The sequence below is a fragment of the Capricornis sumatraensis genome, chromosome 2 (genome assembly GCF_032405125.1).
Source record: "Capricornis sumatraensis isolate serow.1 chromosome 2, serow.2, whole genome shotgun sequence".
Lineage (NCBI taxonomy): Eukaryota > Metazoa > Chordata > Mammalia > Artiodactyla > Bovidae > Capricornis > Capricornis sumatraensis.
The window spans coordinates 124,770,281-124,831,228 of NC_091070.1; the positions used below are offsets into that span (position 1 = coordinate 124,770,281).

Consider the following 60,948-nt stretch of genomic DNA (forward strand, 5'->3'; position numbering starts at 1 on the left):
CCCTGGTGGTTTAATGGTAAAGAACCTGCCTGCCAATGCAGGAGACATGGGTTCGATCCCTGGGTTGGGAAAATCCCCAAGAGGAGGAAATGGCAACCCACTCCAGTATTCTTGCCTGGGAAATCCCATGGACAGAAGGAGCCTGGCGAGCTAAGTTGGACATGACATGCATGCATGCGCTTGTTATTGCAGCTGCAGCATTAAAAAAGAGAAAGGCAAATACTGCATATTAATGCATATACATGAAATCTAGAAAGGTGTTCTGATGATCCTATGTGCAGGGCGGCAAAGGTAACACAGACACAAAGAATAGACTTTTGGACTCAGTGGGAGAAGGAGAGGATGTGATGATTTGAGAGAATAGCATTGAACCAACCATATGCATTACCATATGTAGAATAGATAAGCAGTGCGAGTTTGATGCATGAAGCAAGGCACTCAAAGCCGGTGCTCTGGGACAACCTAGAAGAATAGTGTGGGGAGATAGGTGGAAGAAGGGCTCAGGATGGGGCTGCTGCATGTATGCCTATGGCTGATTCATATTGATATATAGCAAAAACCATCACGATATTGTAATTATCCTCCAATTAAAATAAATAATTAAAAATTTTTAAAAAGCATTAAAAAGAGACTCGTGGCACATGACAGTCAGCTAAGGAATGTTTTAATAATATGAATTTTGGGGATTGCTTCAGACTGACAGCATCAGAATCCCTAGGGCTGGATGCCAGACCAAGCTCCAGGGAACCGTGGCCTCCCAAGGTCCCTCCCATGATTCTAAGGTCTCAGTCAGAGAGAGTTCTCAAACAAAATCCTCACACTGTCAGTCTGTGTCCACATCAGCAAAGTTCCCAACAATGAAGTATCCTGTGTGTGTCGTCCACCTGAGAACACCAGGCCGCAGGACACTCCTCTTCCCGTTCACTCAGCCCAGCTCTCCACTCTCAGGATACAGCCTCTCAGGGCAGAAAAGCTCAAGGAAGGAAGCAAGGGTTAGAAACTGGTGAAGGTAGAATTCAAAAGAGTATTCCCCGCAGCCCTGTCAATGTCACTTTACATTTATATAACAGATTTAGCTTCACCAGCTCAGGGGCTATATAGTTTGTTTAAGACTCATAAGATATAATATTAGTGTCCCTAATTACAGCCACACACATTGTGTGACTGAGCTTGTTCCTTTTTTCTATCTGTTTAGAAAGACCAGGACCCTCTGGAAAACTGTATTTCACAGTGTTTCCTGAGTTACCTACTGGTTCACCATGAGATATTGAGTAATGATAACTAGGGTTCTACAACCAAAAAATAAATTTCTTATTTAATATAGTTTAGGTCAAGGCCCTGGGCTCTGCATTCTGAATGCCTGGGGTAGGAGTCTAGTTCCTTCACTTAGCTGTGTGACCTTGACCAGATTCCTTACTTCTCTGTGCCTCAGATGCCACGCTGTACAGAGGGAAAAATAATACTAATCATTGTGGTCCTGGTGGTGGTGGTGGTTTAGTCATTAACTCCGGCTCTTGCGATCCCAAGGACTATATCCCACCAGGCTCCTCTGTCCCTGGGATTCTCCAGGCAAGAATGCTGGAGTGGGTTGCCATTCCCTTCTTCAGGGGATCTTCCCTAGCCAGGGATCAAACCCGGGTCTCCTGCATTGCAGGCGGATTCTTTACCAGGTGAGCCACCAGGGAAACCCAATATATGTCAGATGCTTATTGCTGTGCAGACTTGGCTTGTGGCTTTCATGGCCTGGAAGGGAGGCGAGTATGGTCTCCTACACCCCTCCCTGAACCGGCCCCTCTTTCATGCAGGAATGAGGGAGGAGAGACACTTTCCTAAGTTAGCGCCCACTGGGGAGCTTGGTGTGCTCCCCATGGTCATTTGAAGCTCGTGCCATGCTCTCTTTGCCCCACACTTTGGCAGTGCCCAGAATGTTTGTGTCTCCATCTCATTGACACTCTGTGGCCCCAGCTCTGGGCCGTATGGCTGAGGGAGTGGGCAGGACCTATCTCCTCTTCCTCCTGAGAACCAGGCACCTCACCTTGGTTTGCCTGGCTGCACCTCCATGCCCTCCCTCCCAGGCTCTTATCCCATCAACTTGACACACCCTGGTACCAGTGTCAGAGCCAGATCTACAAGTCAAAGCCAGGCAGACAGCCAGCTGGGGAGCAACTCATCGCTCAGTGGTAGACACACCAGGTTGGCAAGCCATTCTGTGGAGCTTATTTTCTGGAAGAAGAAAAACTGAACCTCTCCTCAAAAATACTTCAGTCCTTCCTGAGGCCTTCCTTTCTGTCCCCCTTTATACATAAGTGGCCCGTTGGGACATGGAAAGCAGCTTCCAATTCTGTGAACTTCAAATGGGAGCTTCATAGAGCCTCAGCTGTATTCCTTACAGCATCCTATTTCAAACAAGAAAAGACTCCTTCCCGCATCTTCATTTTCAACTGATGTATGTCAAGGTCCACGGGGCTCGTCAAGCTCTTATCTGCCAATATAGGAGATACAGGTTTGATCCCTGGGTCAGAAAGATCCCCTGGAGAAGGAAATGGCAACCCGCTCCAGTGTTCTTGCCTGGGGATTCCGTGGACAGAGGAGCCTGGTGGGCCACAGTCCATGGGGTTGCAAAAGAGTTGGACGCGACTTAGCGACTAAACAACAACAACAACAAAATGTCAAGCCCTGCCTTCCTCAAAAGCAGTGCTGGTATGGAGCGTCTGCAGTTGTGTGTGACGTTTAAGTTATTTTTCTTTTAGCCTGTCTTGGAGTTCTCCTGAGAAGCAAAAGAAAGAGAAGGTAGAGTGAGACAGACAGAGAGAGCATGTGGGATAGGGAAATTTATTTTAAGGAATTAGCTCATGGAGTTGTGAAAGTAAAAGTCACTCAGTCATGTCCGACTCTTTCTGACCCCATGGATTATACAGTCCATGGAATTCTCCAGGCCAGAATACTGGAGTGCATAGCCATTCCCTTCCAGGGGATCTTCTCAACCCAGGGGTCGAACCCAGGTGTCTCACACTGCAGGTGGATTCTTTACCACCAGGGAAGCCCTCATGCAATTGTTGGGGCTGGCAAATCTGAGGTTCACAGCACAGGTCAGCAGGCTGGATGTTCCTGCAAGTTGATGTTGCAGGCTTAAGGCTGCGAGTAGTCTGAATTCCTTCTTTTGGGGACCTCAGTCTTTTCTCTTAAGGCCTTCATTGATTAGATGATTACCAAGTTTGGGAGGGTAATCTGCTTTATGCAAAGTCTACTGATTTAAATGCAAATGAAAGTGAAAGTTGCTCAGTCATGTCCAACTCTTGTGACCCCACAGACTGTACAGTCCATGGAATTCTCCCCTCCACAATACTGGAGTGGGTGGCCTCTGAATCACATCTAAATAGAAAAATACCTTCACAGCAAAATGTAGACTGGTGTTTAAGCTAACAACTGGGCACTACATCCTAGTCAGTTCAGTTCAGTTTTGTTGCTCACTCGTGTCCAGCTCTTTGCGACCCCATGGACTGCAGCATGCCAGGCCTCCCTGTCCATCACCAAGTCCTGGAGTTTACTCAAACTCATGTCCATTAAGTTGGTGATGCCATCCAATCATCTCATCCTCTGTTGTCCCCTTCTCCTCCCACCTTCAATCTTTCCCAGCATCAGGGTCCTTTCAAACGAGTCAGCTCTTCGTATCAGGTGGCCAAAGCACTGGAGTTTCAGCTTCAGCATCAGTCCTTCCAATGAATATTCAGGACTGATTCCCTTTAGGATGGACTGGTTGGATCTCCTTGCAGTCCAAGGGACTCTCAAGAGTCTTCTCCAACACCACAGTTCAAATGCATCAATTCTTCGGTGCTCAGCTCTCTTTATAGTCCAACTCTCACATCCATACATGACCACTAGAAAAACCATAGCTTTGACTATTGACATCTTAGTCAAGCTGACACAAACTTTTGTACCCTATCCATGGGTCCAAGCAAAACACCCAGATAATGCTGATAAACTCAACACAGCAAGAGGGAGGGTTTAAATATCTGTTTATTTTCTTGCAGATTTTTTAACTTGGACCAGCAAAGAATGCAACGAGCGCCAACACTTCCTGTGCAAGTACCGACCCTAGAGCAAGAATCCAGATCCTTTCAACCCTGGCTCAAGGCCCTTTCTTCTTCCTTCTCTGCCATGATGCCTATCTGATCATTGTCTCGAAGAGTAAACATAGCAACTAAGACTGATGAAGCCCTTATTCCACTGACATTTTAAGCTCAGAGGCAGGGATGTCAACACTGGTACGACAGTGTCTTCTAGCTCTAAATGTTCACCCCACAATCCCTTTCCATAGTACTCTCTTTCTTCCTCCTCACCTCCACTGTCTTTAGCAGATGAGGGTGCCTCTCCCGCTGATGAAAGAGCCAGGTCTTTGGTCATCAGGGATAAAGGTTTGATGGCAAAAGAAGAAATTCAGGAAAAAGCCTCTTGCCCGCTTCAGCTTCTGCATTCTTCTACCCTCTCTCTATTGCCCTCACCCACCTCCTTAGCCATCTGCTTATTTTTCCATTTGTCATGGGAACATTTACCAGGAAAGTCTCTGCTAGGCAGATATAGACCATAAAATTTCAGGGCCATTTTTAAATGAATGGTTGTATGCAGAGAAGTTTGTTCTGTTCCAGTTCAGTAGCGATGAGAGTGAAAAGGTGCAATAAGACTCAGAAAACACACCCAAGCAGACAGATTCTGGTTTGAAGGTAGATGCTCAAGCAAGTCCAGGGGGGCCCTTGAGTCCCGATCTCGCCTTTGCCCATCAGGCCTCTTCCTCATGACCTTTGCCATGGGCGGGATTCTCCACACTGGCTCCCGGCACCCAAGTGTTTCTTCATTTCCTTCCTTCTAGTATTTGCTTTCCACCTCCTTAGCATAACTCCTCCCCAGCAGCAGCCATGGTTAGCTAGAGGAGAGATGGAGGTGGCACACTTGGACAACCTCTAAGCATGAGTGAGTGGGTGGGAGGTTGTTTCATTGTAAGCCCTGCAGCTTGCGAGGGGAGGTGACAGTCCAAGCAGGTGCAGGGGAGCTGACCTGGCCTTGGGTTCTCTTGTCTTTCCGGGTGCTGACAACTCATGTCTTGCTCACGTTGCCTTTTGAGGTTTGGGGTGGCGGCTCCAATGCTGAGGAGGTAATTTTTCCCTCCCTAGGTCAGGAATCTACTTGGCAATGTAAAAATGAAACAATACAGACTTGACAGTTACAGAAAAAGTGACTTTGGTGTGATCCCATTCCCGTTTCTTAGCAACAAACACGATCAGAGAGGAAAGGACTTGTGGCTTGGCCATGCAGTTAGGCTGTGTGGCCACTTGCTTCATCCACACTGCACTGCTGACCAGTGAACACAAAATTTACATCCCAACCTGAGGATGCTCCCTATCACCTAAACAGGCTAAGTCCATCTGCCAAGCGTGGACTGAAAGAAGAGAGCGGAAATGAAACAGAGCTTCAGCCCGACCCACCTCTCCCTGCTCTCTTTCCTTTCTCCGCCCTTTCTTCCATTGCAACCTTGTCACTGTTTTGGTTGCCAAAGAAAAACATCAGAAATGATGCATTGCTCCCCAGAAGCATTAAATAGCTTGTTCATACAAAGGATAAATCTTTTAATACTGAGAGTTCAGACAAGATGACAGGCAAATGGGAAAAGGTCATTCTTACAAAGCATGTAGTTAGCTTCAGCAAAAAGAAACCACCACCTCCCAAGAGGGTTCTGGGGCAAGTCTCTGTCAGGAAATCAAATCAAAGTATCAGATTCCATGATGGAGATGGTAAATAAACAGGGATTACCAGACAGATAGGAGTCATGTAAAAGCCTTATTAGATTAAGTACCAGAAGTGAAATAATTTAAATGAAAAGTGGATAACAATCTTTCCAAAAGATAGAAGTTCTTAGTTTTTTTGTGACTGTGGCACATATGAGAGATAAAAGACATCATGGCTCACCTGGGTGTGTTAGTTGCTTAGTTATGTCAGACTTTTTGTGACCCTATTGACTGTAGCCCGCCAGACTCCTCTGTCCATGCAGTTCTCCAGGCAAGAATACTGGAGTGGCCTACTGTTCCCTTCTCCAGCGGATCTTCCCCACCCAGAGACTGAACCCAGGTCTCCTGCATTGCAGGCAGATTCTTTACCATCTGAGCCACCAGGGAAGCCCATGGTTGACCTACCTCCTCTAATTCAGTTACACTCTCCAGAGAAAAATAATACATCATGATAGCAAAGAAGTATACATGAACAAAATAAAAATCCAAAGAGTAAAAACTAGCAGGTACAGCAATGCAAGCAAAGTAAAACCTAACAGTCATCCTATAAATATACGAGAAGTATTTAAAATGTATTTAGAAAGAGTTCCAACTGAAAAGCATCACCAATTTAAAACATCTTGGTGAGATAACAGTAACTAACCCCCCTACCTGAAATTGGGCTTCCCTAGTAGCTCAGATGGTAAAGCTTCTGCCTGCAATGCAAGAGACCCAGGTTCAACGCCTGGGTCAGGAAGATCCCCTGGAGAAGGAAATGGCAACCCACTCCAGTATTCTTGCCTGGAGAATTCTATGGGCAGAGGAGCCTGGCGGGCTGCAGTCCATTGAGTTGCAAAGAGTCGGACACGACTGAACGACTAACATACACACATGCACTCCCTAAAATCACTGCAGTGCCAACAATCTGCCTGTATAGGTGCACAGTGCAAGCTTCATTGCCTTCCCACTATCTTATTAGAAGGCTGAAATGGTCCTCAGTCAAATCTAGAACTATGTGATTTGCCTATGCGTGTGGAATTTTAGTAATCCTTAATAATTCACTGAGTAGGTATATTATTCAACAAACTTTTATTTAATGCATGTTATGTGCTATGAACTCATATCAGGAGCTGATAATCCATCAGTGAGCAAAGTAGTTCCTCATCCCCACTGAAAGGTATGCTCTAGATGGCAAAGGATTTTGTCTGCTTTGAGCATACCCTTCAGTGGGGATGAGGAACGGAGGTAGGAAAGTATTAATCGAGGGCTTCCCTGATAGCTGAGATGATAAAGAATCTGCCTGCAGTGCAGGAGACCTGGGTTCAATTCCTGAGTGAGGAAGATCCCCTGGAGAAGGGAATGGCTACCCACTCCAGTATTCTTGCCTAGAGAATTCCATGGACAGAGGAGCTTGGTGGGCTATAGTCTATGGAGTCACAATTAACTAAATAAGTAATAATAAATAAGTAAATAAATTAAATAAATAAGTAAATAAAGAAAACAATTAACTAAATAAGTAGATAAAGTAGTATGAGAAGGTGACCGACGTTGTGATCAAAATATAAAGCCAGGAAGGACCTTTTTTTTCCTTTAGGATTGACTGGTTGGATCTTCTTGCAGTCCAAGTGACTCTCAAGAGTCTTCTCCAACATCACAGTTCAAAAGCATCAACTCTTCAGTGCTCAGCTTTCTTTACCGTCCAACTCTCACATCCATACATGACTACTGGAAAAACGATAGATTTGACTAGATGGACCTTTGTTGGCAAAGTAATATCTCTGCTTTTTAATACACTGTCTAGGTTGGTCATAGGAGAAGGCAATGGCACCCCACTCCAGTACTCTTGCCTGGAAAATCCCATAGACGGAGGAGCCTCATGTGCTGCAGTCCATGGGATAGCTGAGAGTTGGACACGACTCAGTGACTTCACTTTCACTTTTCACTTTGATGCATGGAGAAGAAAATGGCAACCCACTCCAGTGTTCTTGCCTGGAGAATCCCAGAGGTGGCAGAGCCTGGTGGGCTACCATCTATGGGGTCGCACAGAGTTGAACATGACTGAAGCGACTTAGCAGCAGCAGCAGCACCAGGTTGGTCATAGCTTTTCTTCCAAGAAGCAAGTGTCTTTTAACTTCATGGCTGCAGTCACCATCTGCAGTGATTTTGGAGCCCAAGAAAATAAAGTCTGTCACTGTTTCCATTGTCTCCCCATCTATTTGCCATAAAGTAATGGGACTGGATGCCATGATCTCAGGTTTTTGAATATCAAGTTTTAACCAGCTTTTTCACTCTCCTCTTTCGATCTCTGGTTGCACAGTCTTTTCTAAATACAACTTGAATGTCTGGAAGTTCTTGGTTCACATACTGTTGAAGCCTCACTTGGAGAATTTTGAGCATTGCTTTGCTAGTGTATCAGATGAGTGCAATTGTGCAGTAGTTTGAATAATCTTTGGCATTACCTTTCTTTGGGATCGGAATGAAAACTAAACTTTTCTAGTCCTGTGGCTACTGCTGAGTTTTCCAAATTTTCTGGCATATTGAGTGCAGCACTTTCACAGTATCAGCTTTCAGGATTTGAAATAGCTCAGCTGGAATTCCATCACCTCCACTATCTCTGTTCATAGTGATGCTTCCTAAGGCCCACTTGACTTCAGACTCAAGGATATCTGGCTCTAGGTGAGTGATCACACCATTTTGGTTATCTAGGTCATTAAGATCTTTATTGTATAGTTCTTCTGTGTATCCTTGCCACCTTTTCTTAATATTTTCTGCTTCTGTTAGGTCCATACCATTTCTGTCCTTTATTCTGCCCATCTTTGCATGAAATGTTCCCTTGGTATTTCTAATTTTCTTGAAGAGATCTCTACTCTTTCCCATCCTGTTGTTTTCCTCTATTTCTTTGCATTGATCACTGAGGAAGGCTTTTTTATCTGTTCTTGCTGTTCTTTGGAAGGATATATCTTTCCTTTTCTCCTTTGCCTTTAGTTAGCTAAGTTTTATCACATGTAACTTCTCTAAAGCTCAGGAGTTTGGTTAACTTCACCTAAAGGACAGGGCCACTGCTAGCAAATGTGTTGTTTTATAGGGAATAAACAAGAATTGTGCCCCTCCGGGGAGACAGAGCCCTATGGACCCGCTGGAACGAAGCAGCTAGATTTTAATCCCAACTTGCCGCCTTAGCCGTGTACTTTTGTGCAGCGCACTAGCTATACAGCCCTGTTGTATGTGGCCCTGGGGACACGTGGGCTGAAAAAGGTAAGGTTGTTCTCTGTGCCTGTGTGCGTGCTCAGTCACTTCAGTTGTGTCTGACTCTTTGCAACCCTATGGACTGTAGCCCACCAGGTTCCTCTGTCCATGGAATTCTTCTAGGCAACTACTGTGCCCTATACCAGGGGATCTTCCCAACCCAGAGATCAAACCTGCATCTCCTGCGTTTCCTGCATTGCAGGTGGCTTCTTTACCACTGAGCCCCTGGGGAAACCCTGGGGATAAACAGCCATTCTTTGGGAAAGTCTGTTCTAAGATCCCATGGCAGGACTTCAGAATCAGATGTCCAAACTTCAACTGGAGATGCATCTGACGTAAGAAAGAGGAAAATCAGGTTGATGTTGTTTCCCAAAATGTGCTCACTTATATATTAATAAGACTGCAACCACAATCTATACCAGTTATTATAGTGGGAGGAGCAAATATTTGGAATTAAGCTGCTCTGGATCTGACTAATAAGCCTGGAGTCTCCGGGCCTTGGTTTAAACCTTTAGGTGGAATTTGAGGATTGAGCTAGTTAAAAAGTGTAAAGAATTTGAGATGGGGCCTGGCAGAAACCTAAACAGATGTAGCTGTCTTCTGTGAAAGCCACGTGAACTGTGGTAATTAGCTGCTTGACTACCATGCCACAAACTTACATCCTCTGCTGAAACACAGGAAAACAGCTGTCTAGGAGAAACCCTGGGTCCCAGAAAACTCTGTGGATGTGTCTTCATGGCATATGCATGACCGCTATGGCCTTCAGTATCCATGGATTTGACTAAATACAGGTTTAAAATATTCCAGAAAAATCCAGAAATTTCCCAAAAGCAGAACTTGAGTTTACTATGCACCAGAAACTATTTATATAACATTTATATTGCATTAGGTGTTATAAATAATCTAGAGATGATTTAAAGTATACAGGAGGATGTGTATAGGTTATATGCAAATACTGCACTATTTTACATAAAGGACTTGGTGTATCCACAGATTGGTATCTGGGAGTAGGGGGTGGGAATCCTGGAACCAACCCCTGTAGATACTGAAGGACTATACAGACACAGGATGGTGGAGAAGGCTCATATCAAGTATTAACTTTAAAATGCAATACATTTCTATCAGAGTTATGTGAAGTCTGCAGTCACTACATAAATAAAGGAAGAGGAGAGCAATCTGAGAGCATGAAGATTAAGCCAGAAGCCATTTATTATAAGATTGAATATAGGTGAAAATCTCTGTGATCTTGGGTGAGGTGTCTTAGCACACAAAAAGCAAAAACTATAAAAGAAAAAAATGATAAATTGTACTTCAAATGTTTAAATTTCCATGCTTAAAAAGTACTGTTAAAAAGCTAAAAACTATGCCACAGAGTTGAATAAAATATTTGTACAACATATAAAAGACTTACAATTGAATAAGACAGGCAACTCAGCTTTTTTAAATGAACAAATGATGTGAACAGACACTTCATCAAAGAAGATATACAGATGGCTGAAAGCACATAAATAGATTTTCAACACTATTATACATTAGAGCATTGCAAATTAAAACCAAATGTGATTATTCCAGGAAAATAAACATGATTCAACAGAAGAAAATCAATGTAATATGTCACTTTGATAGAATGAAGGAAAAAAAATGATGATCTCAATTGATGAAGGAAAAACATTTGACAAAATCCATTGCTCTTTAATAATAAAAAGAAATCTCAGGAAATAGGACTAAAAAGAAATTTACTCAGCATGATAAAAGACATTAAAAAAAATACCCTACAACTAATATCATACTCAGTGATGAAAGACTGAACACTTTCCTCAAAAATTAGATGTGAGGCAAGAATTCCTACTTTCACCACTAGTATTCAACATTGGACGTTCAAGCTGAACAGGTTAGACAGGGAAAAAAAGTATAAAGCATCCAAACTGAAAAGGAAGAATTAAAACTATTACTGTTCATGATTCTATACATAGAAAAATATTAGAAAATTATTAGACCTAATTAGCAAATTCAGAAAAGCTTCAGGGAACAAAATCATCATGCAAAAATCAGTTGTGTTTTCATACACAATCTAAACAAACAATGAACAATCTAAAAGGGAGATTAAGAAAGCAATTCCATATTAAATAGCATTTAAAAAAAGAAAATACTTGGAAATCAGTTCAATTCAGTTCAGTTCATTCACTGAGTCATGCATGACTCTTTGTGACCCCAGGGACTGCAGCATGCCAGGCTTCCCTGTCCATCACCAACTCCCGGAATTTACTCAAACTCATGTCCATTGAGTCAGTGATGCCATCCAAGCATCTCATCTTCTCCCTTCTCCTCCTGCCCTCAATCTTTCCCAGCATCAGAGTCTTTTCTAATGAGTCAGCTCTTTGCAACAGGTGACCAAAGTATTGGAGTTTCAGTTTCAACATCAGTCCTTCTAATGAACACCCGGGACTGATCTCCTTTAGGATGGACTGGTTGGAGCTCCTTGCAGTCCAAGGGACTCTCAAGAGTCTTCTACAACACCACAGTTCAAAAGCATCAATTCTTTGGCACTCAGCTCTCTTTATAGTCCAACTCTCACATCCATACATGACTACTGGAAAAACCATAACTTTGATTAGATGGACCTTTTAGGATCATTGAGTAGATTTAATGAAACTTTGTCAAGGAAGGTAACATGTGTCCCTATACTTCTGTAGCAAATCTTCTAGCTAAAGAAAGAACATTCTTGGATGGCTTTACTCTCAGTATTTAACTGTATTGATGCTTTTGAACTGTGGTGTTGGAGAAGACTCTTGAGAGTCCCTTGAACAGCAAGGAGATCCAACCAGCCCATCCTAAAGGAGATCGGTCCTGGGTGTTCTGTGGAAGGACTGATGCTAAAGCTGAAACTTCAATACTTTGGCCACCTCATGCGAAGAGCTGACTCACTGGAAAAGACTCTGACGCTGGGAGGGATTGGGGGCAAGAGGAGAAGGGAATGACAGAGGATGAGATGGCTGGATGGCATGACCAACTCGATGGACACGAGTTTGGGTGAACTCCGGGAGTTGGTGATGGACAGGGAGTCCTGGCGTACTACAATTCATGGGGTCGCAAAGAGTCGGACATGACTGAGTGACTGAACTGAACTGAACTGAACATTTGGTGCCAATCAATTTTACCATAAAAGCAAATTCGGCATGAAAATCTTAAGGCATTACTCAGAAACTAATTAAGCGTAATTTTGCAGAATATTATTTTTTCCCCACATTATCAGCAAAATGAAAATACACTTTTAGAAGTTTTTTTCAGAGAACAGTCCAACTCCCTAAATTAGCCCTATGGGGGACAGGGGTACATGACTCTAGCTTGAGAAACATCTTTCAGTGTTTACGTTCGTAAGGCAAGTATTTATACTCCCTCATCAGCCCAGGAGTTCTCATACTTCACGTCAGAAGACAAGAAAAAAGCATTTATTTTGTTGTGCAGCGAACTTAGGTGCTAATCCCAGGTATGTCAATCAATAGCTGTGTGACCTCGAACTGCTTGCTCAACCTCTCTGAGGTGGTTTTTCCACCTGTAAAATGAGGAGGAATAAAGATTCTTTTTTAGGATCATTGAGTAGATTTAATGAAACTGTTTGTCAGGGGAGGTAACATGTGTCCCTATACTTCTATAGCAAATCTTCTAGCTAAAGAAAGAACATTCTTAGATGGCTTTACTCTCCATTTTTTAACTGTATATTGCCTCAGACAGTCATTGTCCATGGATAAGAATTCAACAGAAAGGTTTGGCATTCAGTTAAAGTTCCTGAGATTCATGGTGAGCACAACTGTCACAGGGAAAGAGGTGGACCATCTGCATAAGCAGTTCTGAACAGGGGTGACACGCTGTGCTCTGAATAATGAGAGGGTGCCCAGCTTGTGACTCTGTAAATGCCTGGAAGCAGCTTTTCCAACGTAGTGGTTGTTCTTTGAGGAACACTGGTTGAGTACAAGAGGGGGACCCAAGATGGTGGTGAGCTTAGAGCCCAAGCACTGACCAACACCTGGACCAGAAATGCTTTTCCTGTGGCAGTGGACAAATACACCACTCTCTGTCCACTCTCAGAGCACTCAGACGACCAAGAGCTGTAGCAGCAGACCAGTATCTGAGAGAGCCATCTGCTCCTGTGAAGGATACATGCATTATACACGGGTGGCCTGGATGCTCACAACCCCTGCAGATTTTCTCAACAGCAGTGGACTGTGATGAGACTGAGTTTGAATGCGAGCAAATATAAAGTGGCTTGAAAAAGTTTTCATAAGAGTTGTTGTTCAGTCACTAGGTTGGGTCCAACTCTTTGCAACCCCATGGACTGCAGCACACCAGGCTTCCCTCTCTTTTACTATCTCCCGCAGTTTGCTCAAACTCACATCCATTGAGTTGATGATGTCATCCAACCATCTCATCCTCTGTCATCCCCTTTTCCTCCTGCCTTCAATCTTTCCCAGCATCAGGGTCTTTTCCAATAAGTCAGCTCTTTGCATCAGGTGGCCAAAGTATTGGAGCTTCAGCTTCAGCATCAGTCCTTCCAATGAATATTCTGGGTTGATTCCTTTAGGATTGATTGGTTTGATCTCTTTGCTGTCCAAGGGACTCTCAAGAGTCTTCTCCAATACCACAGCTCAAAAGCATCAATTCTTCAATGTTCAGCCTTCTTTATGGTCCAACTGTCATATCCATATATGACTACTGGAAAAATCATAGCTTTGACTATACATATTTTTCACTGGAGAAGAGAGAGTAATTTATTGGAATATTAAAATTTTCTGACTTCCAGTCAATAATAGAGCAGGGCAATACCCTTAAAGTTATTTTTTAAGATTCTGAATTTCTCAAAAGACTCTTCTTAGGACACAAGTGAACACAATAGAGCCTGGGTTACAAAAGTGTGCCTATTGTCCATGCTGGGGCCAACCAACAGAGACGAGGGCTGGCATATGGAGCAGCCAGTGGAAAACTCCATTTGGCTGCATTGAAATGTGAGATGCTACAGACATAGATAACAGACTTCTGTGGGATTAACAGATACAAATTATTATGTATAGAATGGATAAACAACAAAGTCATCCTGTATAGCCTAGGGAACTATATTCAATATCCTATGATAAGCTATAATGGAAAAGAATATGAAAAAGAATATATATATAAACATATAATTGAATCACTTTGTTGTACAGAAAAAATTAATACAATATTATAAATCAAGTATACTTCACTACATTTGACCTTAGCCAAAAGGCCGAGAAGCGATCAACTGTACTTCAATAAAATAAAATAAAGAAATGTCTGACTTCCCAGGTGGCTCAGTGATAAAGAATTCACCTGCCAATGCAGGAGCCATAGGAGATGTGGGTTCAGTCCCTGGGTCAGGAAGATTCCTGGAGGAGGAAATGGCAACCCACTCCACTACTCTTGCCTGAAAAAATCCCATGGACAGAGGAACCTTATGGGCTACAGCTCATGAAGTTGCTAAGAATTGGACACGACTGAATTGTCTGGGCATGCATGCATGCAAAGAAATGTAAGATGCTACAAGAATCTTCCCCGTAACTCCCACTTGCACCCCATCTCCCGAGAAGAAATATTTAAATGTTGACTGGAAACGGTATTAAATTACTAGATAAAGCAGGTATCAGAAAGAGATATCACAGGTATAAAGCAGGTATCACAAGAGGAGGCTAAGCTGGTTCTGTTCCACGGCTGTATGAAAGCTCTTGGAAGCTTGTAAAACAGTGCTTAAAAATAAAGAGAACTGCCAAATTATACTGTTAAATTCCTTATAACATCTCAGAGAACAGAAGAGAGAGCCTCAGCCTTACAGCAATTTAGAGGATTACCCTAATTTTAAGTGAACTTGCTGACATACACAGGAAGAAGAAAAGAACTTTAAGTATCATGTTACAACACAAGACTTTTGAAATGAGCCATGGAACAAGGTCCTGCAAGCCTGGGCCTGGTCCTGACCGTGGAAAGATCAGGCTTTTCTGGATCAAGTTCTCCAGAAGGAACTCCTAGAGAGACATTATTGGAGAAACTTGCATTAACCAGAGAACTGGTAGGCCATTCAAATAGTCACTTCTAGTGAAAACGACTCAGCGGAAACAAGAAAAGATGACAATATTGGCTGTTCTCAGATAACGAATCAGAGTAAAGTTGGACCGAGGCACTCGAGGTTGAATTTCTGCCAGCAAGATCTTAAGGAATGGGAGAAATATGTCCCAACCCCAGGTCAAAAGTTTATACCAAGAATGCAGTCGTTTTCTATTGATTAACAATTAATCACAAACTTAGTGGCTTAAAACATTGCATTTGTTATCTCAGAATGTCCATGGGTCAGGAGCCTCTGTATAGCTTAGCTGGGTCCTTTTGCTTTTCCAGAGGCAAGACCCAGATCTTAAAGGCCATCGCAGCTCTCTGCCATCTGGTTCCCACAGAAGGTTCAAACATGGTGGTCTATGTCTTCAAAACAGACTACAGATGGTCTCTCTTAAAATGTACTGTAAGCGCAGAAGTCACTACTAGAACACTATCCATTCTATTTGATTGGCTAGAAGTAAGTCCCAGATTCCATCTACACTCCAAAGAAAGAAACAGCACAAGAGATGTGACTCAGAAGTCACCTCAGAGTGTGTCTGCCGTACATTAACACAGTACAGTTCGTTACTGTGTGTGTGTGTGTACATGTGCACGTGGACAGGTGTGTCAGGTACATCATCACCTTGGCCTGTGTTCCTTTGGATCCAGATGTTGAAATAAGGGTTCACACGGAATTGGGAGATGATCCTAGAAAATCTGCAGGGGACTGAGGAACTGAAATAGGAAAGAGGGGCAGCTAATTAAGGGTGTGTGAAGGAATTATGAACTATTGACAACTTGAACCTTTATCCCTCTAAAGAATTCTGGAAGCCTGCCTGCTTCACATGCCTCAGAGTTAGCATACACTGGGGCAAGGGATCTGAGATCTTTATACACCAACAGCAGGCACTGAAAATGGAGGCCTGAGAGGATATGGGCAGAGCCAGGCTGCAACTTCACAATCCCGAATATCACAAAGATGATCACTAGACTCCCACCCTTTGTACTTAGCAGCTAACTACCCTGAGAAAAGGAAAACAGAGGAGAAGAAGATGAATGAAGTGAAGTCACTCAGTCGCGTCCGAACCTTTACGACCCCGTGAACTGTAGCCCACCAGGCTCCTCCGTCCTTGGGATTCTCCAGGCAAGAATACTGGAGTGGGTTGCCATTTCCTTCTCCAGGGGAACTTCCCAACCCAGGGATAGAACCCAGGTCGCCCACATTGCAGGCAGACGATTTAACCTCTGAGCCACCAGGGAAGATGAATTAAAATTCTATATATGAATTGTTAAGTTAGTGAAACACCAGGTCTCACTTCAAATCTATCCCTTGGGGAGAGAATTTGTGAATCCCAAACTGTAAATATTTGCAAGTACTTTTCTCAGGTGAAAATACAATGGAATGAGAACATTTATTCACAAGAACTTCCAGAAGAACTCTTGAAGACCAGAAGTCCAGAAAGGGCCATTCTCTGAGAAGGAAGCATATAGAGCAAAAAAACAAAAATTATCCCTTCCAGGGAGCTGTCCCAAATAGGGAGGGGCATTTGATTGGAGCAGGAACTGAAAGATACCTGAGCAAGAGGGTTACAGCAGAGATACAGCGGAGAGAGGAGAGAGACAGGACCCTTGGTTGGCCAGGCAGGCAAGGAGGGCCTTTGAGAAGAACAGAAATGTCTAGTAAGATTTCTTTAACTCCTTGATGAGGTATATAATGTACACAAAAAAAGCCAGCATATCAAAAGTACACACCTTAGTGAATTTTTACAAACAGAACACACCCATGGAACCAACACCCAGATTAAGAAACAAAGCATGACCATTCTCCTAGAAGCCGCCCTTGCACTCCACTCTAATCATGACCTCTTCCCCAAAGGTAACCGCCAGCCTGACCGTAAACAATATGATTAGCTTTGCCTGTTTCATGCTTTAAATGGAATGACACAATCTGTACTCATTTCTGTCTGACTTCTTCCACTCAGCATCGTGCATGTGAGGCCATTTGTGTCACTACATAATTGTAGGTCACTCACTCTCATGCTATATAGGAGTCCATTCTGCAAATGTGCCACATTTCATGTGTCCGTTCTACGGATGATGGGCACTAGGATAGTTTGTTGAAAGGATTTAGTTTGTATTTTTGTGATGTACAAAACAACCTTCTTCTCTGTCTCAACACAAAATCTTTCATCAATAACATATGATATGAAGGGATTGTTTAAAGTGAATGCAAGGAACTTCCAGGTCCAGAGTGTCAGAGTCAGTGTGGAGTAGAGCAGGAGGCCCATGAGAACCAGTCACATCAGGTTGATTTTTTTTTTTTTTTGATATCTTGAATTACTTAGGATTCCTTCAACAAAAGTGCACTCAAATCACCTACTCACACTGACTAGAACCAGGCAGATCTAGAGAGAGGTCTCTAGAAACCTGTTTTATTTTTCTTCTTTCTTCCCTTCTTGAGAAATTCCTTACTGTCTGGAACCGTTGATTATAAAATTCCACTTAAGTATCAAGAAAATGAACATGTGGCCCAATATAACAATTTAAAGTTTATATTTCTGGAATTTGAATCTTGAGAATTCACCTTTGTTTGGAACTGAGTTACCTAATTTTCACTCTAATAGAAACTTTGTGAATTCACACTTCTGCAGTTCTCAAAGGGTCCCTGGTTCCTCCCCTTCTCAAGATCACACATAGCCCTTCTTTCTAGTCTGTTCAGGGTTCTTTTGTTTGCCGCCAAAGAACCTGAACTGTTAAAGCTCCTCTGACCAAAAATCCCCTATATGCCTACCTAAAATGTTTCATAATTTTCAAGTTAGTAATTCCTTGAGAGTGAAAACATGTGCAATACTACAGCTGTTGTATGAAAGTATTGGGGAGGGAATCTTCAGCAAGCTAAAATTAACGAGTGGTAAAGAATCCACTTGTCAATTCGGGAGCCACAAAACACTCAGATTCTATCCCTAGGTCAGGAAGATCCCCTGGAGAAGGAAATGGCAACCCACTGCAGTATTCTTGCCTGGAGAATTCCATGGACAGAAGAGCCTAGCTGGCTACAGTCTGTAGGGTCGCAAAGAGTCGGACAAGACTTAGCAACTAAACAACCACAACAACAAAAGTTGTCATAGACTTTTCAGATCTCACTTGTCATTCCTTCATGAAAGGATAGAATATAGAATGGATAGTTTTGGGGTTAGAATGAAGCAGTCGGGCACACAACACCCTCTCAGGCAAAAATCTCTGGGGAACTGGGAGAAAAGTACGAGGGTGTAGGTGGTTGTCAGCTGAGTAGAAGCAAACAGTGAAGACACCTACTGATGGTCCTCCATATCCACAAGCTCTACAGACACAAATTCAACCAAACTTGAATCGGAAATATTCCCCCCAAACTCCAGAAAGTTCCAAAAATCAAAACTTGAATTTCCCAAGCTCCGGCAAACTTATATGTAGCATTTATAGTGTATTTACAGCTACTGACATAGCATTTACATTTTATTAGGTCTTATAAGTAATCCAGAGATGATTTAAAGTATGTAAGGGATTGCATAGGTTATATATAAACACTATGCCATTTTATGGGTTTCTCTGGTGGCTCAGACAATAAAGAATCTACCTGAATGCGGGAGACCCAGGTTTGATCTCTGGCTTGGGAAGATCCCCTGGAGAAGGAAATTATTCTTGCCTGGAGAATTCCAGCAACAGAGAAGCCTGGCAAGCTACAGTCCATGGGGTCCAAAGAGTTGGACATGACTAACACACACACACACACCATGTTATCTAAGGGATCTGCCATTTTGTATATAAGATTTTGGTATTCATGGGGTTCCTGGAAGCAATCCGTACAGATATTGAGGAACCACTGTGTTGTGAACATCACTGGTTAGGCTGGCCTAACTTGTAGGTAGTCAGGAATGTGCCCTCCTATCCAGAACAAACGGCCCAGAAAGAATGTTTTCTGGTTTTGGTTTTGGTTTCTTTCCCCCAGTGATTCTCTGCACACTACCATGTGCAGCAGGTTTGGGAATCATGGAGTTAAATGACTTCTTATAATACGTTTGCATTAGATTTTACCTCATTATGTGTCTTTTGCTCATTTTTATGTGACATTGTTTTCCTGAACTTTTAAAAGGTAGTGTGGCTCAGGGTAGATTTTCCAACTTTACAGAGCTCTCTCTTCTTTTGTTTTCCTGCCATGTTCAGAAGTATAGCAGCTGGCTCCCTGGGATTTCCTGGCTCTGTTCCACTCCCCAGTATTTACCTCGGCCTCCCCTTTCCTTTGTGGCTGTTGTTCTTCTCCTCCTCAGTTTTGATTCCACTCCCAGCAGTTTCTATTCAATGTCCTTTAAATCCTGGAAAAGAGCCCTGGGTCTTCCCAGAGTTCACATCCAGTCCCCACTTTGCAAGAATCAACTGTGCTCATCTCTTCCAACTTTATACTCATGTTAGTAGCTTGCAGTTGGCCATGGTGGAAGTATTTATACTGTGTGTTTGTGCTAAGTCACGCGCTGACTCTTTGTAGCGCTGTGGGCTGTAGCCCGCCAGTCTCCACTGGCCATGGGATATTCCAGGCAAGAATACTGCAGTGGGTTGCCATTTCCTACTTGAGGGGCTCTTCCTGATCCAGGCATTGAACCTGAGTCTCCTGCATTGGCAGGTGGGTTCTTTACCACTGAGCCACCTAGGAAGCCCATTTATACCATGGAAATCAGCAAACACCACAAAATGTGTTGTTAAACAGTTACCAGCACACTGCTGGCTATGCTGCTCCGGCTCCTGGGATCTTACTGGTGAACTGGGAATTGGAGCTTGCACTCACTGGCCTTGGGGTGGGGAGAACCACTTCCATTTGAGCTAGGGCTCCTAAATTGGTCTGCTTGCTCTCTGGAAGTTTCTCATTGGCTGTTCCGAGGTTCTCTTATTCTCAGATTCCTCAGACAGGCATTGCTGACCACTGCTTTCTCCCTCACAGATGGCACTGCAGGTTTTGTGACTGTTGGTTTATCCTAATCCGCTTGAATTTGGGGTCACAGCAATTTGCTGTCACTTAGCTTTATTGCAGGAGAAGGCAATGGCACCCCACTCCAGTACTCTTGCCTGGAAAATCCCATGGATGGAGGAGCCTGGTAGGCTGCAGTCCATGGGGTCGCTAAGAGTCGGACACGACTGAGCGACTTCCCTTTCACTTTTCACTTTCATGCACGGGAGCAGGAAATGACAACCCACTCCAGTGTTCTTGCCTGGAGAATCCCAGGAACAGGGGAGCCTGGTGGGCTTCTGTCTATGGGTTCGCACAGAGTCAGACACGACTGAAGCGACTTAGCAGCAGCAGCAGCAGCTTTATTGCAAATGTTTATGAGATTTTGGTTTTTCCCTACCTGTTTTTATGCAGGGATTCAGAAATTCAAAGACAATGCTACCAGTATATTCCCAGAATCTACAAGTTAGATGACTTCCAAGATTTGCTCTAGTTTTTAAATTGTCTGGGTTCAAATGACTGAAGACTACTTTGTGAAACTGAATTGGACCCAGACTTGTCATTCTCCTTCCATGAAACCCCTAAAGGCCTCCTTGGGGCATGAGCTGGAGGGCTGCTAATCAGTCTCAGCAAAAGCTTTCATAGAAGATCCTTCTCTGCTACTAAGCCAAGCTTCCCTGCTTTGAATTTGATGACCTTTTACCTGCTTCTCACAGACTCTGAAGTTCCTCCAGCTTCCTGGTCATGTTTAACTCATTAGATGCCAAAGTAATAGAGTAAAACAAAGTTTGAAACCTTCATCTTCTCAACTAAGTTTGAAACCTTTAATCTTCTCATGGACAGCTAGTTTTCTGGAACTTCTTCATCCAGTAAAGAAGATTCCAGGACTCATGATCAGAAAATAACCTCATCAGTTCCCCACTTGGTAAATAACATAGTTTTCCACAATATTGAACCAGAGAAAGGAGTACTGTTACCTTGAACATTGTGGAAAGGCACGTGAGCTATGACTTTTAAAATATAATATTACTTACTCTATTAGTCACAATTCTCCAGAAAATAGAACCTATAGGAGATTTTATATATATATAAATACATACATATATATATATAGTTCTACTCAGATTTTCAGTTGATTGAATGAGTCACATCCACATTAGGGAGAGCAATTTGTGTTATTCAGCCTATCAATTAATATGTTAAACTCATTCAAAAATACACTCACCGAAATATTCAGAATAATGTTTAGCCAAATATCTGTGTATGTTGTGGGCCAGCCAAGTTGACACATAAAGTTAGCCATCACAATTACTTAAATTTATTGAGTGCCTCCCAAGTATTAAATACTTCCAAGTTATTTAATCCTCACACCAAGCCATAAAGTACTTAAAATTATTATTCCAATTTCATATATGAGAAAATCAAAAGTTGGGATATTAAATGTTTTGACTAAGGTCTCCTAGTGAGTAAATAGTACACGAGGATCCAAATCCAGGATTTTATACCTTCCTGTCCTTTTTCCTTTTCTTCACTCCTTCATTCCTTCTTTCTTTCCTCCCTTCCCTCTTTCTTTGTTTTCTCTCTTCCTTCCATCACAAATTATTTCCTCAAGAAATTAGCAGATCTTACTTCACATTAGGAAAGAGTTCTTTGTATATTTATTTTTACATAGCAGCATTTGATTTGTAACTGTTAATCCAGTTAACAGTTACATTAAAGGATTAAGTTAATCTTTTCATTAAAGGATGGATGAAAGTTTCTGATATGGTAAGAAGTGAGAGAGTTTTTAATCATCCTTCTTTTCCATACTGTGTTAGCAGCTCCACAGGAGGCCTGAGCAAAATGGTACTGTTTGGGCTTCCCTGGTGGCTCAGTGGTAAGGAGTCCACCTGCCAATGTAGGAGACACGGGTTCGATCCCTAGTCCAGGAAGATCCACGTGCTGAGGAGCAACTAAGCCCGTGCACTACGGCTGTTGAGCCTGTGCTCTAGAGCCTGGGAGCTGCAACTACTGAGCCCACATGCTGCAACCACTGACGCCTGCCAGCCCTACAGACCATGTTCCGCAACAAGAGAAGCCACTGAAATGAGAAGGCTGCGTGCTGCAACCAGAGAAAAGCCCATGACGCAATGAAGGCTTGCTGCTGCTGCCGCTGCTGCTGCTGCTAAGTCGCTTCAGTCATGTCCGACTCTGTGTGACCCCATAGATGGAAGCCCACCAGGCTGCTCTGTTCCTGGGATTCTCCAGGCAAGAACCCTGGAGTGGGTTGCCATTTCCTTCTCCAATGCATGAAAGTGAAAAGTGAAAGTGAAGTCGCTCAGTCGTGTCTGACTCTTCGAGACCCCATGGACTGCAGCCCACCATGCTCCTCCATCCATGGGATTTTCCAGGCAAGAGCACTGGAGTGGGGTGCCATCGCCTGCTCTGAATGAAGGCCTAGCACAACCAAAAATAAAAGTAATAAACTTCATTAATTAAAACAATAGATGCTTTCAGAGGTGATGAAGTTGTTAAAAGAAACTAAAAAAGATGGTACTGTTTGAAGAGCTATGGAATCTGAAATCAATCCACTGGGTGTAGGGGGTACCGAGGAATATGCTTTTGCCTAGAGATCAGCCCTGGGATTTCTTCGGAGGGAATGATGCTGAAGGTGAAACTTCAGTACTTTGGCCACCTCATGCGAACAGTTGACTCATTGGAAAAGACTCTGATGCTGGGAGGGATTGGGGGCAAGAAGAAAAGGGGATGACAGAGGATGAGATGGCTGGATGGCATCACTGACTCGATGGACGTGAGTCTGAGTGAACTCCGGGAGTTGGTGATGGACAGGGAGGCCTGGCGTGCTGCGATTCATGGGGTTGCAAAGAGTTGGACACGACTGAGCGACTGAACTGAACTGAACTGAGAGTAGACAATTCTAGAAGTTGAGGAGAGAGGCCACCATTAGCTGTGATGAATGGTGTGGGTGGTGTTTGGTGTCAGTGAGTCAGTCTCTGGAAGGATCGGGGACCTTGTGTAGATGAGACGGATGGGAAGGAAACTATGAGAACGTTTCTTTGGGGAGTACATCATAAACAACATAATAGTGTATAAACAGAGTGAAGGGGGAAAGTGACTTTTAAATTAGAATAAAAGAAAACCAGTATGGGAATGGGGGGTGGGGGGGATATTTGAAATGTATTCACTCACCCATTACCAATTGGAGGTGATTAGAGTTTTCTCTATTGATGTTATATTTTTTCACCTATAATATATCTGTTCAGAAACCATCCTTAAGGATACACATGAAGGCATTAACCATGGTTTTGATGGAACATATTTTGTTTGCTTACTAGTATTTTTCAGAAATGAGTTTTGTCTTCATATTAACAGAGAATAATCAAAGAAACTTCCTTTGTGGGGGAAAAAAATTCACATTTGCTGTCTAGACATTTATACTAAGAATTCCAGATATTTGACAATTTTCAGGCATCAGAGCTTTCACAGGAGTAGAAGTCCTTGGCTCTACCACATGAGCAAAGCTTTTCGTTTTTCGGAGCCATTTACTCTGTTGAATGGCTTAACTACCTGACCTTCCATCTAGATCCTACCTCTTCATGACCAAACATGAACTGATTTCAAAATGAAGGGAGGAAGTTTCCAACGGGCACGAGAGGAAATTTATTCTGCCCACTTATCCTAGGCTTGCAGGTCAGCCAAAAGCCAGAGTAACCCAATCACTATGCAAAGAAAACCATTTACCTCATCAGGTTATGGTTAAAAATGACCTGCAGGTATAATTATTCTAGTTTGATGTTCTCCATCTTGGACCCAACAATGTTGCAGGTTGCCAAGTTCCTTCTTTAAACTTTTTTGCCAAATTCATTCTAGTCATTCTTCCTCTCATCTCTTGAAATGTTAACAGCATTCACCCAGCAGAAATTCCCTTGATTTTCCAAGGTTCCGTCAGAATGTACCAAATGAAATGCGTCGGTTCTTTGGTAGGAAGAAATGTGGCGGTGAGCAATGAGAGGAAGCCCAGCGATACCTACAGATCCTTTTCAGCCTGTAGATACTGGCTCATTTTCTCACCCTTTTCCCAACACATAAGGATGATAGCAACAATATTCATTTATTAAACAACTCCTGTGTTCAGTGCCTTACATGCATTTAACCATCACCACAAACCGATGATGCAGGAACTACTATTGTTCACCTCTTACAAGTGAGGAAATTGATAAGAAAGTGATTCTAAGAAAGGTTAAATGACTATTTCAGGTTGTTCAAGTAGGATACAGAAAAGTTAACATTCAGATCCAGATCGGCCTGGTTCCGAAGTCTATGTGAATACCTCTGCACTATAAGATCTGGTAGCCATAGATATGGAATTTGTGGTTTTACCATTATTCCACTCTCAGCTGTCTCACCCATCCTGCTTTCACAGCCATTTCTCTTTTATCTGTTTTTATAAAATAGGTATTTTTGTTTTGTGAGTAGTTTAAACTTAAATAAATGCTGCTTTGCTTGACTTTAGCATTGCATTTAAGATGCATCTGTCCTGCTATTTGTGGTGTTTCTAACCATTTCATAACACTCTGTGTTATACTTTCAACCACATTGTACCTGTTCTCTCTCAAATGATGGATATCCAAATTACCTCCAACTCTCATACAAAGTCAGTTTTACATTTTTCCACATGTACATTAACCATTGAATAATCTAGCTTCTCCCGATTTGTTAAATATTAATATTGCTACCTCAGCTTTCTCTTGATTTATATTTGTATAGTATGTTTTATTCCAACCATTCATTTTCAACTTTCGTGTGCCATTGTGATTAACAGGTATCTTTTGTAGGTGGTGTAATGTCAAATCATTTTTTATTCCCATCAGATACTTTATGGTTTTTACTTAAGTTTAACCCATGTAAATTTTGTTATATTCTTTGCTCTAAAGACAGATCTCTGTTCCTTTGGTCTTTTCCACCCCACTTCCCTGTCATGTAGATATAACTAGGCTTTTGCATTAAGGTTTTACAGTTTTGCTTTCTCATTTTCTTTCTTTTGAGCTTGTCCATAAACAATGATATGTTTACCAAATTACTAGATCAATGCCACTTTTTTCTGTAGTTAGTGTTACATCCTCCTGAATTTATTTCTCTTTTCATTCCCTGCTTCCTCCAGCTTTGTTTTCATCATGGGTCTCTGAGTACCTGAGAACACACTTGTTATGCCCTACATTTGAATGACAACTTGTTGTGTCTCTTCTGTAAGTATTTAAACATATTACTTCACTATCTTGAGTCCAGTGTTGCTATTAAGAAGTGCAATCACTTCTTAAGAAGTGCAAAATTCACGTCACTTGAATTTTGTTCCTTTTCAAGTGATCTTTCTTTCTAGAAGTTTTTAGAATGTCCCTTTTGTCTATATGTACTCTGGATCCATTTTCTCCTTGACTCTTTTGCTTGTTCCTCAATAAGTTTTTTTCAGGCTGAGATGTGTCTTCTTTCTTTAAAAGTGGAAAATGTATCTTTACTATTTCTTCTAATGTTTTTCCTTTGGGTATTCCCATTATTCAAATATTGATAATTTTATATCTATTCTTCCTATCTCTTAGCTTTTTTTTAAACAATATTTTCTCATTTTGCTCTTTGTTATTGGCCTTTTTTGAGAGTTTCTCAATTGACTATTCCTACTCACTATTTTAAAAAATCTGTCCTGTAATATTTCTCATCTATAAAGTCTTTATTTCAGCATTATGTAGAATTAGTTATATGTGAACTCTTCATTGTGATTCTTATCAGTGACCTATATAACAAAATCTTCCTTCCCCTTCTTAAGGGCATGTAGGATGATCATTTTAAATTCTTGGTCTGTCTGTTCTGAACATTCTGTTCAGTGCACTAGCTTTCTTTTATAGACCTCAAGGCTTCCTTAATTTGGCACATGAGTTCATGCTCCTGGGGGTGGTGGATACTCTCCAGCACTGTGTGTTAGGGAAATAGTGAAAATCTTGCCTTACTCTGTGTTCCCCAGGACACATCTCAAGTGAGCCCCAGACATTGCAGAAACATGGATGACTATCTTCTTTGCTGCTACTTCACCAGGAGACTCTTCTGACCAAGCCTGCACAATTACACTGCTAGGAAACAACAGAACTTGGGGGAAATATTGCTGGGTCACCAGTTAGCGGTTTGAGAACGAAGGTTTGTCAGAGTAGTAGTCAGTGTATGCTTGGTGAGTCTGCAGCTCTTTTCATGAACAAGGCACCCAGTAAAGTTTTTTCAGTCTCCTTGCGGCTTTCAGCCATCCTTCCCCTCCAAGCTCCAGCCCTCATCCAACTTCATCCCCACCTCTCTCCCACATCCCTTGATCCAGGGCATCCTTCAGACTCCTCAGGGATTTCTCACAGCTTTCATTCTAAATTGCTCTCCAAATTTATGCTTTACCCATTTTTTTTCTAGTGTTTCCCAAGTGGATTTAGGAAGAGGCATTCAACAGCTTATGACAGTTTACCATGTGGCCAAGCAGAAAAAATTTGGGTTTGATAAAATGTTATGAAAATATAAATTATGATAATTAAGACAAATACATGATAATTATCTAACAACAAAATTTTGAGAGCTCAAAAAAAAGGATATTACTTATGCAAATTAGTTATTTTGTGACATATTCGTTACTGACACAAAATGGTTGTGGAAATGTAGTTTGCTTTTTTTTCAGACTGTTTAAATGTCGGAGATAATGAAGGCTGGACAATAAAGGCCAAAGAAGGGATGACAGATGATGCCGGTGTTTGCTCGTTGAGACTCATGGGAAACTCTACCATCACTACTGTGTGCCTTTCCTGTGCAAATATTGAATCTTTCCTCTTGAGACTGTACATCATCTTGCTAGGTTTGCTCCCTAGATGACACTGCAAACGCAAGGGAACTCCTGGAACAGTAAACAACAAACACCAGTGCTCAATGCTTTTCTTCTGAGAAATATCATCAGGCTCCAAGCCCTTTCCCCTACTTTTCTCAGGACCTCTCACCTAATTCGACAGATAAATAGGAATAAATCTATGACACTAGTCCTCCCTCACAAAACTCTGGGAGCTTTAGAATCAAAGGTCTGAATGTTACCCCAGGTAATCCCAGAAGGCAAGACCTGGCAAAGAGAGGTTAGTTAACCAGTAATAGAATCATAAGCAACACTAATACTCCTTTCCTTTCATAGCAGAATCCACGTGAAGATGTGATGAAAGAGTCCTCAATCAGGAGATACAGCAAAAATAGTGCCCCCAGACATTGCCGTGAACCAGTCACACACCCATAAGCAAGGTCATTTCATCTCTGGAAGCTTCATGCCTACATCAACTTATTAGAACTGGTGTAAGTACAGATTGCATGTGAGAGCATTTCAAAACTGATGAAGTATTAGACATGCTTGGGTTGATATAGTATTATTATTAAATAAACAAAGTTTATCTCCCTAAACATAAGGCTTGTGCCTAGATCTACAGTTTCTGTAGAAATAACTCCTACATACTTTCAGATGCCTGGAAATCTGAAAACTCCTTTTCTTTTTTCTTTTTTTTAAGTCAAACTTTTCTATCATTTTTTGTTGTTGTTAATTTTTTTTTAACACCAAAAACATTTTGTTTTGGGGTATAGCCGATTAACAATGTTGTGATAGTTTCAGGTGAATAATGAAGGGACTCAGCCGTACATATACATGTATTCATCTTCCCCCAAACCCCCCTCCCATCCAGGCTGGCATATAACATTGAGCAGAATTCCATGTGCTATACAATAAGTTTTTGCTGGTTATCTGTTTTAAATATAGCAATGTGCATATGACCTTCCCAAAATCCTCTACCCTGCCCCCTGCCACACCCCCAACAACCATGAGTTAGTTTTCTAAATCTGTGGGTCTCTTCCTGTGAAAACTCCTTTCCTTTACATTGAGATATAAAGAGTAACTCTGTGTGACTGAGGATCCACTTCAACATATCAGCCATAGGAAACTTGGAACCACAGGAACCACAGAAAAACACATTTTCTGTGCATTTGTTAAAAGAAGGACTATGAGTTTTTGAGGTAGAAGAGGCAGGTGTAGATAAAGATGGTAACTTTAGATGCCCAAGAATTTTGTTCACAGTTTTTCTCTCCTAAGTCAGCTTTCTTGGCAGAACTGTTTTAAAAACAAACATTGTTTATGCAAGATTCACCCTAGATGTCTAAACTTTTTAATCCAGAATAATCAATGTTTCTGATTCTTAATGTTTATCTAGCACCTGACACATTTTTGATTAATCAACTCTCTATCTTTCATCAACCGTCCAGCTAAAGAGCTGCATTCTGGGAGTTGAAGGATCTCAAAGTCTCAAAGCAAGAATTAAAGTGTCCTCATTCAGAAAATATCAAAATGTGAGTTTATGTAAGTGTTTGAGAGGTGACTTCTTTAACAGCTGGATGTTGTACTCTCTTTCCTTCAGCACTTTGGATAATTCATAGAAAAACCATTTTCTTTATTGAGCTTGACTACAATTACTTGGTCAACAAAATTCTATCCACTATGAAAAGCTATCACCTAATGGTGTTATGATATTATTTCCTCCAATTTACACGTTACATAATATATTCCTCGATATATTCCTTGTTGGTACTTCTTCAACCAACAAGTTTCCCTCTTTCCAAAGACACAACTTAATATTAGATTTAATTTTGCATCATTGCCGTTGCCATTTTTCAGGTCAAAAATGGTTGAAGATTGGTGCAAATCATGCATAGATCCAGAGAGCCTAGATTCAAAGCCAGTTTCAGTCACTGACCAGGTCCTGAGCCACAGAGGGCTATATAACTTAATTTAGAATTGTATAATAATTTTATATATTATAATTTATTATATGTATATTTATATATTATAATCTTCTTATATATTATTTCTATATTATAATTTTATAATAATTTAGGAAACCTCAGTTTGCTCATCTGTAAAATGAGTGGAATAATAGTACCCATCTCAGCTGCAAGAATTAAAAGAGAAAACGTGCAAAAGGTGCTTAGCATACTACCTGGCACAGAGGAAATGCTTGTGTGTGTTCAATCACTCAGTCATGTCCAACTCTTTGTGACCCCATGGACTGTAGCCCACCAAACTCTTCTGTCCGGGGAATTCACCAGGCAGGAATACTGGAGTGGGTTTCCATTTCCTCCTGCAGGGGAGTAATTGCTTAGTATATGCCAATTTAAAAGAGAGAGAGAAACAAAGCTGATCCATCCACCTAGATTGCCAGTGCTTAATCTCTTATATATACTAAAAAAAATTTTACTGGATTAACTAGTTTGATTGATCTTCAATTTTTATCAAAATAGTCTGTTATATATCCATAATTCTATGTGAATATTTGGGTGTTTTGGCCTAAGACCGTAATGTTCTTAGTCAGTTCCATCTATTTTCTCAGTGAATTAAGGAGTGTATGGGAACAACCTGGAGCACTCTACATTTCAGAAAGAGGAGGGGCAGCTATTAGGAGTGGCCAGTGATTTGGAGGAAACCCTTGGGATTGTCAGGTTCTATAAGCCAAATGAAAAAAGTATTTCAAGAAAGATGCAGTGAGAAGATGTGCTGTGTGCTCCTAAGAGGTCTAGTAAGCTGAAGGTTCAGGACCAACCATTGGTTTGCCAAGAAAGAAGTCACTGATGACCCCGACACAAGGAATTTCAGTGGAACACGTGAGGCAAAAGCCTAAATAGATCAGTTAAGGACTGAGTGAGAAGCAAGGATGTGAAACACTGAGAACAGACAATATTTTAATGGCTTTTGCTATAGAGGGGAGCATAGATGTGATGGCACATTTGGTAAGATATATAGGGTCAAAAGGAAGTTTTTTTAATTTAAATTTATTTATTTTAATTGGAGGCTAATTACTTTTACAATATTGTATTGTCTTTGCCATACATTAACATGAATCCTCCACGAGTGTACACGTGTCCCCAATCCTGAACCCCCCTCCCACCTCCCTCCCCATACCAAAAGTTTTTAAAGATGGGATTGTGCACTGACAAGAGCAGCCAAGTAGAAAAGAGAAATAATCAGAAAGAAGAAAGGACGACTGCAGGACCACCATTCATGCAGAGCGGAGGGAGTACCATCAGTGCACAAGTGGTGACGTCAGATTTAAATTAGAGCAGGGACTGTTCCTCTAGATAGGAACTGCACAAAGGTAGAGTCTGGGCTATAAAGGCAGGCAGTTTGCTGAATTTGTTAGTAAAAGATGGAGTGCTTCTCTTCTAATTGTTTCTACTGTCTCAGTGAAATGAAAATGCTGACCGAGTTTCATATACTCAAAGCTATACTTTTTCCAGTAGTCATGTATGGATGTAAGAGTTGGACCATAAAGAAGGCTGAGTACCAAAGAATTGATGTTTTTGAATTGTGATGTTGGAAAAGACTTGCACTGCAAGGAGATCCAAGCAGTCCATCCTAAAGGAAATCAGTCCTGAATATTCATTGAAAAGACTGATGCTGAAGCTGAAACTCCAGTACTTTGGTCTCCTGATGCGAAGAACTGACTCATCTGAAATGACCCTGATGCTGGAAAAGACTTAAGGCAGGAGGAGAAGGGGATGGCAGAGGATGAGATGGTTGGATGGCATCACTGACTCAATGGACATGAATTTGAGCAAAGTCTGGGAGATAGTGAAGGACTGGGAAGCCTGGTGTGGAGATATATATATCTCCATGGAGTCACAAAGAATTGGACACTACTTAGCGGCTGAACAACAACAAAACAATGAAATATGAGTCAAAGTAATCAGCTGAAATTGAACAGAGGTGATGGGCTGAAACAGACGAGGAGGTGTGACCAGTCTTTTGGAACTGGGGAGCAAATGAGCTAGGTAAATGTAGTAGAATCGCCAGTCTATGCTGAACATCCATTTCAGATGTGTGGTTGTAAAAGTTAACCTAACCAGTCAACACTACACTGTATTTTTCTTCAGCCTTGGTTAGCTGCTCAGAGGCAGGCATAGAGTAGACCAAGAGTGGGTTTAACAAGAGTTGAAGGTTTGCAGGGTCAGCTTGGCAGAAAGACTAAAGGCAAGATGTGTGCAAGGGACTGTTTGCAGTAATGCATCAACAGTAATCTGAGCTGAGCAAAGAGGCCCGTGAGGATGCTAAAAAGTGAAGAAGTGGAGGAGTCAATGGTGGGCCCAGTGGAAGAAAAAAGTGAGGGTACATTGAAAGTGAGCTGGGAAGACAGAGGTTGTTAGAGTTGGGCTGCATGAAATGAAAACTATGAAGGTGGATAGATGCGGTACCACAAGGTCCAGAGTATGAGTATAGAAACTCATACTAGAGATCATTATACCAAGTAGGTTGTCACTTACATGTGAAATTTAGCAAACGATATACATGAATTTATATGCAAAACAGAAATAGACCTGCAGACATAGACCTGCAATCTAACTCTTTGTGACCCCATGGACTCTAGCCCACCAGGCTCCTCTGTCCATGGGACTCTCCAGGCAAAAATACTGGAGTGGGTTGCCATGCCCTCCTTTAGGATACATACACTACCTTATATAAAATAAATATCCAACAAGGACCTACTGCATAGAACAGGGAACTATACTCAATAGTTTGTAATAACTTGTAAGGAAAAAGAATCTGAAAACACTTTGCTATAAGTCAATAGCAAGGAGAAGGGAGCATTTTAGGCTAAACGGGTGGAAGACCAGAGAAAAGGTGGCAGGAAGAGCAGCCACTTAAGTTTGCCTTACATGCAAAGTGTCTGTCAGGCAAGCGCTGTAGAAAAGAGAAAGAGTCAAGGTCCACAAACCAGGGAAACTGTGGTTCAGAGAGGCATAAGCTCTTCCAGCTAGTGCATTGGTGAATGGGTCACATCACTGAAACTGCTGGAAACACAGCGGGCCCAGATGATGAAGAGGATGCCGAGCTAGCAAGTTTGGACTTTGTGCCCATGTGGCTGAATGCCAGCACTATAGATGGGTGCAGTAATCTTTCTACCTCCAATGCATGTCTGCACAGCATTGTAATTCAACTATACTTCAATAATATTAATAATAAAAATAGTGTGCTTGTGGAATGGGAGGCTGGGGTCAAATGGAAGACAAAATCATGGGAGTGGGGACTTAAGTGAGAGGCCGACATGAATGAATTACCTATGCGGAGATTGACATCTCCAAGAATGCTGAGGATTGAGGGTGGAAAGGAAGGCAATGATCCCTGTGCTCCTGTATTCATGAACAAGAGCAGTGGAGCAAGACTGATGATTGACTGCAAGAATGAAAGGCACTGAGCGGCCCAGACTGATGATATGTGCTTGTAGAGAATGGGACTGTTGAGAGGAAGGAGAGGAAAAATACTTTAGCAGCATCACTGAAAAGCAAAAAGGTTATGCTATGCTACACCACTTCAGTACCCTATGGACTGTAGCCCTCCAGGCTCCTCTGTCTATGAGATTCTCCAGGCGAGAATACTGGAGTGGGTTGCCATGACCTTCTATGCCTATTCCAAGCACTGCAGTACCTAGAGTACTGGTCGCCAGGGGTGGGGGTGGGGGGGTGGGGGCGCATATGGTGGAAAGCAAAGAATGCAACTACCATGTGAGAGCTGCAGTTTGAGACCAAGAAAGAAGCAAAGGGCATTTTCAGGGAAAAAAAGATCGGCCACAAGGAATTTTCAGCGGGTGATAGAACTTTGCCAATGGCTCAGTGGAGGACATGGGGTGACAGAGCAAAGCGGGAGATTGCATTAGAGCAGTGAAACACTAAGATGCATGGAGGCAAGAATCTAAAGGTGCAGAAGACCTAGGAGACTTGGACTTCTGGGGGCACCTGGAAGGTCTCTGTCTTCAGGGAAATGAAGTTGCCTCTGTCTTCCCTGAAGCAAGAACCACTCTAGCTCCTCTCTCTGCCCTCCACAGTCATATTACACAGAGGGGTTAACTGAGCAAAGCGATGAGTGAGTGCATGATTCTTATCAATGACAGCGGATGATCGGGGCCATGAGAGAAGAACGGAGAGGCAGAGACTCATTGGAAGAGCAGATGAAAGGAACCTTTTTATTGCAAAGTAGAAGACGAACATGGAAAGAGTCAAATCTGGAGTGAAATGACATGATTGAGTCCCCAACCTGCTATTCACTAGCTGTAGGTCTTTGAGAAAGCCAGATCACCTGTCCACAGGTCACTAGGCTCATCACTAAAGAAGACCTCTCCTCCTCAGGAGACACCGTGTTTCACATGACGATCATGTCTTCAGGCCTCTGGTTCTTCTATGGCAGCACTTACCGCACTGTACTTGGAAACTATCAGTTCAGTTCAGTTCAGTCACTCAGTCGTGTCCGACTCTTTGCAACCCCATGAATCGCAGCCCACCAGGCCTCCCTGTCCATCTCCAACTCCCAGAGTTCATTCAGACTCACGTCCATCGAGTCAGTGATGCCATCCAGCCATCTCATCCTCTGTCGTCCCCTTCTCCTCCTGCCCCCAATCCCTCCCAGCATCAGAGTCTTTTCCAATGAGTCAACTCTTCGCATGAAGTGGCCAAAGTACTGGAGTTTCAGTTTTAGCATCATTCCTTCCAAAGAACACCCAGGACTGATCTCCTTTAGAATGGACTGGTTGGATCTCCTTGCAGTGCAAGGGACTCTCAGGAATCTTCTCCAACACCACAGTTCAAAAGCATCAATTCTTCAGTGCTCAGCCTTCTTCACAGTCCAACTCTCACATCCGAAACTGTATAGAGCTATGATAAAGTGACAGTGAAAATAGGAGATGTGGAGCAGGCTCCATATCCTCTCTAATAGCCCTTTGCCTGTGTGCCAGTACCTGCTCTCAACTACTTAAAGGGCTTCTATGAAAAGATTCATTCCCTTTGATTTTGAAAGATTTTCTTTTTATTTCAATACTTTAAAATACTGGGTTGGGACTTCCCTGGTGGTACAGAGAATAAGAATCCTCCTGCTAATGCAGGGGACATGGGTTTGACCCCTGGTCTGGGAAAATTCCACATGCTCTGGAGCTTGCTTGCCGCAACTACTGAGCCCGCATGCTGCAACTACTGAAGCCTGTGTACCTTTAGAGCCCATTAACTGCAACAAGAGAAGCCACAGCAATGAGAAGCTCATGCCCTGCAACAAAGAGTAGCCCCTGTTCACCACAACTAGAGAAAGCCCACCAGCAGCAATGAATACCCAGTGCCACCAAAAAATAAATGAATGAATTTTTTACTTTTAAAAATTGGTTGACCAAAAAAGTCCATTTGGGGTTTCCATAACATCTTACAGAAAAACCTGAACAAAATATATGGCCAACACAGTAATAACAGGTAACTAGAGCTTCCTGGACTGCCAAGTGAAAGTAATTCAGACAAGGGTTCAAGGCAGACCAGGTGGGGGTACCCTAGGATGTGTAACAAGGAGCACCATGGCCTCCTGAGGTGGCTGAGCATAAACAAGGCTGCCACTAGAGCCCAAGGAAAGGAGGGATCAGTGCCACCCTTTCCCACACATGCCCAGAAGCAGGGCAGCTATGTACATGTTGGAGAGATGATGTTTTTCTTTGACTCGCCCATATTCTAAATGAGACCTTTTGCCTAGTTCTAGAAGCCACGGAGCCTCGATAAGCAGGGGCAGGGCTTCCGGAGGCAGGAGTCTCCGGGATCTATAAAGCCCAAACCAACACCACTGGGCATCTCCCCCAAGGACTGTGAATTGTTGGCTTCCTGCTCGTTCCTCCAAAAATGCAGCGGCTGTTGACTCCAGTGAGGCGGGTGTTGCAAGTGAAGAGAGTGAAGCAAGAAGCTTCCCTCCTGCCTGCCCGCCTTCTCCCCGCAGCCCACCCCAGGTGAGTCTCACTGGTCAACAGGACTGCACGGGTTACTCTTTGAGAAGTGGTGAGGAACCAGTAAAAGAGAGGCATGAGGGCTCATTAGAATCCCAGTCAAAAGTTGACAAGTCTTGGGCACAGCCTTAGATAAGCAAGTTAACCTCTCAAGGTCTCAGTTACCTCATCGCTAAACAGATAGCCCAGGTCTGTTTACAGAATTCCGGGATAGCAAACCTCTGCCCCTGCTGATGTCAGCAACACCTTTTACTCCCCTAGAGGCACAAAGCAGTAGAAATCTCAGTGCCAGGGCCCACGGCATCCTCCTCCCTGGCTCTGTTTTCACCTTTCACCCAAGCCCTGCTGAGACCTTCAGGATGCTGCTTCAACTGCAGTGTTAGTAAAACCAGCTGCTGCAAGTCACTGCAGCCAGATTCAGAATGGACTGAGGAGAAGAAGGTGTTTCTCCGCTCTCTGATTTCACCAAAGGGGAACATGAGTGTAAAAGATCAGAGTTTGCCTGTGTGTGCAATGTGCTTGTGCACAGAAGCACACACACACTCCTTTCCTTGGTAAACATTCTGCCAGTTTTGCCCAAGTACTCACAGTCTCCCAGTACTGATGTAACACAGCAACCACTGGCACCCTAGGGTCCCTAAACTATCCACTGTACTTTAGGACTAGCCTTTTCTTACCTCCCATCTCTACATCGAGTTCTTTGGATAGATTTTTAATATTTATTTATTCATTTATTTGGGCTTCCCTGGTGGCTCAGAGGTTAAAGCGTCTGCCTCCAATGGGGGAAACCCGGGTTCGAGACCCGGCTTTGATCCCTGGGTCGGGAAGATCCCCTGGAGAAGGAAATGGCAACCCACTCCAGTATTCTTGCCTGGAGAATCCCATGGACAGAGGAGCTTGGTAGGCTACAGTCCACGGGGTCACAAAGAGTCAGACATGACTGAGTGACTTCACTTTCATTCATTTATTTATCGCGGCACTGGGTCTTTTTCTTGTTGACTGCACTGGGTCTTCATTGCTGGCCGTGGGCTTTCTCTAGCTGTGGTGAGCGGAGTCTACTCTCCAGTTTCGGTGAGTGGGCTTTTCATTGTGGAGGCTTCTCTTCTGGTGGAGCACGGGCTGTACGTGCACAGGCTTCAGTAGTTGCAGCACATAAGCTCAATAGTCGTGGCACACGGGCTTATTTGCTACATGGCATGTGGAATCCTCCTGGACCACATGTGTCCCCTGAATTGGGAGGCAGATTCTTAACCACTGGACCACAAGGGGTGTTCCCGCATGTGCGTGCTAAGTAGCTTCAGTCATGTCTGGCTGTTCATGACCCTATGAACTAAAGCACACCAGGCTCCTCTGTCCATGGGATTCTCCAGGCAAGAAAACTGCAGTAGGTTGCCAAGCCCTCCTCCAGGGGATCTTCCCAACTCAGGGATTGAACCCATGTCTCTTACATCTCTTGCATTGGCAGGTGGGCTCTATACCACTAGTTCCACATGGGAAGCCCTCCCTGAATGTTTAGAAAAACACCTTTGGTCCAGGGTCTTCCCTCGCTGGGTACCAAGGGAACCTGGTGTGTGGATGTGTTGGGTAGGAGGTGACACTCCCTAGCCTTTTTATTTTTTTCCTGACTCCCTAACCTTCCTCCATGCTCTCCTCCACCCCCTGCATACAGGCCAAATGTCCCAGAATTTAACCTGGTTTTGCATTTGTGAGGAAGGGATTGACGTATATTTGCTTGTTTCCATAAGCAATCATTGGCTGCCCGCCAGGAGACAGACCTCAGACCTCACCAGCCTGCCCCACTTCTGACGTCCTGGGTTCAAACTCTTGGAATCAGGGTTCACATTTCCTTTTCAGTGTACGCACAGTTCACCCCATTTTCCATGGCCTGATGGGTATTGAGAGTGCTCCTTATGACTCTCCTTTTCTCTGTGTGTCTGTTCCCTCTAACCCAACCTGCATCGGCTCTAAATCTACCAGAAGGACTGCTCCCACCCCGTGTGCTTCACCACCTTTTAAATTAAGGGAGAACTGTGCCCTCCGCTTCACGGCTCCCCACCTGCTTTTCTCATGTGTTATCCGCCTGCTCCCCTTCGCTCTCTGCTCCAGGCATCCTCACGTGTTCAATCACCACCTGCTGCGGCACTGCCTCTGTAGACCCTCTGCCAATTTTTCATCCGCAGAAACTCGATTCACGCATCAAGGTTGACTTCAAATCTAGTCCGTTCCTTGAAACCGTTCCTGATACTCCCACACACAGATCTCTGCTACCTTTGAACTCCTGTGGGTTTTTTGGTGACCTTTAGCACATTCTGACTCTCAGTTGGGTTACATAGTATGTCTGTACTTATCTCATTCCTCCCACTGGTTCAGGAGGCTCCCAAGAACCTTGATCTCCTTTCTTCGCCCATTCCCTCCACCCCTACAGCCCTCCATGGCACAGTGCCCAGCATGTAATAACTAATTTTGAAACACAAAAGAGGAGAGAGGGAATAAAGAAATATAAGTCTGATGCATGTTCTTGAACTAAGCAACACCAGAACAAAAACAGTTTTAAACTAAACAAAGCTATTATTTGCTTTTTAATTAATTTATTTTTTAAAAAGTTTTTATTGGAGTATAGTTGTTATGCTGTGTTAGTTTTGTCTGATGCATGTTCTTGAACCAAGCAACACCAGAACAAAAACAGTTTTAAACTAAACAAAGCTATTATTTGCTTTTTAATTAATTTATTTTTAAAAAAGTTTTTATTGGAGTATAGTTGTTATGCTGTGTTAGTTTTGTCTGATGCATGTTCTTGAACCAAGCAACACCAGAACAAAAACAGTTTTAAACTAAACAAAGCTATTATTTGCTTTTTAATTAATTTATTTTTTAAAAAGTTTTTATTGGAGTATAGTTGTTATGCTGTGTTAGTTTTTGCTGTACAACAAAGTGAATTGGCTATACCTATACATGTATACTCTCTTTTTTGTATTTCCTTCCCATTTAGGTCACCACAGAGTACTGAGCAGAGTTTCCCATGGTATACAGTAGGCTCTCGTTAGTTATCTATTTTACACATAGTTTCAATGGTGTCAGTCCCAATCTCCCAACTCATCCCATGCCTCCTTTCCTCCTTGGTATCCTTGGTTTGTTCTCTATGTTTCTGTCTTTATAGTATTCTTTTTTATTGGAGTATAATTGCTTTACAATGTTGAGTAAGTTTCTGCTGTATAATGAAGTGAATCAGCTGTATGTATACATATATACCTTCCCTCCCTCTTGAGCCTCTTTCTCACCCCGCTCCATCCCACCCCTCTAGGTCATCACCGAGTACAGAGCTGAGCTCCCTGTGCTAAACAGCACATTTCCCACTAGCTAGCTATTGTACACTTGGTAGTGTATGTGTCAATCCTAATCTCCTAGTTCATCTCAGCCTTCCCTCCCACGACCCTCCGCTGTGTCCACAAGCTCGTTCTCTATAAATATTCAGTTCAGTTCAGTTCAATTCAGGTCAGTCGCTCAGTCATGTCCGACTCTTTGCGACCCCCTGAACTGCAGCAGACCAGGCCTCCCTGTCCATCAACAACTCCCAGAGTCTACTCATGTCCATTGAGTTGGTGATGCCATCCAACCATCTCATTCTCTGTCATCCCCTTCTCCTCCTGTCCTCAATCTTTCCCAGCATCAGGGTCTCTACTCAGCAACTAAAAGGAATGAAATAAGGTCATTTGCAGAGATGTGGATGGACCTATAGTCTGTTATACAAAGTGAATTAAATCAGAAAGAGAACACCAAATATTGTATATTAATGCATATATATATGTATTATCATTTAGAGAAAGTATATGATTAGATGGACACTCTTAACTCCTGTATTCTTATGTTTCTGGAAATGTCTATATCTTTTCTTCAAGGCTCTGGAATCCATTTCCAAGTAATTATCTCCTACAAAGACAGTTACAAAAGTTACCAAGAGACCTATTCTTGGAACCTTTCCTTGATGCTTGAGATTTCTCACTGGGGAGAGAAATGGAGTGAGCTTAGAGAAGACAGAAAGAGAATGAGGATGAGGGAAAATCCAGTCAAGCACAGAACTGAGATCTGGCTAGCTATTAGTTCTGAGTACTGGGAGCCCCTCCACAAACATTTGAGAGTATAGACTCCACTTATTTGAGTGGCACCAAATAAATAGGGCTTAGAACAAAACTTCGATCCTCCCTTGTCCGATAAGAATAAGCATTTATCACTTAGACTCACTATCTTATGATCACATGATCCACTTTTTGCCTCCCAGCAGTCCTTCAAAATGACCTCTGTTATAGAAAAACTGGTGTTAAGAGAAGCCCTGAAAAAAAAAAAAGAGAGAGAGAGAGAAGCCCTGAGTCCTAAGGATGATGGATGGATACATTCCATCTGAACTACAATTTCTGTGGCATAGAGCTAAACTGATAAGCCTGCAGAGCCATCTTATCACTTCCACCATCAGGAATTCTGTAGCCAGCTGCAAGTCAAAGGAATCTGGCGGCACTCAGGACTGAAAGGACAGAATATTTCTTAAAAAAAAAAAAAAGATTTATGCATTTGTTGGCGGCACTGGGTCTTCATTGCTCTCAGGCTTTCTTTAGTTGTGGTGAGCGGGGTCTATTCTTCACTGTGGTGAGCAAGGTTGATTGCAGTGACTTCTCTTGTTGCGCAGCACAAGCTCTAGGGCACTGGAGCTTCAGTAGTTGCAGCCTGCGGGCTCAGTAATTTCCATTCCTGGGCTCTAGAGCACAGGCTCAGTAGCTGTAGTGCACTGGCTTAGTTGCTGGGCAGCAGGAAGGATACTCTCGGAGCAAGGACCGAACCCGTGTTCCCTGCATTGGCAGGTGGATTCTTATCCACTGAGCCACAGGGAAGCCCCAAGGCAGAATATTTCTAATACATGAGAAACTAAGAAGTTACCCTGGATAGAACGCTTCACCAATGTTTGCCTTCCTTTCAACATCTGGAAAATCAAGAGTATTTCTAAAGTAACCAGGTTTCAGGTACTTTTATATGGGACAAAGGGAAGATGTACTTGGTGAGTTCTTCACTGCTAGCTAGAAAGAGAAATTCCAGATCTCCAGGGGGATTAGGTATCTGAGGTGGTGGGTCCAGGAAAGAAAATTTATCTCTTCCCTCTTTACTGACCTTTTCTCCACTTTTTCTCTGCTTCCATTTAGAATTGCCCTTGGAACTTCCTTGGAGGTTCAGTGGTTAAGACTCTGCCTTCCAAGGCAGAGGGCCTGAGTTGATTCCTGGTCAGGCGCTAAGGTCCCACATGCCACAGGGTACAGCCAAAAATTAAAAAGAAAAAATAGAATTTCCCTCTCAGCCTTCTATATTCCCACAGCCTTTGCTTGTTCCACATGTATTTAGCCATAAAAACACCAAAGGGACAATTACCAAGGATAAAAGGGTAAATTAAACAGAAAAATATAGCAATTCTAAATTTGTATTCATCTGATAAAAATGGAATAACAATGCAAAATAAAGCACATTATATGTTGTAACAGAAAAGAGACTGAGAAATTGAATTTCTCAGCTTCATATTGGTTTGGGTTATGAGAACTTCAAATTCCACTTTAATTCTCTGTAAGTGAATTTTAATTTTATGCACACTAATTAAAGATTTGTTATTTAATATTAGTTTGGAAATATCCAATTACAAAGTACATTTGAACTTCATGGGCTTTCAATTCTAAAAGGAAGTGTTTGGGGATCCCTTCTTAGTAATTAATAATTTTATTGAGTTTGGAGTCAGATCAAATATGGCCATAATCCAGAATCCTCCGCAAACCTAGCAAAATCTTATGTATTCTTTTCAATTATAATTAAACTGACTTGTTTAATAAGCTAAAAGGAAAAATTGAAGTCGAGGCAGGTCATGAAGATTTAACATTAAAAAAAATTTTAATGGATTCAATATAAATGCTTGTATACAATAAAAAATACTAAATTCTGAAAAAATAGAACAATCCTAAATTTGTATCAATATCTTCAAAATATATTTTTTAAAATGAATGAAATGATTGCTATATTGTCTTTTAAGGAAACTAGCTAGAGACCATTCATGGAATTTTGATTGTTTTCTCTGTTACAGTTTTTCTACAGTTCCGGCTGTCCCCTTGGCCAAAACAGATACTTGGCCAAAGGATGTGGGTATTCTTGCCATGGAGGTCTACTTTCCAGCCCAATATGTGGACCAAACAGAGCTGGAGAAGTTCAACAAGGTGGAGGCAGGGAGGTACACCGTGGGCTTGGGCCAGACCCAGATGGGCTTCTGCTCAGTCCAGGAGGACGTCAACTCCCTGTGCCTGACGGTGGTGCAACAGCTGATGGAGCGCACACAGCTCCCCTGGGACTCTGTGGGCCGCCTGGAAGTGGGCACTGAGACCATCATCGATAAGTCCAAGGCTGTCAAAACAGTGCTCATGGAGCTCTTCCAGGATTCAGGCAACACTGACATTGAGGGCATAGATACCACCAATGCCTGCTACGGTGGCACTGCCTCCCTCTTCAATGCTGCCAACTGGATGGAATCCAGCTCCTGGGATGGTATGTGCTGCCAGAGGCCTTATGTAAGAAGGGAGCTGGGGTAGATGCTGAAGCCTCAGTTTTGCTTCTCCGTTCCCCGGGTAGGTTCATCCACCAAAGAAAGGACACATTACACACACAGCTGTTGTGATCATCCAACGACCACAGTGACAGCAACCCCTCAGACTTGGATGGTTTCATACAGTTATTCAGGGAGCATGTCCACACAGCTTCTTACTGAGTCCTCATCACACACTACAAAGTGGATGTCATACCTGTTTTATGGATTAAAAAAAAGGAAAATCTAATAATTTGCATGTCATGTGTGGCGGGAGCAAGAAACCAAACCAAATTCAGTGTATTTCCCACTCAGTGTTCCTGTTTCTCTAAGATTTCTCTTAAGTCTCTAAGGGACAAAGAGATTGGTGATGCTGAAAGATTTAAACAAGTATAGGTGTTAAGGAGAAAGCACCCAGGATAGACCATGACACAGGGTATTTCTACCCTCTCTCCCTCGCATGGTTCCTAGGAGAATTAGAAACCTAGCTTTATCAATAACTAATGACGAGTCCCTTAACCTCTGTGAGACTTGGAGTTTTTATTTGCCTATCTGCTTTCTGGGGCTGATACGATTAAACATGGTATTAATGGAGATGTGAAAAAACAGTTGCTGGACAGACAAGGCCCTCCATTTACTAAGTTGGAAAGTAGAACTTAAAACTTTAGAAACCATAATAAGCATTAATTTAAAAATTAATTATGAAATCTTGATGTTGGTGGGGACCTTAGATATTACCTAACCTGGTATTCCTCATAGAGGCCAAGAAGAGTTTAAGGGTTTTTCTCTGTTTGTGCAGCAAGGCAGTACAATGCCATACACCCATTCAGTGTTTTTCCGATTGCCCTGCATGGCCTCACCATTAACAGTTCCATTGATTTGTGATGTTCCAGACTCTACATCCTCAAATCTGTCCTTATAGTGCTCTTGCTTGGTGTTTGTATCATTATTTCTCCAGCAACCTCTACTACCAACACCACCAATCTGTCAAACCAAGCATTTAGTTAGAGAGTACAAATTAAAGGGACACTCACCAGCCTTTAGTGAAGAATCAGAGTCTATATTTGGGGGCATTATCAGCTTTAAGCATGTCATTTCAAATGAATAGATTCTGCTGAATGGTTGGGTATTCCACAGGAGAGGGCTGCAAATGCATCCTTCTTTAATCTGTTATCTTGTTGGGAAAAATATTAAACAAACATTATGAAGTGAATTGTTAGTCTGTACTTTCACAAAAAGCATATTTAAGGTTGAGCCTAATGGCAACCTCCAAGACCAGACAAGGCCATTGTAGATGTGATTTCTGCTTCTGAACTGGCCGACCATCCACCTGGGACCTTTCGAAGGAAGGAGGTGGTTCTGGAGCTCACCAAGAAGTTTTGAACCACTCCAAAGAGACAGCAAGGTATGAGGGAAGGAAAGAGTGGTACTGGCTTGAACTGCCTGAGGGACCTCATTTTTCCTTCCTTTTATTGTGAAGGTAAATGAAATCTACAGTGTATATGTATATATGTGTGTGTGTGTATGTATATACAGATAGACAAAAGTGTTCAAAGTAAAGAAAAATTTTCCTTTGACACCCCATTACCAATTCCCAGAATTTAATCCTCATAGTTTCCATGGATTCTTTCAGAAATTTTCTATGTATGTACCTGTAAGCGTATACTTATCTATTCATTTTTTAACGTTGCACACATTATTCCTCATCTTTACTATGTCTTAGAGGTTAGTCTATAGATATCTCTAGATACATATAAGGTCTACCTCATTCTTTTAAAAGACATTATAAATTCTATTGATGGGTACACCAAACCATAGTCCCATATAGATGGATATTTAGATTGTTGTATATTTTTTGCAATTATTATAAAAAGTGTTAATATTTAAGACAGTAGCTTTGCATGCTCATAGCTATATGTTGTAAGAATAGATTCCTAGAAGTGGAACTGCAGGATCATTTAATTAAAAAGTTTGATAGAATGCGCCAAATTGCTCTTCAAATTGTACTAACATATTGTTGGAATGTACTTTCTAACTTCAAACTTTCTAATCTTTGTTAGCTTAATAAGTAAATTGTAGTATCATTGATTTTCCCTTGTTATAAGAGAATTTTGATATTTTTATGATGTTTATTGGCCATTTTCCTATTATATACCTTTCCAATGAGACATTTAGCTATGAAGGAAAATAATTTTTTGTTGGCTGTAAGTATTGTAAATACATCCTCAGTTTGTCTTTTGTATTTCTGATAGAAAGTTTTCATTTTTAGGTAATCAAATTTACTGATCTCTTCCTTAATGGCTTATATTAATAAATACTCTTTTATAGTTTCCAAATTTTATATAACATATAAATTTTGCTTACATAGATTATGTTTACTTGTTATATATTTATCTTATACTTTTATATATTATTTTTATATTCATATATATAAAATTGGGGAGAAAAAATACTGTTTTGTTGGCATGGTTAAACAGTCTTAACAGAAAATTGTTAGGTTTCAGTGAATTTGGGTTGGGATTCTGACTAAATCCTTATCCCATCATCTGTTAGCTGTGTGACTTTAGGCAAGTGACTTCAGTTCTCTGGTCCCCAATTCCTTTGTCTATAAAGAGGAGATAACTGTTTCTGACAGGTTAGGTAGAATACTAAAAGTACTGCCGTGTCTTTTCCACATACCCACATTTAGGAGCAAGCTGTACTAGATGAAGAAGGAACAAATAATATTCAAGACAACAGTGATTTATTGAATAATCATCTGCCTATTAGAGAAGTAATTTCATAGATCATCTACATCAAATGTGGTTACTGAACATTAATTCTTCTCACAAAGAAAGTGGTACTAGATTTTTCAAAGCGGCTTGTTTGGGATCCAGTCAGAACTGAGTTTGAGTACAAAATTCCATATTCACTAAATGGGTGACCTTAGACAAATTACCTGAATTCTCTGGAAGGCAATGTCGTCCTCTACAAATGTGGACATTACCTGACTCAATGGATTGTTTAAAGGATTGTTTGAGGATAACTGGTGTCTAGGATTTCAAACATTAGTTTCCTTCCCATCCTTTGGCCGTCTGTGATTTGGAAAGAATTTCCACTATAGCACTACAAAGAGTACAAACCTAAATTATTTTCAAAAGTGCTGATTTATGAATTTTTTGTTGAATAAATGAGGAATTTTTACAGCCTGAGTCAGAGAACACTGAGTTTTGACGTTGCATTTCCGATGCAATGTCATTTACACTTCACTAGAGTGTAACTTTCACGGGGGCAGGAATTTTTATTTTGGTTCAGTTATCTATTGCCAGGACCTAAAATTGTGCCTGGCATAGAGGAGGCTTTCACTCTACTGGAGATTTGGCAGTAGTAATAATTATTTCTTTTCTTTTTACAGGTCGCTACGCACTGGTGGTCTGTGGGGACATCGCCGTCTATCCCAGTGGTAACGCTCGCCCCACAGGCGGGGCTGGAGCTGTGGCAATGCTGGTTGGGCCCAAGGCCCCTCTGGTCCTCGAGAGAGGTTTGTAGTACACTGTGCAGTAAACACGGTACCAGGGGACTGCATGGCATGGCCAAATGCTTAGCTCTTAGCTCTTAATTCCCAACTGGAACATTCAGGGCTGAAGTATGGACTTGAGGATGAAAGTGCTTGCCTTCAAAAGACTACACTGGGGAGCAGAGGGCAGGGAGAAAGGGAAGAGAAGGATCAGCAAGGTGGCTTCATCTATACCATCACACATCAGGATAATGGTGTTTGAATCAAATGGCATTTGTGCTGCTGACAAGGACCCTTTGGGAGGTAAAGTGACCATTGAAAATGAAAGAAAATAATTGGATATAAAGTAAGAGCTTTCCTTTGAGACTTTTGGAGTCTGTTCCAGATTTCTTTAAGCCCATATAGGTGTGGAAATAGAAATATACATCTCACTTATAAAAAGGCATTCATCTAATTAACTCCCTTTGAACACCTGAGGGATAATCAGTGGGCCCTGGGCTTGGGCATGAACATAAAGACAAGGGTGCTGCTTGTACATGGATTTCCCACCCTCTCTGCTCAATATGGGCTGCACTGTGCAGTTTCTGAATCCCTCTGTGTGCCTCACCAGGGCTTAGAGGAACCCACATGGAGAACGTGTACGACTTCTACAAACCAGATGTGACTTCAGAGTACCCACTGGTGGATGGGAAGCTCTCCATCCAGTGCTACTTACGGGCCCTGGACAAATGTTACGCATTTTACCGTCAAAAGATCGAGAAACAGTGGAAGCAAGGTATGGGGCTCAGAGGGCCCAAGTCACGGACTCTGCTTACATGAGGCTGAGAGTGTGTCCCAAACTCTTAACACAAGGACTCTTTTCTCCTCTGCAAATGATCTCAAGAGAATTATTTCACATCTTCTTCTTACATGCTTTCCCGGGTCTAGGCTGAAGTCCCTTTGGAAGTCATCCAAAGTCAAGTATGAAATTGCCTTTAACTTGAACTGAGTGAAAGAAAGTAAACAACCCTAAGCCACAGCTGAAGCCTGTAGGTGTCAGCCACCTGGGGAGGTAGTGTGTGAGTCAGAATGACCATGTCTTGTGGGTGCTAGGATTCATTTCTGTTGAAGTCAGGGGTGATTTGACTCAGTTTATAGTTTGCCACTTTTTAAAGTCTGATTGATGTTGAAAATTCTTACCTATATTTTCAATATACTTAAGTGTTATCAGTAATTTTCTTTCTCTGCATGGTAGCTTTGCAAGTTAATTTTATTTTCACCTTTAGTTTCTGAAGTTTTCTGCTAAAAAATATGTGCCGATTTCATAATCAGATAAGAAACAAATCTTATTTTAAAAATACAGAGAAACTTACTTACCTTAAAAAAATAAAAATAAAAAGTGTTCTTATCTGTTTGGCTGTATCTAGCTGGATGTCTGAAAAATGCAGGTTTCAGCGTGGGAAAAGGCATGTGCTGTAGTGTCAGAGCACAGATGCTCTAGGGGTGGCCTAAAGCATCTTGGCCCTTTCCACTGCGCTGGGTGGGATGCAGTTTGCCCCCATGAGAAAGGAGCCAACTTAGACCTCTCAGCCTCTGCCCACCCACTGTAAAATTGCTACTGGCCAATTGGTAGCTCAGATGGTAAAGAGTCCACCTGCAATGCAGGAGACTTAACCCGTGGGTCAGGAAGATTCCTTGGAAAAGGAAATGGCAACCCACTCCAGTATTCTGGCCTGGGAAATCCCATGGACAGAGGAGCCTGGCGGGCTACAGTCCATGGGGTCCCAAAGTGTTGGGCACCATTTAGCAATTAAACCACAACAATTGCTCTGGCACCCTCTGAACTCATGACATTTTAATTGTACCCCTCATTCTCACATGGAATTTGATCAACCCTGCTTTGAATCTCAGCACCAAACTGTAAACTTCCTAAGGGCAGAGGGTGCATTGGTCTTCTCTTTGGAGTGAAAGAGGGTCTGGAGTGTAGAGTCAGAGACGCTGGAACCTAAAGCCAAAATCAGCTGTTTTCAAGCTGAGTGACCTCGGACATGTAACTTAGCTTCGTATTTTGGAGACCCTGTTTTCTCCTCTGGAAAATAGAGAAAATAATACGATATGAGGTTGATTTGAGGAATTATCTGTCACAGAAGTTGGCAATGGCAGAAAGGAAGAAAACATTTATTTCTTTTCCTTTTTTCTGAGTAGTGTGCATGCAAAGTCACTTCAGTCCTGTCTGAATCTTTGCAACCCTATGGACTGTAGCCTGCCAGGCTCCTCTGTCCATGGGGATTCTCCAGGCAAGAATACTGGAGGGGGTTGCTGTGCCCTCCTCCAGGGGATCTTCCCGACCCAGGGATTGAACCCACATCTCTTACCTCTCCATGTTAGCAGTCAGGTTCTTTAGCGCTAGCACCACCTGGGAAAGTGCTTAGTAAAATGCTTGTAAAATGAACAAACTGTGTGTTTACTGTAGGTAGGAGTTCATTCTCTGGGAGTCCTTAGAACACACTGTATCCTTGCTTTCATACTTCTTCTTCCAGCTGGCATCGATCGGCCTTTCACTCTCGATGATGTGCAGTATATGATTTTTCACACGCCTTTCTGCAAGTTAGTCCAGAAATCCCTGGCCCGCCTGATGTTCAATGACTTCCTGTTGGCCAGTGGTGACACACAGACTGGCATCTACAAGGGGTTGGAGGCCTTCAGGTGAGTCCTGTTCAGGAGGAGCCTTAGAGGCTCATGAGGGGTGAGAATGAAGGGGCTTCCTCATGCCTTGAATCTGGATGACTTGCCACTCCTGTGAGGTAAAAACAACAATCCTCTAACATAGTAGAAATGACATCAAGTCCTCGTGTGGGTTACTGGGTTATTGTCTACGTAAGGACCTCACCTTGTGTCTCAGGGAGCAGAGGGACCCTGCTGGCACCTGTCAATCAGGTGACTTTAAGAAGTTTCAGAGAATAAGAAAAAGGGAAAGGGAGTGTGCCAAAATCATTCGGGCAATAAACATGTTATGGATATCAACTGTGTGCCAGGCATCATATGAAACTCTAGGGACATAAAAGTGGGTGTGACTTCATGTTCCCCACCTAAAGGATCTCACAGTCTGTACAGAAACACCTAGAGACAAATAATCACACTGGAGGATAGCAACTTGGGGAAGGTCTGGTCTTTCTCACTTGCCATTGCCTTAAAGAATGTCTAACTTGTTGCCTCCTCCCCCTTATCTATGAAAAAGGGATAGTCCAGCATACTCCCCCTCCTTGGATTTCAATAAAGCAGGGAGAATGCTGTTTATTGATGCAATACTCCAAGGCATTTAGAAATAAAGAAACTTCAACACAAAGAGATCTCACTGGGAAGGGAATCTTTCCCTTTCTTCTTGGTATCTTCTCATTTCAAGTTTTAGAGTATTCTACCAACATCTGTCCCCATTTCTAACTACTACTGCTAACCCTGCTACTAACCAACCAAAACAGCAAAGTTAGTACAAACACTACTTCTAAGACTTGCCCCATGGAAAAAATTTTAACATATACCAAAAATAATAGGCTAATATTTTTAATATATGAAAGTTTCATCAGTAATAAGATAAACCCACTAAATAGAAGATATGGACAAGAAATTTCCTCAGGGAAGAAATGCACGTATGCATACTTTTAAATGTGCATGCCCATTAGTAATGCATATAAACAATGTTTTCTTTATGTGTGTTCATAGTCACTCAGTGTGTCTGACTCTTTGCAACCCCATGGACTGTACCCCCCAGGCACCTCTGTCTCTGGGGATTCTCCAGCCAAGAATACTGGGGTGGGTTGCCATTTCCTTCTCCAGGGGATCTTTCCAACCCAGGGATTGAACCTGAGTCTCCTGCATTTCAGGCAGATTCTTTACCAACTGAGCTAGGACGGAAGCCCTATGTTTTCTTTACATAGCCTTTAAAAAATTTGAATATCCAGACTTAAGGCTATGAGAAAATGAGCAATAGTGGACGGATTTGGGGGAGTAATAGGGAAACACAAATCAAAAGCCTTAAAGATGTTTATAACTTTGGCTCAGTAATTTCACCTTTTTAAAAGAACATGTAGTTATTTCTCAAAAAAAAAAAAAAAAAAAAAAACACCTACCACATGACCCAGCAATTTCACTCCTGGGTATATATTGGAAAAAAAATTTTTTTGAAAAGATACCTGCACTCTGATGTTCAGATCAGTATTATTGACAATTGCCAAGATGTGGAAGCAACCTGTGTCCATCAATAGATGAACGATTGAAGAAGATGTGGTTTAGATATACAGTGGATTACTACTCCATTAGCTAGATATCAGGCTTTCCTGGTGGTCCAGCAGTAAAGAATCTGCCTGAAATGAAGGAGACACCAGAGACGCAGGTTCCATCCCTCGGTCAGGAAGATCCCCTGGAGGAGGGCATGGCAACCCAGTCCAGTGTTCTTGCCTGGAGAATCCCCATGGACAGAGGAGCCTGGCGGGCGACAGTCCATGGGATCACAAAGAGTCGGACACGACTGAGTGCCTGAGCACAGACAGATATCAGTGGTACACTCCAATAGATATACAGTGGTATAAAATAGGCTACAAGGAAGTATTGTACAACATGGGGAATATAGCCAACATTTTGTAATAACTGTATATGGACAATAACTTTTAAAAATTGTATAAAAAAGGTTTTAATGGAAAAAATGTTTGTTTCATGAAAAAAAAATAGCATGTAGCTATTCACGGCTTCAGCTAATGAGGATAGAAATGGGGAGTTTGGTTAAAGAGGGGTACATCCTATCATGGTCTATTTTGCAGTCTTTAAAAATAAGGCTAAAGGAGATGATTTCATGTTATAGAGAAAATTAGTTAAGAAAGCATGCTAAACAGAATGTATAGCATGGTTTTATTTTTCAATAGACTGTAAAAGTTGGAATGGATTCCATAAGAAAACTATGACTGATGCTCTCTCTCTGAGCGGCAAGACTGTCAGCGACACTTCTCTGTATTTTCTGTATTTCCGAATATTCTGTAATAAAAACATGTGTTCCAAAGTCTTCTCTCCAGTAGCTGTTATACTTTCTGCTTGCTGCCTTCCTCCTTCATGTGTCTTCTCCTATGACCTATTTCTTTGGCTGCCTCACAGGGGACTAAAGCTGGAAGACACCTACACCAATAAGGAGGTAGATAAAGCATTTCTAAAAGCCTCCCTGAACATGTTCAATAAGAAAACCAAGAACTCCCTCTACCTCTCCACGTACAACGGGAATATGTACACCTCATCCCTATATGGATGCCTGGCCTCACTTCTGGCCCAGTGAGTACTGCACCTGTCCCCACCTCCTCTTACTCTGGCCTCTGGTCTGAAGGGTCAACCAAGTTTCATTCCTTTACTCGTACAGAATTTTTTCAAAAAGGAAAGAAGGAAGGAAGGAAAATGAAAGAAATGTATTTTAAAGGTGTATGTGTAGGTAGATTGACCATCAGTATTAAACAGTGGTTCCTTGCTGGGTCAGATGATAAAGAATCTGCCTGCAATGCAGGATATCCAGGTGTGATTTTTGGGGAGGGAAGATTCCCCTGGAGAAGGGGATGTCTACTCACTCCAGTATCTTTGCCTGGAGAACTCCACAGACAGAGCAGCCTGGGAGGCTAGAGTCCTTGGGTTTGCAAAGAGTCAGACATGACTAACTTTTTCCAAACTGAAATGCATGTATCATGCCAGCAGATGTGCAAGATCTGTTTGGGTACATCAAGAAAATAGGAGAATTTTTATGCATATTTTTATCTCATCCATTTAAAATGTCTGTACTCAGTAAAGCATTGTAGTTTTCGAACCCACAATTTATGTTCAAATCTCTTTACCACTTACTAACTTTGACCTTGGAAAAATGACTATTACAGTCCTTATTTTTCCCAACTATAAAATTTGTATAATAACAATACCTACCATCTAAAATTTTGATGAATGTTAAATGTCAAAAGCAATTAAAACAGTAAAAGCTCAGCAGGTGCCCCAGTGTTAGTTTTTAAATAGATACTCAGTTTTGTAGAGTTTATAAGAAAATACTTATAGTGCATGTATATAACATAAGAAAAAATATATACATGTATGGTTGGACTTGTTCAGATTATTACTAACGAGAAGATAATTTAAAAATTTACAACTCCTGAAGCATTGCCAGTCAACATGGGAGCCCTGAGGTGAATCTAATGGTCTGACCCCCACTTGGAGGTAACTTCAGAGTTCACTGAATTCGTCTTGTCTTCATGGGTAGGGAGAAGTTCCTTTTATATCCCAGAAATTCTGTTGTGCTCACTGTGATATCTTGGGTTTTAGGTGTTCTCCTCTTGGCAAGTTTTCTTCCTTTGGGGCCTACTCCCAGGATCTTCCAAAACTTCCTCTTTGTGTAGAGTGCCCAGAGCCCGTTTCTAGTTGCAAGAGGTTGACTAGATCGGCAGTTTATTTGCAGAGCAGAATATAACGCTGATGTGTTTTTCTGGGTTTGATTCCTCTCCTTGTAGTCACTCTGCCCAAGACTTGGCTGGCTCCAGGATCGGTGCCTTCTCTTATGGCTCTGGTTTGGCAGCAAGTTTCTTTTCTTTCCGGGTGTCCCAGGATGCTTCTCCGGGTGAGTCCAGTCTTTTGTTCAGGCACTTCTGGCCAGTTCCATCTGGGAAAAGAAACCATTTTCTGCTTCACCACTACTAAAGCTCCCATCCTGACAGAATTATGCTGTGACTAAGAACAAAGGAAAGCCCTGAAGGGATTTAAGCAATGGAATAAGCTTGTCTATTTTACATATTTGAAGTACTTCCCTGGCTACTGATTAGAGACTAGATTGTTGAGGAACAAAGGTGAATATGGGGAAACCAATTAGTTTGTTTCAACAAATAGTCTAGGCAAGAGGTAGTCATGGTTTGATTACAACTGATTAAAGAGAAGTTGATGGGTTTGAGATATCCAGTAAAAATGTGCTGATTACTTTATGATGGATGTAATCAAGGGCGTATATCAAAGCACTAAATGGGATACACCTTGACGAAATGAAGGTCTGCCTTAGTTTTGCTAACGCTGTTTTTGATGATCTTGATCATTTCTTGACATTCTAAGCCATACACTGAGCACTTTTCCTTGGAGCAGCAGCTCCCACAGAGCTGACCCTATACTAGACTTGTGCTTGGTAGCAGTTATGACAACAGTGTAAGTTTACGGGTCTTGCTTTTGCTTCCCAGGCTCCCCGCTGGAGAAGCTGGTATCCAGTACATCAGACCTGCAGAAACGTCTTGCCTCCCGGAAGCGTGTGTCTCCTGAGGAGTTCACAGAAATAATGAACCAAAGAGAACAATACTACCACAAGAGTAAGAAAAAAAAGGTGGAAAGAGAGGAGGAGAAGGCAATTTTTCTCAGCTTCTATGCCAGTAGCTGAGTGGCAGGAATTCATCAGAAGTCTAGAATATAGCAAGTGAGAGTACTGATTTCTGTGATATATGATTGGGAAAAAGGGTTGTTTGGTGCAAAGGGGGACAAACTGAGTTGGGAAGCAGAAGGCAGAGTTGGGAAGAGGTAGGAGGCAGCATGTGGCTTCCCAGTACAAAATATAGATAGCCACCCAAAACAGGATACATACTGAACAATGAAGTCCCATGGAAGCCAGATGTATGGTCTTTGAAAATACTGATGGTATCTAAGCAATGGTTGAAAATGCCCAGACTTTGGAGCCAGAAATCCAAGTCTAAACTGACCTGTGACACTAGCCCTCTATTTTTGAGAAAATTATTGAACTTTTCTGAGTTGCTTCCTTTCTAAAACCATACCAACTTTGCAGGATTGCCAGAGATTAATGAATTAATTAATGAATGATGTTATCGGCAAATACTACGATTTCCTTCCAATTGCCCCCTTTCCTTATCAAATATAAAACAAAAAACTGCCCCCAAAAAGCAACAAAGGAAAAGTAAACCAAAGCTAAATTTAAGACTGGAGAAACCAAACGGTGATTTTAAAACCAGGGTAACCATATTTTTTCAAGCAAAACGTGGGACCCATGATTTGCACTGAAAAGAAGACTGAAGTTATGCAACTGAGAATGTTCCAAAAAAAACCCTAAACTTAGTAATTAGTCAGTTTTTATCTGGACCCGGGGACATGTTAGACCAAAAAAGGAAACAATTAAAAATAAGGCCTCTGAGATGAATGTTAATGGACAAACCTTTGAAATACTACAGAGAATCAGAATTGGAAAACTTAGGGCTAGGAAGGAAGTGTCTATTAGAATACAGGATGCTCTGAGGTACCCCTCAAGCTCGGTACCTTCGGTAGAAGGACATGATGAAGATTTCAATGGAGGAAGGGCCTGTTTACTGTAGGAAAGCAGCACATCTTATAATAAAATTTCTAGTCAACAAGTCTTAGGTACTAGCCACAAGGCGGCTGCTTCTGGTTCTTCTGCTCGCCCAGAGTTCTGCTGGGTGTAGACAAGGCGACCTCACCACCCCTTGCAGCACAGCCAGGAGAGCTCCACATGAAGCTCTGGATGTCCCTGTTACCATTTTCTCTTCCTCAGCCCCATAGAGCCCTTTGTGAATACTCCCTCTCTTCTTGTTCCATAGTGAATTTCTCACCACCTGGTGATAAGAACAGCCTTTTCCCAGGCACTTGGTACCTGGAGCGAGTGGATGAGCTATATCGCCGAAAGTACGCCCGGCGTCCCGTCTAAAGGTGGTGAGTGAAATTTTCGAGTGTTAGTGGCTCAAAGTTTTTCTTCTGGGCAACAGATGCAATTCTTTCTTTTTCACTTCTTTTATATTTTTATCGGGAGTGTAATTGCTTTACAATGTTGTGCTCATTTCTGCTATACAGCAAAGTGAATCAGCTCTATGTATACATATATCCCCTCCCTCTTAGACCTCCCTCCCACCCACTACCCCAATTCCACCCATCTAGGTCATCACAGAGCACCTAGCTGAGCCCCCTGTGTTATATAACAGATGGAATTCTGACAGCGTAAAAGGCCAGAGAGTTTTTTTAAAATATTCACAATCTAAATGTTGAGAGTTATGTTTTATTTGGTGGGAATTTGTAAGACCTCAAGTCGGGGAGTCAGCATCTCAAGTAACTGAGAGAGCCGCTCAGAGGAAATGAGAGGGGGTGCCAGGTTATATAGTAATGAAAGGTAGGTAGTCTGAACTTCAAAAGATTATTGCTAATTGAAGGAAACCAGATATTCCAAGTTAAGGAACTTAGCACTTTTCCGACTTTTCCAGCTTTTCAGCATATGGGAAGATGCAAGAGTATGGGCTCACTGAAATCATTCCTTTGATATACACCTCAGCTATCTAGGGCTAGATATCACAAGATTTCACAAGTTTCCTCAGGCTCACATTAGAGGGCTGCAGTCTCTGACACTGTGACATCCTTTGTTTACCCATATGAGAGGCAACATTCCACTTAGTAGCTTTCAAAATGACCAGAGGTGGGGAGTTTGCACCATGATGACCAAGTACAACTCTTGGGGCCCTTTGCCTACAAAAGGCATATGCTGGGGGAGGGGCATGTCCTTAAATCTTGAATCTGAAAAAAGAGTCAACTTGTTTATCATCTGATCTCCTCCTGATAAGGAGGTTGATAGAATTAGAAGTTTGATAGAAACAAAATTAGCATCTGTAAAGGGAAGCGGGATGTGAACCTGAAACTGTGGAACTCAGTACTCCAAAGGGGCAAGTGAGTAACAAAGGTGAATAGCATCAGAGAAGGCACACACTGTTGGAGACAGGTTCTTAAGGTAACAGGTGCTGGGGATTCTGGGAGAGCCAGCTGGAGAGAGCCTTAGGCTAAGGGGCTGTGAGCAATCCCTGCTTCGTGCGATTTGGGGAGAAAGTGGGGAGCAGTGTGAGGAGAGAAGAGTTTGATGGAGGAGGATTGAGTCAGGAAGAGAACTAAGAGAATTCTTTATTTTAAAGGAAAATCAAAGAGTGGGAATTAGAATCCTGTAGTTCACCTACCCAGGAATCTGCCTTCAGTTTATCTTCCAAACTGGTAAGATAAGCAGAATGGAAGAGCAAGAAGCAATTTCTTTTGTGCCAAATGTTTTTCTGTTTTTTAAATTTTTCCCCCTACTTAAGGATATGAAGGGGAAAGACCAAAAAGGCTTGCCAAGGTCAGGGTAGGGAGCAGGGAAAGAGAAGGAAGTCCCAAGTAAATGAGATACCCAGATGAAAAAGGGAAACTGCAGGTAAGGCATGTCCTCTGTTCACTACCAACCACTGCCAGCATTCCAGCCCCTATGGGGCAGTTGAAGTATGGCCTGAGATGTCACAGGTGAGGCAGGGTGGGCAAGGGGGCCGACAGGCCAGGCAGCAGGCTCCACAAGCAGACTCTTCAGACTTTGGCCCTAGCTGGGAGTCAACTGTTTGCTTCTCTGTTGTATGTTTGTAATATGATTCTTGAGGGCAAGTCAGTGGCAAAGAGCGAGTCTTTAACTGTATCAAGCTAGTTCAGTCAACAAAAACAGAGAGGGGAGGAAGAGAGAGAGACCTGGGAGTTTTCAAGGGAGAGTTTCCACATCAGGTTCCCTCTGTCTCCTGGTCCACAAGCTTGTGAAAGTCGCTCAGTCGTGTCTGACTCTTTGCGACCTCATGGACTATACAGTCCATGGAATTGTCCAGGCCAGAATACTGGAATGGGTAGCCTTTCCCTTTTCCAGGGGATCTTCCCAACACAGGTCTCCTGCATTGCAGGAAGATTCTTTACCAGCTGAGCCACAAGGGAAGCCCAAGAAAACTGGAGTGGGTAGCCTATCCCTTCTCCAGCCGATCTTCCCAACCCAGGGATTGAACTGGGGTCTCCTGCATTGCAGGCAGATTCTTTACCAACTGAGCTATCAGGGAAGCCCGGCCCACAAGGTGAGGCAGCATTGTATCTACGAAGAGAAAAGCTGGGGCTCATCCTCGTCTCACAGGAGCAATGAGCCTACACCATGAGATGTTAGCTGAAACAAAGATTTTATGTCAGCATGATGCTCCGTGGAGCTCTGGCTCTGCACTGCCCAGTCTGCTCTCCCTTCACAGACAGGACATGTCGCGGGGACCCTGCCCATCTCGCAACCTTGGCTCCTGGGGTGTTGGGCTCAGGGCACTCAGGTATCTAGGTTTGTTGCTAGAGGGTGTTGACTTAAAAAATAGCTACAACCTAAAAGTTGAGAGTTAACATTTTATTCAGTGGGAATTTTGGGGACTTCAAGTCAAGGAGACAGCATCTCAAGTAAACCTGAGGGAACTGCTCTGATGAGGTGAGAGAAGGAGCCAGATTATGTAGATGTGTTTTAAAACAAAGGGCAATAGCTGGAACATCAAGAGACTATTGTTAAAAGAAACCAGATACCCCAAGTGAAGGAATTTAGCACTTTTCTGTGCATTGTTGTTGTTGCTGTTCAGCAGCTCAGTAGTGTCCTACTCTTTTGCGACCCCAGGGACTGTAGGACACCAGGCATCCCTGTCCTTCACCATCTCCTGGAGCTTGCTCAAATTCATGTCCATTGTGTCGGCGATGCCATCCAACCATCTCATCCTCTGTTGTCCCCTTCTCCTCCTGCTTTCAGTCTTTCCCAGAATCAGGGTCTTTTCTAATGAGTCAGCTCTTTGCATCGGGTGGCCAAAGTATTGGAGCTTCAGCATCAGTCCTTCCAATGAATATTCAGGACTGATTTCCTTTAGGATTGACTGGTTTGATCTCCTTGCAGTCCAAGGGACTCTCAAGAGTCTTTTCCAACACCATAGTTCAAAAGCATCAATCCTTTGGTGCTCAGCCTTCTTTATGGTCCAACTCTCACATCCATACATGACTACTGGGAAAACCATAGTTTTGACGATGCTGACCTTTGTTAGCAAAGTAATGTCTCTACTTTTTAATATGCTGTCTAGGTTGGTCATAGCTTTTCTTCCACGGAGCGAGTGTCTTTTAATTTCATGGCTGCAGTCACCATCTACAGTGATTTTGGTGCCCCTAAAAATAAAGTCTCTTGTTGTTTCCATTGTTTCTCCATCTATTTCCCATGAAGTGATGGGACCAGATGCCATAATTTTCGTTTTTTGAATGTCAAGTTTTAAGCCAACTTTTTCACTCTCCTCTTTCACTTCCATCAAGAGGCTCATTAGTTCCTTTTCGCTTTCTGCCATAAGGGTGGTGTCATCTGCATATCTGAGGTTACTGATATTGTTGGAGATTACTAGTGAAATGACACAGAACAAGACACACACAAGAGACAGACGACACTCACACTCCGGCCGAAGGAACAGAACTGGGCAAAAAACTAATTGCCATTTATTATAAAAGCCCCCTAGGCAGAATTCCAGACTGCATGAATAAGTCTTTTCAGCACAGCGCAGGTGCATACATGTTATCATATAGCAAAGGGGAGTAAAATCCTAGTCTACTGCAGAGTCTGTACAAAGCCCTCTATTCCTTCTTTATCACAAGAAGGGAATGCTCCCTCATTTGCAAGGGACCATTAAACTCAAGGATGTGTCCAGACTCTTTGGCAGAATGCCTTGTTTGCAAGGACGTCCAGCCCTAGCAGAGAGGCCTGTTTGCAGGCACATCTCTGCTACCCTATTAACCCTTCAGATATTTCTCCTGGCAATCTTGATTCCAGCTTGTACTTCATCCAGCCTGGTATTTTGCATGATGTACCCAACATATAAGTTAAATAAGCAGGGTGACAATATACAGCCTTGACACACTCCTTTCCCTATTTGGAACCAGTCTGTTGTTCCATGTTCAGTTCTAACTGTGGCTTCTTGACCTGGATACAGGTTTCTCAGGAGTCAGGTAAAGTGGTCTGGTATTCCCATCTCTTTAAGAATTTCCCACAATTTGTTGTGATCCACACAGTAAAAGGCTTTAGTGTAGTCAATGAAGCAGACGTAGATGTTTTCCTGGAATTCTCATGCTTTTCTATGATCCAGTGGATGTTGGCAATTTGATCTCTGGTTCCTTTGCCTTTTCTAAATTCAGCTTCAACATCTAGAAGTTCTTGGTTCACATACTGTTGAAGCCTTGCTTGGAGAATTTTGAGCATTACTTTGCTAGTGTGTGAGATGAGGGCAATTGTGTGGTAGTTTGAACATTCTTTGGCATTGCCTTTCTTTGGGATTGGAATGAAAACTGACCTTTTCCAGTCCTGTGGCCACTGCTGAGTTTTCCAAATTTGCTGGCATAATGAGTGCTGAACTTTCACAGCATCATCTTTTAGGATTTGAAATAGCTCAACTGGAATTCCATCACCTCCACTAGCTTTGTTTGTAGTGATGCTTCCTAAGGCCCATTTGACTTCGGACTCCAGGACGTCTGGCTCTAGGTGAGTGATCACACCATTGTGGTTATCTGGGTCATTAAGATCTTTTTTGTATAGTTCTTCTGTGTATTCTTCCCACCTTTTTTTAATATCTTCTGCTTCTGTTAGGTCCATACCATTTCTGTCCTTTATCGAGCCCATCTTTGCATGAAATGTTCCCTTGGTATCTCTAATTATTTTGAAGAGATCTCTAGTCTTTCCCATTCTATTGTTTCTGTGTATGGGAATATGCAAGAGTCGGGGCTTACTGAAATCACTGCTTTCATATGCATCTCAGTTATCTGGGGCCCGTATCCTGTGTTTTCACATCCTGAGTTCCTCAGGGCTCCCTGTAGGCAGTGGCTTCCCCCGATGTCTACCAGGTATTCTTCTCCTTCTTGAGTGCCCTGGAAGGCTGGAATCGCTGATGACTGTGACATCCTTGCTTATTGATGTGGCAGGAAATACTCCATTCCTCAAGGGGCGGTGGAACACCCAAACCTGGGGATGCAGTTTAGGAGAGCCCGCCTTGGGCAAGGAGCAGACGTGGGAATGGGATTGCCCAGGGTGAGACTCGTGATTGATGTCCTTCCTTTGTTTCTTTAAACTTTACAGATTTGTGGAGAGTTTCCTGGGAAAAGTGCTACAGAACGGCTGCCCTCTTTCAACTGTATAAAGCCCCCACTCTTAGCTGGTAAATAATTGCACTGGACACAGCAGCCTTGTAAACACTGGCCCCATAGAGTGAGGGGCCATCCCGAATGGGTCCTTCTGCCTTTCCCTGCTGCAATCACTGTCATGGGCTTGCAGAGCCCTCTCTGAAGAGGTGGCGGGACAGAGGAGAGAATTAGCCTTGAATCACAGACAGAAAGTGTGGCGGGTCCCTTGTCTCCTTCCAGATTCAGATGACTCGCCTCTCGTTTGTTGTAGCTTTGTCATTATTGTCATTATCACATTTCCATGCTGTTATGTCTTTGTTTCTTAGGGTTTTCTGTGAATTTCTAAATTCCATGTTTGGTACTAAGCTAAAATAACCATTAAAAAGCAAAGAAGCAGAGAATGCCTCCTGTGTTTCTTGGAAACTAGGGCACAAGCAGTGCAGCAGCTGTCAGGATTCTGAAGCCCCACTTTCCACACGCACCCCCACAGCAGCAAGCTTGCTGAGCACTCACCTCTCACCCTGCCTCTCGCCCTTTCAATTCCATTTGCTGAGAGGTGCAGGCTGAAACACAACCTCCACTCCCAGCTTCCTTACCTAATTTAAGGACACCTTACCGGGGACTTCCTGGTACTCCAGTGGCCAAAAAACTCCATGCTCTCAATATAGGGGGCCCGGGTTCAATCCCTGGTCAGGGAACTAGATCCCACCTGCTGCAACTGAGAGTTCCCAGGCCATGCTGCCACAGAGACTGAAAATCCCTCTGCCCCTACTGAGACCCAGCACAGCCAAATAAATAAAGACACTTTACAGAGCCAGCAGACAAGAAGACAAGGGCCAGAGTTGACTTCAGGAGCTGAGGATCAAAGTCCCTTGGTCTCATGCCTTGATAGTGTTTTCTGCACAAATAAACACAGGTCAGAGGTTAATAGGTTACATTTTTGGCTCCTCCAGCCAAAAAGAAAAGAAAAAAAAGTTTCAATACCTAGTAGGAAATTTTTCCATTAGAGGATCTTTTGTCTCCCTTGAGTTGGGACACTGCTTCATCTAGAATCTTCTTGTAAAATAGCAATGGCTTAGGACTGAGGGGATGGAGCTGAGAAGGGGAATGGGAAGCATCCAGTTATTTCCTTGTAAAGAGTCTCCTCCACCACCCCAGCGAGAAAGGGGCACTGTGGAGGAGAGAAGACGGTTTCTGGGGGTGGGAGGTGGGGGTGGGGAAGGCTGGGGATGGGAAGGAAGCTGTAGGGTTCACGGGACACTGAGCACAGGGGAAAGAGTTGCTCGTCTGATGCCCCTCTGTCCCTTGGACTTCTCTGCCTGTTGTTCGTTTCACAGTAGACACCAGAAAATCCAAGATAAACCCCAACGTGAGCACTATGCCTTCATCAGCTGACTCCCTTCCCCGTCCCTCTCCAGATGCTCCCTGAACTCCTGCCCTATTACACAAGCTGCAGTTGCCACCCACAAATCCCCGTTGGCTACCAACCCCTCACCCCTGCCCCAACCTTTGCCTGCTCCTCAACAAGCTGTTTGGGGGCCCTCCATCTAGTCGGCACCCCGGGCAGGACAGTGTACACCTTTCCTAAGATCCCTGCAGTAGTGTCTGTAGCCATGGGAGAAAAGCCCATATTCCCCTGAATAGGTGATTAACAGTGTTGTGTTAGTTTCAGGGGTACAGCAAAGTGATTCAGTCATACATATACATGTATCATTTCTTTTCCAAATTCTTTTCCCATTTAGGTTATTACAGAATATTAAGCAGAGTTGCCTGTGCTATACAGTGGTTAGTCCCCTGTTGGTTATCTATTTTAAACACAGTAGTGTGTACATATCAATCCCAAGCTCCCACTCTGTCTCTCTGCCCCCAGTCCTTCCCTCTTGGTAACCATAAATTCACTCTTTAAGTCTCTGAGTTTGTTTCTTTCTGTTTTGTAAAAAAAATTCATTTGTATCTTTTTTTTTTTTCAGATTTTG

The 60,948-nt window shown here is 42.6% G+C and overlaps 2 protein-coding genes across 2 annotated transcripts in view; both read left to right on the top strand.

Annotated features, from left to right (window-relative positions):
• Positions 1–4,099, top strand: part of REG4 (regenerating family member 4) — a 21,191-nt gene extending 17,092 nt beyond the window's left edge. The window contains exon 5 of the mRNA XM_068966760.1: positions 4,032–4,099. Within this exon, the coding sequence (XP_068822861.1) occupies positions 4,032–4,099 (68 nt within the window). The remainder of the gene's footprint in view (positions 1–4,031) is intronic.
• Positions 4,100–34,778: 30,679 nt separating this feature from the next.
• HMGCS2 (3-hydroxy-3-methylglutaryl-CoA synthase 2) lies at positions 34,779–59,353 on the top strand. The gene is made up of 10 exons (XM_068963606.1): positions 34,779–34,913; positions 41,017–41,471; positions 44,903–45,028; positions 45,615–45,779; positions 47,524–47,689; positions 50,126–50,296; positions 51,505–51,611; positions 52,216–52,341; positions 53,593–53,704; positions 58,929–59,353. Exons 1-9 carry the CDS (start codon positions 34,810–34,812, stop codon positions 53,697–53,699), a joined length of 1,527 nt encoding a protein of 508 aa, XP_068819707.1. The 5' UTR covers positions 34,779–34,809; the 3' UTR covers positions 53,700–53,704; positions 58,929–59,353.
• Positions 59,354–60,948: the final 1,595 nt, after the last annotated feature.

Excerpts from the sequence above, each read along its gene's own strand:
- HMGCS2 (XM_068963606.1), top strand. The coding sequence starts at position 34,810 with ATGCAGCGGCTGTTGACTCCAGTGAGGCGGGTGTTGCAAGTGAAGAGA. Across the intron at positions 50,297-51,504 it reads CTGGCCTCACTTCTGGCCCA|TCACTCTGCCCAAGACTTGG; the intron begins GTGAGTACTGCA and ends CTCTCCTTGTAG. Across the intron at positions 51,612-52,215 it reads GTCCCAGGATGCTTCTCCGG|GCTCCCCGCTGGAGAAGCTG; the intron begins GTGAGTCCAGTC and ends TTTGCTTCCCAG.